Source organism: Macaca fascicularis, chromosome 5 (genome assembly GCF_037993035.2).
Source record: "Macaca fascicularis isolate 582-1 chromosome 5, T2T-MFA8v1.1".
NCBI classification, from domain to species: domain Eukaryota; kingdom Metazoa; phylum Chordata; class Mammalia; order Primates; family Cercopithecidae; genus Macaca; species Macaca fascicularis.
In genome coordinates this window covers 77,162,777-77,234,107 of record NC_088379.1, presented here as the reverse complement: position 1 = coordinate 77,234,107, position 71,331 = coordinate 77,162,777, and the positions used below count along the sequence as shown (strand labels likewise).

General features: G+C 43.6%; 1 protein-coding gene and 2 long non-coding RNA genes across 16 annotated transcripts in view; 1 reads left to right on the top strand and 2 right to left on the bottom strand.

The window, feature by feature from the left end:
* Positions 1 to 16,372: 16,372 nt before the first annotated feature.
* On the bottom strand, positions 16,373 to 50,876 carry HOPX (HOP homeobox). Of its 13 annotated transcripts, none has more exons than XM_065545158.1 (4): positions 50,429 to 50,464; positions 41,375 to 41,492; positions 24,360 to 24,518; positions 16,373 to 17,172 (listed from the first exon to the last, which is right to left on the bottom strand). In XM_065545158.1, the coding sequence occupies exons 3-4, from the start codon at positions 24,501 to 24,503 to the stop codon at positions 17,095 to 17,097; spliced, it is 222 nt and encodes a 73-aa protein (XP_065401230.1). In that variant the 5' UTR covers positions 24,504 to 24,518; positions 41,375 to 41,492; positions 50,429 to 50,464; the 3' UTR covers positions 16,373 to 17,094. The 13 variants fall into 13 exon arrangements, with proteins under 13 accessions (XP_065401230.1, XP_065401232.1, XP_073896044.1 ...); XM_065545160.1 differs by having other exon boundaries at positions 24,360 to 24,515; XM_074039943.1 differs by lacking the exons at positions 41,375 to 41,492; positions 50,429 to 50,464 and adding exons at positions 24,684 to 24,860; positions 24,947 to 25,022.
* A 138-nt stretch (positions 50,877 to 51,014) lies between these two features.
* LOC107129739 (uncharacterized) lies at positions 51,015 to 64,256 on the top strand. Of its 2 annotated transcripts, none has more exons than XR_006698232.3 (5): positions 51,015 to 51,247; positions 52,512 to 52,585; positions 53,712 to 53,835; positions 53,919 to 54,033; positions 64,117 to 64,256. It is a non-coding gene; the product is annotated as an uncharacterized lncRNA (long non-coding RNA). The 2 variants fall into 2 exon arrangements; XR_012434904.1 differs by lacking the exon at positions 64,117 to 64,256 and adding an exon at positions 56,424 to 56,559.
* Positions 64,257 to 69,432: 5,176 nt separating this feature from the next.
* Positions 69,433 to 71,331, bottom strand: part of LOC135970939 (uncharacterized) — a 2,863-nt gene continuing 964 nt past the window's right edge. Inside the window, exon 3 of the long non-coding RNA XR_010586873.1 lies at positions 69,433 to 70,366. This is a non-coding gene — a long non-coding RNA (uncharacterized lncRNA). The remainder of the gene's footprint in view (positions 70,367 to 71,331) is intronic.

Here is a 71,331-nt window from a genome sequence, read left to right as displayed (position 1 = left end):
TTTGCCTGTTCTTGAAGTGCATATGAATGGAATAATACAGCATATACTCTTTTGCAGATGGCTCTTCTTGCATAACATGTTTTTGAGATCCATCTATATTGCTACATGTATCAATTGTTTTCTAAATGATTGCTATATAGTGTTGTATAAATATGTCATAAATTTATCCATTCTTCTGTTACTGGACAAACCCAGAAGGGTTGTTCTGAGTTTGCTGCTATTATGAATGAGCTGCTATGAACATTAGTGTCCATGCCTTCTTGTGGATGTACACATTCAACTTTTCTTGGGTATATAGCTAGATGTGGAATTGCCGAATCATGGAGTGGGTACATATTTAACTTTAGTAGATATTGCTGAACAGTTTTCCCAAAGAAATTGTATCATTTTACACTTTCATCAACAATAAGAATTCTAGTGGTCATTTTTGAGATGAAAAGAAAGTCAATGGCTACCTTAACCTAGGCCAAGTCCTGGCAGCACGAAATTTGCAAGGACCTGTGAGATATGGAGCCAGTAATGCTTTGCAGCTGACTGATGAAAGACAAACAATAAAAACAGACGTGAGAGGGGAAGCCTGTAACTGTCTTACCCCCACCAGTGCCAGCAGGAAGGAAACCCTAAGCTATTTTTAGGCAGTTTCCTAGCATGGACATTAGCTAGTTAAAAGGGAAAGGGATCTGATGGAATGGCAGATGCTAAAATTGTTTTCAATTAACTTACTGAAAAACACAGGAGCATAGGCAAGGTAGGCAGCAATATTTCTCATATTTCGTTGGACATCAGAATGTTTGGGGAGCTGGTTAAAAATATAGATTCCCAAGCCCTACCTGGAGAGGTTCTAATTTAATAATTCTAGTAGTAGGGAAAAAAATTTGTATTTTTAACTTTTTTTTTTTTTTTTTTTTGAGACAGAGTCTCACTCTGTCACCCAGGCTGGAGTGCAGTAGTGTGATCCATAGCTCACTGTAACCTTGAACTCCTGGGCTCAAGCGATCCTCCCACCTCAGCCTCCTAAGTAGCTGGGACTACAGGTGCATGCCACCATGCCTGGTTAATTAAAAAAATTTTTTTTTGTAGAGACAGGGTCTTGCTGTGTTACCCAGGCTGATCTTAAACTCTTGGCCTCAAGAGATCCTCCCACCTGGGCCTCCCAAAGTGCTGGGATGACAGATGTGAGGCACTGCATCTGGACTACCCGACTCATCTTTAAATGGTTCTGGATGTCCTGGAAGAGGGTGTGGCCGCCAAACTGGTTTTGCAGTTTCAAGAGACACTGGGCACCCTAGTGCTTCTTCTCTGCCAATTTGTGGAAGAAGTAGGCCAGGTGCTGTGGCTCATGACTATAACCCCAGCACTTTGGGAGGGTGTGGCAGGAAGATCACTTGAGCCCGGGGGGTTTGAGAGCAGCCTGAGCAAGACTCACTCTCTACAAAAATAAAACAAAAAGTTATCCGGGTGTGGTGGTGCACACCTGTTGTCCGAGGTACTCGAGAGGCTGAGTCGGGAGGATCACTTAAGCCCAGGAGGTCAAAGCTGCAGTGAGCCATGATTGTACCACTGCCACTGCCCTCCAGCTTGGGTGACTGAGGGAGACCTTGTCCCCCCCAAAAAAAAGTGACCCACGCCTTCCAGAGCCACATCATCAAGGTTGAAATAGAAGCCCAGAGAGAAGTAATTGTAGGAAGACCATAGATGGAGTTGATGGCTGCCTCCACATATGTGGAATAATTCTGATAAATCTGGGAGCTCATGGTTGGTTGGTCAGCAACAAGGAGCTAACCACAAAAATGGTGTGGCTGGTCCTAACAGTCAGGTGGGAAGGGTTGCCAGAAAAACTCCAACTAGCCCGTGCACTACGGTGGAGCCTTGAGGAGTTCACACAGTTTGTAGCAGGGAAGAGTCTGGCCCCTCCTCTTCCTGTGTGGAACCTGGGATTCAAACTGGGAGGGGGGAAGCGCACCAAGAGGAACTCTGGCCTTTCAGAGAGTCCCTGTTCCCCCCTTTTTTCCTTTTCACCCAATAAAGCTCTGCTTTACTCACCCTTCAAACCGTCTTCGAACCTAAACTTTTGTGGCTGTGGGACAAGGACTCCCATCTTTAGCTGAACTACGGAAAAGTCCTGCAACAGCCCCAGAAGCAGGAGATGGTGGAGAAGGTGATTCTGGAGGTTGCAGGTGGAGAGGAGATGGGAGGGCAGTCAGAGGCTGGAAGAGAGGGAGTCCCGGGTCTGTTTTATCCACACATGGTTGAAACTAGAGACAGATCCACAGACCAACAAACGCGCTAACAAGTGTCCTTTTAAACACATGAAAATTGAGGGAAAGTTTCCACCATCCACTTTGTCCCCTGGAGTTCTTAGTCCCACTCACAGGTTAAAAAGCGAGATGCAGGCCGGGCATGGTGGCTCATGCCTGTAATCCCAGCACTTTGGGAGGCTGACGTGGGCAGATCAGCTGAGGTCGGGAGTTCAAGACCAGCCTGGCCAGCATGGTGAAACCCCATCTCTACTAAAAAATACAAAAATTAGCCCGCGTGGTGGTGGGCGCCTGTAATCCCAGCTACCCGGGAAGCTCAGGCAGGAGAATCACTTGAACCCAGGAGGCGAAGGTTGCTGTGAGCCAAGATCTCACCATTGCACTCCAGCCTGGACAACAAGAGTGAAACTCCATCTCAAAAAAAAAAAAAAAAAAATTGAGATGCCGTGTTTGTCCTACCTTCCTTTTTGCCAAAAAGGTCAATCACAATACATAATTCTCAGCCCTTCTTTTTAAGGGATTTATTGTCAATGAGAAAAATAAAATCACAAGCCTCCAAAATGACTGAACGGACTATTTCTTGGCCAACGGGACTCCAGTGAAGCCTTGGAAGCTGCATTCTAGGCCAAGACTGAATGGGGAGGTCAGACAGGCCTCCTTAGAGCACAGATTGGTTCTGTCCAGTCTATGGAGAATGCGCAGTGAGGATTTCTATGATCTTTCCTCCACCTTTTGACTTCAGAGGGTTGAAAACTCCATTCTTGGGCCTGGTGCGGTGGCTCACACCTGTAATCCCAGCACTTTGGGAGCTCCAGGCAGGTGAATGGCTTGAGGTCAGGAGTTCAAGACCAGCCTGGCCAACATGGCGAAACCCCATCTCTACTAAAAATACAAAAAGTGGCCAGGCATGGTGGTGTATGCCTGTAATCTCTGCTACTCGGGAGGCTGAGGCAGAAGAATCGCTTGAACCTGGGAGGCGGAGGTTGCAGTGAACTGAGATTGCGCCATTGCAATATAGCCAGGGTGACAAAACCAGACTCCGTCTCAAACAAATAAACAAACACCCCATTCTTGTATCAATGCTAACACCACCATTTTGGGAATGTGGGTCCCATGGAGAGGCATGAAGCTCAGTTGCACATGCGCATGTTCCTCCTTTCATAAATATTCATCACTCCTCCTATACCTCATTGAATATATATATTTGGCCACCCTGCTGAGCATAAATTTCAGTCTTATTCTTTCCACCATTGAAGTGTCTGTTTCCGGGCCCTGGCTGGATGCTATGCCTCCCGGCTCATAAGAATGGCCACCCTGCAGGATGCAAACTTTTAAGAGAAATAAAACTCTCCTTTCTGAATTATGAACTTCACCATTCTTCTATTGACATTTGTTTCTATGTTGAGCTATGAAGTGATATCAAAAAATTACTAATATAGTGTAGGGGAGAAAACACAATTTCTTTTTTTTGTTTGTTTGTTTTTTCTCCATTTTTAGGTTCTTAGTTGAGACACTCTCCTGAAAACAAAAATCAGATTAAAAAGAGGAATACAAGCAGAAGCTCATTAGTGGATGCTGCACCCACCATGCAAGACAGGCCTCAGTTTAAAAGTATTTCTCAAGCCAGCTTGGAGCCTAGATTAAATAGCATATTAACAAAGAGCCATAAATCCTACACAGTGACAAGACAAAGGAAAGAGCGGCTCCAGTCTTTTAAAAGACAACACAATGTGGGAAGATCGTAAAATCTGTTCCCTGAGTCTTCTGCTGCCCGCTGATGCCCTCTTTGGACCCATAAGCAAGTGCTGTCCCCAGTAAGGAAGGAAGGGGTTGCCACCAGGCAAATGGAGGCTGGGGCAGAGCGTTCCTCTGTGTTTTCAGTGTCCTCAACACTTTGTTTCAGTGTCTTTGACTCCTCAAAATTTGGGGAAGAAATATTTTAGGTTTTTTCAATGGCATTACAAAGTTCAAGCTATTTTGACATTTAGTAGGTACTCAATACATGTTGGCAGAATTACGTTTATTTCAGTTTTTAAAAGTGTCTTAAGTGCCTATTATGTTACAGACACTGTGCTAGGTCAAGAAACAGCATGGTGAACAAGACAGAGGAGATTTCTACTTTCAATAAGTTTTTATTCTAATGAGGAACTGTATTCATTAGAGTTGGACAACGACCATAACAAAAACACAAATACTCAATTCTCAGTGGCTTAGCACAATAAAAGATGCATTCTTCACCAATGTCATCTTAGAATAGCGTGGATTGCTGAGAAGACAGGTATTCTGTTCCACGCAGTCGTTCATGATCCCAGCCTCCTTCCACATTTTTTTATGTCCACAAAGTCTTCTCCATTAAGCCAGCAAATTAAGAGAGAGAAACCCAGGAGACTGCACGGGTAGTTTTTATGGCCAAGCTTGGAAGTGGTATACACTACTTTACTCACATTCCATTGACAGACTGAGTCACACGGCCACACCTAACTGCACAGGGGATTGAGAAAGCTAGCACAGAAGAAAAGGAAACAGGATTTGGTGAACAGCCTGTACTGCAGGAGAGAATAAGTGGATATAATCCAGTGTAGTAACTGCTGTAACGTGGGGAGGTAGAGTGCATGATAACACAGAGGAAGGATACCCAACCCAGATGGGGTTTAGGCAGGGGGAATATCTACGCTAACTGATGTCTAAACCGGAGCAGGAAAAAAAATGTTCATTTCTCTCTAGAATAGTGTAACTTGTTCGCTAATGAGATACCCCTTGCATAAACAATTTGTTTAAATCCCAAAACATTTTTTTTTAACAAAGTAACCATTAGAAAACAATAAGCCCTTTTAATGGGTTGCTCTGGTTCCCTGCTTTAAGAAATAGCATAATATGGCATACACTATTGACTGCCCAATAGCCATTCCTTCCTTCTTCCTTGATAAGAAAATGCCAGTTTTCTTCAGCCATTAAGCAACAACGTGTTCTAGAAAAATGAGCTCTAGGAAATCATCTAAGCCAACCATGGTAATCCAATTCACCTTTCATTCAACAAAAATGTAATAAGCTCCTGCTATGTGCCAGTCTGTTCCAAGTGCTGATTGTGTTCACCAATTATAGGCATGGAGTGGGCATGTGGTCCAACTCCAGAAGGGAAGACTCCTAAGGAGCTTCTGGGAAAAGGCTTTTCCTCTGTGATAAAAATAAAATGAGAGGTGCCTGATAATTTAAGCCAGGACCTTTCCTGTGTTTGGATGATGTCATGTGGAATGCGATGCTTCGAACTGGAGCAATCATCTTGGGACCATGAGGAGAAAGAGAAGAAAATTCCAGAAGGGATGACAGAGCTCTGGCCTACTTGGGTTGTTGGATTAACGGAACCTGGAATGGCCTACAGAAAAACAGAAAACCTGATATGCCACTTTCACTTGACTATTCAGTCACTTGTAGCAAAAAGCAGCCTAACAAGTACGCATGATTTTGGATCATCCTAACAAGTATGCATGATTTTGGATTTTGTTTTCATTGCGAATGGGTGAAGTTTTCTTTCTTCTTTTCTCTATTTGAGATGGGGTCTCACTTGGTCACCCCGGTCAGAGTACAAGGGCATGAGCTCGACTCACTGCAACATCTGCCTCCTGGGCTCAAGTGATCCTCCCACCTCAGCCTCCCCAGCAGCTGGGACTGTGTCTGGAATTCGTGGGTTCTTGGTCTCACTGACTTCAAGAATGAAGCCGCGGACCCTTGCGGTGAGTGTTACAGTTCTTAAAGACGGTGTGTTGGAAGTTTGTTCCTTCAAATGTTCAGATGTGTCTGGAGTGTCTTCCTTCCGGTGGGTTTGTGATCACACTATGAGGAATGAAGCTACTGACCTTCTTAAGAAGTGTTACAGTTCATAAAAGCAGCATGAACCCAACAACCGACCATCAGCAGGATTCACTGCAAAGACCTAAAGAACAACCTTCCACAACATAAAAAAGGACTTACGTGAGTTGCTGGTGGCTAGCTGCGGCAGCCTGCTTTTATTCCCTTTCCTGACCCCACCCACATCCTACTGATTGGTTCATTTTACAGAGAGCTGATTGGTCTATTTTACAGAGCACTGATTGGTCCGCTTTACAGAGAGCTGATTGGACCACTTTGACAGAGTGCTGACTGGTGCCTTTACAATCCTTGAGCTAGACACAGAGTACTAGACAGACAAGTTCTCCAAGTCTCCACTAGGTTAGCTAGATAATAACCAATCAGAGTACTGATTGGTGTATTTACAAACCTTGAGCTAGACACAGAGTACTGATTGGTGTATTTACAAACCCTGAGTTAGACACAGAGTGCTGATTGGTGTATTTACGATTCTCTAGCTAGACATAAAAGTTCTCCAAGTCCCCCTCAGACTCAGGAGCTCAGCCGGCTTCACCCAGTGGACCCCGCCCTGGGGCTCCCGGCGGAGCTGCCCAGCAGTCCTGAGCTGTGCACCCGCACTCCTCAGCCCCTAAGCGGTCGATGGGACCGGGTGCCACGGAGCAATAGGCTGCGCCCGTCGGGGAGGCTCAGGCCGCGCGGGACCCCACTGCAGGGGGGAGCTCAGACATGGCGGGCTGCAGGTCCCAAACCCTGCTCCGCGGGGAGGCAGCTAAACCTGGCGAGAATTTGAGTGCAGTGCCGGCGGGCCGGCGCTGCTGGCGGGCCGGCGCTGCTGGGGGACCCGGCACAATCTCCGCAGCTGCTAGCTTGGGTGCTAAGTCCCTCACTGCCCTGGGCCACCAGGCGCTGGCCCGCCGCTCCGTGTGCTGGGCCCGCGGAGCCGCGCCCCTGCTCTCCAGAACTCGCGCTGGCCTGGATGCCCGCAGCGCCGGTTTCCGCCCGCGCCTCTCCCTCCACATCTCCCCGCAAGTAGAGGGAGGCAGCTCCGGCCTCAGCCAGCCCAGAGAGGGGCTCCCACGGTGCCCTGGCGGGCTGAAGGTCTCCTCAAGCACTGCCAGAGTGGATGCCAAGGCCGAGGAGGTGCTGAGAGTGAGGGCTGCTAGCACAGTCACCTCTCAGGACCACAGGTGTGCACCACCACACCCAGCTAATTGTTTTTTTTTTTTTTTTCTTTTGCATTTTTTGCAGAGATGGGGTTTCTCCGTGTTTCCCAAGCTGGTCTCCAACTCCTGAGCTCTGGAGATCCACCTGCCTCAGCCTCCCAAAGTGCTGGGATTATATGCATGAGCCACCATGCCCAGCCATGGTGAATATTTCAATAAATGGATGAAGAATCTGACTTCTTCATTTTCTTCCTAGCTGTGTTGTTGATCCTACAGGAATGTCTGTCCTAGGCATCTTTGTGATAAACAATCATATTCCATTATCTTGTTGGCTGCCCCTTTGGCCACTTCAGATTCCCTGTTGGGAGCTGGTGTGTTTGGAGCAAAATCACACTCTCTCTTCTGGATGAGGTTATCCTTCTCTAGGTCCCCTACCTGTGGCCCCTCAGGGAGGACTTCCAAATGAGGCTTTTTGTCTGTTTGCTTTTAATGTAGAAGAGGCGTCTCTTCATTTGAAGAGTTATCTTTCTTTCTGTGAACCTCATAAGCATCCCTCTCTCTTCTCTCTCCTCCTCTTTCTTTCATTCTTTTCTTTTCTTTTCTTTTCCATGCAATGAGTTGGGCTGTGAGCTACACTTTGTGATCAGTGAGGAGGTTTTTGGAAGCCTCCCTGAACCTTGTGTCCCCTCTCAAGTCTCATCTTGAATTGTAATCCCCAGGTGTTGAGGGAGGAACCAGGTGGGAGGTGATTGGATCATGGAAGTGGTTTCCCCCATGCTGTTCTCATGATAGTGAGTGAGGTCTCATGAGATCTGATGGTTTGGTAAGGCAGTTGTCCCTGCTCTTGCTAGCTCTCTCTTATCTGCCCCAGATAAAAAAAGGTCTTCGCTTCCCCTTTGCCTTCCGCCATGATTGTAAGTTTCCTGAGGCGGCCTCAGTCATGTGGAATTGTGAGTCAATTAAACTTGTTTTCTTTATAAATTGCCCAGTCTCAGGTAGTACCTTTGTAGCGGTGTGAGAATGGACTAATACACTTGTTCAAAACAGAAACCTGACAAACTGCATGCCGTAGTTTAGAACTTTCTGCCTGAACTCAGTGGAAGCCCAGCTGAGGAATTAAGTTGGTATGTCAATGATACTTTATTTTGGAATAAGCTTTAATTTTGGAATAAGTAGGTCAAATAGCTTTTTACTGGAATGATTTGGCCTAGATTCACAAATATTTTAGATGCCACGCCTTCTCACTATGTCGATGATGACAACAAAGGGGATATCTTTTCTATGCACTGTGAGACTTGGGTGCTAGTGCATGTTCACTCTGCTTATAATCTAAAAGATCATCATTTAGGACTTACATGTCTTTCCATTTCTTATGTCATTGGCTGTTTTTACTGGTAGCTATCATTTGTGGAAGAAGGATTGGATTAGTCAGGATATTGACAGAAGATAGATGGCAGAGGTAATTGAAGGCAGTTTAATGAAGGAACTCTACAAAGATATGAAGAATATTAAGGGAAATCAAAAAGGGATAGTGAAGCATTGGGACTAACAATAGTTGACACCTCTAGGCTTGGGTCAAAGGGAGGGTCAAGGGGAGGAAGATGTTACCAAAAGCTGGAGAGACCTGTAGCTGTGTAGAGAGCCCTCCTGATAGAAGCCGTTGTCTTGGGAAGAAGAACATAGTCACTGTCAAACTGCAACTCTAGAAGCCCAGAGCTGCTGCAGATTTGAGGGAGTTGGAAATAAACCGCTGCTTTGAAGACACTAAGACTGGAGGTTGTTAGTGCAGCTAAACCTGGTATTTCTTGAATACAGAGACTCAGGCTCTTTCTGCATGGCTGTCCTCCAACCCTAAGGTGGTGTTGGCACCCATTTGGCTTCGATGGTAAGATGGCTCATTACTATGCTTGCATTCTAGGAAGTGGGAAGGAGAAACAAGAGAGCATACTTACTCCTTTTAGAGGCATGATCCTGAAGTGGCACATATTACTTCCTTGGCCACATGTAATGTTCTAGTTATCTATTGCTGCATAAGGAATTATCCCAAAGTTTAGCAGATTAAAACAACAAACATTTATGATATCAAATAATTTCAAGAGCAGCTTAGCTGAGTGGTTGTGGCTAAAGGACTGCAGTTATCTGAAGGCTCAACAGGGGCTGGAGGATGTACTTCTAAGCTTACTTACATGGTTGTTGGCAGAGCTCACCTCCTCACTGGCTGTTGTCAGGAGTCCTCTGTTCTTTGCCACATGAGCTTCTCAACATGTAGGGGTGCTCAACATGGCAGCTGGCTTCTCCCAGAGCAAGTAATCCCAGGGGGAAGAGAGAGAGAGAGAGAGAGAGAGAGAGAGAGAGAGAAAGCTTAGTGTCCTTTAGAACCTAATCTCAGAAGTGACCTAGAATTATTTCTGCTTAATTGTGTTAGTCACACAGACCAACTCTGTGGCACAGTGTGGGCAGGGACTATGCAAAGGTGTGAATACCAGGAGGCAGAGATTGTTGGAGGCATCTTGGGGACTAGCTAAAAACCTAACTATAAAATAGGCAAGAAAACTTAGCCTTTAGACAGGCATCCATTTCCCAGATAAAACTACCGAAAGAAGGGAAGAAGGGTTAGGGGACAACCAGAATTCTCTCCCTGAACCTGCCCTTCTAGCTACATAAATACACATGTGTGGTCTCCTTTTCATACATGAATACATGAAATGAAACTATGCCTCTGGACTACAGTTCCTATGCCCCCGAGGATTCTTCCTCTTAGGGTCACTATCCCAGGACACTTGCCTTCTTCACTCCCAGAGAATGCCAAGTTTCTATATAAAGAGTGGTTTTTTTTGTTTTTTGTTTTTTTTTTGTTTTTTTAAACAGGAGTGGGAAGAGGGACCTTCTATCTGGAAGAAGAAAGAAAGAAGAAAGAAACGCCTTCTGCATTACTAATCTGGAACGCTAGGGATGATTCATATGAACCATGAGTCAGTTTGTCATTGCATTTAGTAGTTGGATGAATTACATAAGTTGAGATTCAAATCAGTGTTTCTTATGTTTTTCTAAGTTTAGTTGGCAGACTCTTCTAAGAAGCCACACTGAAATTTGTTTACAGGAGTGCATTCCTCATGCAGCAGTACTCGCTATCTGTAATGATACAGTTGTCTTGGTGAAGGTAAAGGAGAGGGTCTCTAGGAACCTTTGCTCTTCTGTTTCTATAATTGTTTCTATAGAGCTCACCAGGCTCATAATGCCAGACTTCATAAAACCAAAAAATCTTATCTCCTGCCTCGCCAATATAAGCAGTGGCTGATGTCCCAGATTCTTGCCTGACTTGTATCCTCTTCACTATGTCTTAGCACGTCCATCATGGGAAAAGAATGTGAAGTTTCAAATTATTTGTATTATTACCACTATTGTTGCTAGTCACTCTGGCATTGAGTTGAGACAAGGATACATTTGAACAGTTGATATGAGGTTTTTAAAGGACTTTTCAGTGGACAATAGAAGATATGGAACAAGGTTTACACATGAGGGCAAGAGTTGAGAGAGAGTAGCAAAAAGTCTCCAAGAAGGTAACAGGCCAGGTGCAGTGGCTCACACCTGTAATCCCAACACCTTGGGAGATGAGGCAGGAGGATTGCTTGAGTCCAGAAGTTTGTGGCCAGCTTGGGTAACATAAAGAAAATCCATGTCAAGAAAAAAAAGTAGCCATGTGTGGTGGCAGGTGCCTGTGGTACCAGCTACTCTGAAGACTAAGGCAGGAGGATCCCTTGAGCCAGGGAGATCAAGGCTGCAGTGAGCTATGATTGCACCACCATATTCTATGTAGCCTGGGTGACAAAACAAGATTCTGTCTCTATTTGTTTTTTAATTTTAAATTTTGAAATAGAGATGAGGTCTCACTGTTGTCCAGGCTGGTCTCAAACTCCTGGGCTGAAGTGATATGCCCACCCTCAGCCTCCCAAAGTTCTGGGATTACAGGCGTGAACCACCATGCCCAGCTGAGACCTTGTCTCTTAAAAGAAAAAAAAAAGAGGGTAACATATCTGCCGTACATTTGTATATAGTTTTAAAAATTATGTAACCCCTTGAAGTCCATATATTATCCACTTGTCAGGGGTTCTTTTTTCTTTTAGTATGTAAAAATAATTTTTCTCAAGTTCCCATTGGCTGGGAAAAATCTAGTGCTACTTCTGGTTACCTCTTACTATGAATCTCTAGTTCCCCGATATTCTTAATTACCCTAGGGGCTGAGATTCCTCACTCCATGCACTTCTCTCTTCATTTGCTCTACCATTAGGACTCTTTTTTTTTTTTTTTTTTTAATTACAAATGACAGATACACCGAGAAAGGGATTCACTAGTTCACAGAGCCAGGAAGGCTGGGGTAGCCCAGGGAAGAGTGGGAACCAAGGCCTCAAGACTTTCTCATTCCCATCTGCCCGGCTTCCTTCCCTCCCTTTACAGAACGGCTTTCCCCATGAGGCTGAGTCGAAGGCTACCTGCAACCCCAGCCCTCCACTTTCACAACTCTCCATGAAGGGTGACAACATAGAACCATCCCTCTAAGTCCAATTGCAACAATTCTGGCAAAGGACTTTGGCCCAGCCTAGGCAACATAGTGGGATCCCGTCTCAAGAAAAAAAAAATGAGCCAGGTATGGTGGTGCATGCCTATAGCCCAAGCAACTACAGAAGTAAAGGCAGTAGGATTCCTTGAACCTGGGAGGTCAAGAGCCCATACTTGGTTCAGTTCATGTATGCCAAGGAATATGACACTGTCATTGGCCAGCCTGGGTCTAACTGTCATGGGGGAGGAATCTGGGGCACTGTGATTAATGACTACCAGGACCACATGAAGTAGAAGTAATTCCCCAAATGTAAAGGTGCTATTACCAGAAAAGAGGCAGACAGAAGCAAGCACTTTCACTGTTTACTGCCTGCTGCAAGCTTGGCTCAAACAGGTCCTTCCCCACTCCCTAAAGCGTCACCAGTATAAGGCCATTTTGTGAGACAGAGCTGTCAGGAAGGTTGAGGACAGCAAAAAACAGTTACAGCACAGCAACAACAAGCACAGCACTGTATAGATAGTCATTGAAAACAGAACATTTGATATTTCAAAGTTCCTAAGCCCAGTCCACCAGCCTCTCACTGGTGCTCTTCTGGGTCAGCTGACATTGTGCCTGCCCTCCCTTACCAAATCGTTCTCCTCCACCTCTCCTTTCTCCAAGTGCCCAAGGATCCTAAACGTCATCTTACCTGAATCTCCATGGGACAAATGCTATTTTATTGTGCACAGCCACTGAGTTCTTTTTTCCTCTTCTTCTAGACCTGTATTTCACAGCCCCCAAAACTATTAAGATGTTTTCCTAGGCTGGGCGTGGTGGCTCATGCCTATAATCCCAGCACTTTGGGAGGCTGAGATGGACAGGTCACCTGAGGTCAGAAGCTCAAGACCAGCCTGGCCAACAATGTGAAACCCCTTCTCTACTAAAAATACAAAAATTAGCCGGGTGTGGTGGCATGCGCCTATAATCCCAGCTACTGGGGAGGCTGAGGCAGGAGAATTGCATAAACCCGGGAGGTGGAGGTTGCAGTGAGCCGAGATTGAGCCATTACACTCCAGTCTGGGCAACAAGAGCAAAACTTCATCTCAAAAAAAAAAAAAGGATGTTTTCCTGAACAAGACAACCAATTTTTTCCTTAGCAAGCATCCTTCCATCCTCTCAGAACAATAGTTCAGTCTGCTGCTAGCTTCTGAATTAAGTTTCTTCTCCCTGTTGCATGTGTATTTATGCATAGAAAACATGACTTCCCCCAATACAATATAGCATAATATTAAGATTAGTAAGACGTTACCTCTATGTAGTGGGATCATGGGTAATTTTTTACAGTGTTTTAAACATTTATTAATTTCATTAGGCAGGGGTTTCCCTCTCCCTAATTTTTGGAGCCCTATCATGTGTAATTTTTATGAGTTTTGTTGGTTTTATCATTTCTTTCTTTTCTTTTTTTGCTTATTTCTCTTTCTACAATGAACAAGTGAAAATGGTACAAGGCAAGAAAGGAGTAAAGAACAGAACCTGCTGCTTAAGTCCCTTTTATCAAGAAATGCAAAAGCCTTCCCCAAAGGCTTTTTGACCTCCAGCCTTCAGCCTGATCCTCATTGGATAGACTGTGTCACATGACCACACAGCCTCAAGGGAGAATGGAAAAGAGAGGATTTAGTGTTTCCGGCCCTTACAGTCTCATGAAAGAAACGTGACTACAGAGAAGGGGCTTGGGTATGATGATGGGTCCAGCTAACCAACAGTGTCTGCAACTGCACAGCTAGGATACAAGGTGGAGAGAGAGGGCACTGTGCAATTTTTCTCAGTCTAGGGTGGTCATTATTGTTTTGGTGTATGACCCTAGGTATCCAAAAGAGACTCCTGACAATAAAACTTAGAGCTCTGCGTTCTTGTGAAGGCTTATCTCAGACATCAAAGTAAACCTTACCCTGTCTGTTAGTACTTGGTAGCAGTAGCAATTATTATGATTATTTACAAAGTACTTTTTAAAAATTTAGTAGAATATTGCTATCCCTGTTTCACAGTTGAAAAAGCAAACTCAAGGAGATTATACTGGTAACATATTTGCATTTAAAAGTACACTGAACCCTCATTCCCTCCCATCACATGCCATTCAAGGACTCTAGACTACTGGGCAGAGGAACTGATCCTTTTACCATAAATGGGGCTTCTGGGTCCAAGCTAAAGGCACACTCTCTGCCCAGCTGGTTTTGTCCTGGCTTGTTCTTTTTTTTCTTTTTTTTTTTTTTTTTTTTACAGGGTCTCAATCTGTCATCCAGGCTGGAGTGCAGCAGCATGATCTCAGCTCGCTGCAGCCTCTGCCTCCCAGGCTCAAGCAATCCTCCCACCTCAGCCTCACGTGTAGTTGGACTACAGGCGCATGCCACCACTCTCCACTAATTTTTGTATTTTTAATGGAGATGGGGTTTCACCATGTTGTCCAGGCTGGCCTTGAACTCCTGGGCTCAAGTGATCTGCTTGCCTCAGCCTCCCAAAGTGCTAGGATTACAAGCGTGAGCCACCACACCTGGCTGTTGCTCTGGATTGTTCTTGAATCATGTCTCTGGTGTGTTGGAAAGACTTCTGACCTGGATCTTAGACCTGGTTTAGTATTCCTCTCATTGCCTGACATGGACTAATCACCATACTCAGTCTGCTTTGTCCACAATTCAGTTCACCACTACTTAGGTTGCAGGAGAGGTTGCTAGATATGAGGCTGTTTTGCTCAGACCCTGGTGCACTATGTATTTGTTTTCAGAAGAAATGTTTTAAGATACAGGAAGAGGAAGCTCGCCCAGGGATGTTTAATAGGATCTTGTAAACATCTGTATTCTAAATAAATAATTGTTAGTGTTTCCACTTTAGGGTTCTTAATTTTAGAGAACCGGAAAGACTGTTCCTGAACTGGAGGTAAGTTCAGAAGTGTATACCAGTGTCACTCCAGGCTGGATTAGCAGATGTAGTTAGCAGCCTTTCCAATATCCATCTTTCCCTCTTCCTTACCAACAGAACCCTAATTTTGCTCAAGGCAGTACTATGCTCATTTACAAATGCCCCAATTCCCAGACTCCCTTGCAGCTAGGAGTGGCCATGTGACCCACTTTGACCAATGTGATGTAGGTGGAAGTTGCTAGGTGGGGGCTTCCAGGAAATCTTCTTAGAGAGGAAAGTCTTAGCTGACATTTGCCCTATGCTTTCCCTCCCTCTTTCTTTTCATTTTGTTTGAAATGCAGATGCAGTGTACAGGTATCCATGAATACAAAAGCTGTGTACTAAAGATAGTAAAATGAGAAGATGGAATGACCCCAGCTCCTTGACAACATTAGGGAGCTACTCTAACAGCCCTGGATTACCTACCTGGTAATGTCTTACGTAAAAACAATCAAGAAAACAAAGAAACGGCTGGGTGTAGTGGCTCACATCTGTAATTCCAGCACTTTGAGAGGCTGAGGCAGGTGGATCACTTGAGGCCAGGAGTTTGAGACCAGCCTGGCCAACATGGCGAAAGCCCATCTGTACTAAAAATACAAAAATTAACTGGGTGTGGTGGTGCATACCTGTAAGCCCAGCTACTTAGCAGGCTAAGTCAGGAGAATCGCTTGAACCTGAGAGGCAGAGGTTGCAGTGAGCCAAGATCATACCACTGTACTCTAGCCTGGGCAACACAGTGAGACTCTGTCTCAAAAAAAAAAAGAAAGAAAGAAAGAAAGAAAAGAAAAGAGAACAAAGAAACAAGCCTATTTGCTTAATCCATTGTAATCAAGTTACTCTTCCATGCAATCAAACAGAATCTTAACTGATAGACTGTTAAAATGGTGTCTTAGTCTGTTTGGCTGCTATAACAAAATATCTTAGACTGGGCAATTTGTAAACAACATACATTTACTGCTCGCAGTTCTGGAGGCTGGGAACTCCAAGATCAAGACACCAGCAGACCATGGTGAACCCTCAATCCAGTGAGGGTCCATTCCTCCCAGGTGCCTTCTATGTATCCTCACATGACAGAATGGCAAACAAGCTTGCTCAGGCCTCTTTTATAAGGCAGTAATCCCATTCATGAGGGTGGGGCCCTCATAACCTAGTCAGCTCCCAAAAGCCTCACCTCCTAATATCATCACCTTAGGGATTAAGTTTCAACATATGAATTTTGTCAGGGGTAGGGGATGGGGGTAGGCGGGGGGACAGGACACATTCAGGCCATAGCAGACATCTAGTGTGCTATGATAGTAAATGGATGCGAATTGACTGTAGAGTTTGTTAGAACAGTGCTGCTCCAACTTCCATGTGCATATAAACCACTTGAGAGCCTTGTTAAAAATGAAGGTTCTGATTCACTGGGTCTGGAATGGGGTTTGAGATTCTGCATTTTTCACCAGCTTAAAGCTAATGCTGATGAGGCTGGTCTTGGACCACACTTTGAGTAGCAAGAATTTAGAAAATGGCAGCTCTTCTGGTCAGTCAGCCCATACCATATAGGAGCCACTTTGTTTCTCTTTGATATGTTTCTTATTTGGTTGAAAACCTGCAGAGAACTCACTCAGTGCATCTTCAACAAAAAGTTAAGGTTTTATTTAGAATATCATTTTAGAGACAAAAAGTAGTTCACTTTATTTAGCAAAATAAACTTAACCAATGCATTTAAATACAGTAAATTCAAGACCTTTGGTGGTTTTTTTTCTTAGATCCTTGCTTTTTTGCCAGTTGGAGTTTCTGTCTTCTAGCCTAACAGGCTTCTTTCCAAGTTAATGCAGCTATATTCCAAGGAAGTGTTTTATGAAATCTGAATACTCAAACACCCCTTCTGTATTTTAACTCAACCATCATTGTATTAGATGAAACATAAGGAAAGTGACTTAGGGAAGTAAGTGCAGAAGGAAATGTGTTCCCTTCTCCCTCATATTATCTTTTCAACAGAGGCCTGGATTGCTAAATGGATTATGAAAGCAAATTGTTACCGGGAGGTGATGGTCAAAAGCAAACTTAGATGGTTTTCACACCATCTGTCATCATGACTCAAAGGGAAATGCAAATCACACCATTTTTCCAGTGAAGCCACTGCTTTCCACAGAAGATACGTGTAGCTTCCTATTGTTATTTTCTTTTCTAACTATGTACATTTAGAAAAAAATACAACACTGTGTTAAATAGCAGGACAGCTAGCAACGGAACATACAACACTATGCTGAAAAACCACAACAGCTTGGTTAAGCAGAGGAGAGAAACAGCAGATGGCCTTCATGGAGTGAAGCTGTCAGTGCCTGCCATCTCCTTAGTCTGTGACGGATCTGCACTCTGAGGGCAGGCCTTCTGAGCGCCGCCACTTCGCCAGGCGCTGCTTAAACCATTTCTGGAAGAGAGAAATGAGCAAAAATATTTGTCACACACAGAAAAACTGAAATGCCTGTTCCCTTTCTAAAAGGTAGCCTCTGTGGCACAAGTGGAAAGGAGAGAATCAGGGGACGTGTCCATAGGGATGGCTCTCACCGTGACACCTTTCCTGCCTCAGGACCTCTGCACGTGCTATATATTATGTTTAGAATGTTCTCTCTTTATTCTTTATCTGATGATCTCCCTGTCATCCTCACATCTCAGCTTAAACAGGACCTTCTCAATGAAGTCTTCCCTGATCACTCTGTCTAAAGTGGGTTTCCCACGCATCTCCTCACTTCCCAATTTAGTATTTTGTTACTTTCACAGAACTTTTAGCATCTGTCATGATTTACTTGTGTATTTACTTATTTTTAATCTACATTCCCTTCTAGAATGTAAGCTCCATGAAAGCAGAGACTGTATTCATCCTATCACCACTGCATCCTTAGCCCCTAGTACAAAGGTTTAAGAGTTAGAAATTAATCAATATTTGCTGAATAAATAAAAGAAGTTAAAGCATATCCTTAATGCCCCAGATAGATCTCTATGGCTGCTATATTTCATCAATGTATGCTCAGCTCACCAAAGGCCTTCCTCATTGGTAGAAGTTAGTAAGAATTTGTTGAATAAGATTAATAGTTAACTGAGCACTGCACAACCTCAGAGCACTCCTTGTGGATGCCTGGAGTAGGCCAGCCCAATCTATCCTGCTCCAGGGCCACTGAGCAGTGAGGGAAGCTAAAGTGGGTCTACCACTTTGCTCAGAATCTCTCAGCTCCATATGACCCAAATATTCACACCTTACGGAAGTGACCACGGATGTACAGAAGGCCCCAGATAGGATGTTTCTAGACATGGCATCATATGAGGCCTAGAACATGCCTATATGTTGTAAGGCAGTGTGGTATACTCTTGAGAAGTCACTGGCTGCCTTTATCTTGCTAACTGGGGTGGTACAGAGTTCCCCAAAGAGAAGAACAGGAGAACCATGCTGGGGATAGGGCCAGGGTCTGGACCAGGTTGGTCAAGAGGAAACTGGGAATAAAAAAAAGAAAGCAAAACCACTTTGAAGAGAGACTAGTGAGGAAACAGATGAGCAAGCATTGACCTACATTGGAAAGGATGAGGAGAGAGCTCTATGGGTAGTCAGCACCTCCCCCAAGCTCTGTTCTCCTGTGCTTCCCAACCATTCACATGTCATGGAGTACATTGAGAAGGATGATATTTGTGTGTCACTGGTGTGTAGGCAGGCTGTGTGGTAGGTGACCCCCCAGGGCTCTGCAGTCCTGGGCTCTGCCAACAGGAAGCTCTAGAGTAACTAATTGGTTATGAGAACTTGAGGAAGTCCCTAAATAGAGCACCAGTCATCTGTAAATTAAAAGGTAAGCTTAGGGTGTTTCTACTGTCCCTTCTGGTATTTCTATAATTCACCTGTTCTAGGGGTAAGGGGACGAGAAACAGGAAGAAAGCAGAAAGAGCACAGCTGTGAGATGCCAGATCTGGGATGTGCTGATGGAGATATCGGGATGGTGGGAAAGCTCTAGAGGGCTCCCCACATAGCATGGGCTGATGCCTATCCAGATACTCAGAATGAACAGGATAGGCTCTAGGAAGCTGAAAGGGAATTCAGTATAAGCCCAAGATCAGAAGAAAATGTGAGAACCACAGGGGGAGAAGGAGCAAGGCCTAGAGGAGAGGCTGTTGAACTTGAATGGGGGTAAGGCTCTGCAGGACTGTTTTGGGCTCCACATCAATGCTAAGGTGGCTGAACAGCATGGGAATACACCTACACCTCACCCACCTGTACAGCAGAGTTTACACACTGAACTGCCTCACACAGTTGTCAAGATCTTACATACCTTTTACACTGGGGTGGCAGTAGAGAAAAGTAATCTAAAGACAAGGACAGCAGACTATCATGGGGAAAGACTTCTCTTTGGGGGCTACTTTCTGGGTGCCATATTTTGCTCCTAGGGATCACTACCCTTCATGAGAAGAGAGAACTCATGCAACTTTGGCAGCTTCAATTGAAATTATACTGCTAAGAGTGGGCCCATTTTCTTCTGTAACCTGTGTGCATGTGTTTAGTTAACTCTGGATTCTGGTATGAGAGCAGCAAGGTTCCAGTTTCATTAATGAGGTAGCACTGTGGGGGGTTTCAAGGATACAAGGTCTGATTAAATAGGATTTCCAGTTACTAGAGCTGAATAAATGGCAGCATTGTAAAGACTGACTAATTAAAATCTGGAGGAGGAAAATCTCACTTTCTATCAGATTTCATTTAAGACAAAATGGTTGAGCTGGTCTCATTTAAAAGAGCCACCCACATCTTTACACTATGTAATGAAGCAGAATATTGATGGACCGTTACTGAAAATAACTTCAGCAGGGACATTTGTGGTTTTGTGAGTTGGTACCCAAATGCTTAACAAATTGAGCCCTAACATTGGGGGATGGGAGGAGGTTCAAGAAAAGCTCAATGATTTTTTGAAGACGCATATTTTAAATCAAGTATATATAAAATAATTTGGCAAAACCAGTTGCAATCCAACAGAAACCATTAAATACCTTGCTTGCTTTTTTCCCTTTAGAGTTGTGTCTTATCAATCTCACTCACATCAGTGCTAATTTTCCACCTGGCTTTATCCTTCTCTTCTTTGTTTCAGTCATCCACTGGGAAAGACATTCATCCCTTGCTTGCTTATAAATGAATGCCCTCATTACCCTTGCCCATTGATGGAGATTTATTTACTCTGAGTAAACAGATGATAATTAGACACTGTGATGGGAAGGGGCTGGGGCAAAGAAACATTGTTCCTGTCCTTTTCTCTAGCAACTAACATTTCATTCTTTTCAGAAAGAGACCTTTAGAGGTCTTTATTCCACTGATAAAACATCCAGTGACTAAAACCACTGGGTTCTGGGAACAAGCTCAGGACATCTAGAGGAGATAAAAATACTTGGAGACCTCCCTAAGAACCAATTCCAGTTACATTGTGCTTGAATTGGGGGGGGAGAGAGAGAGAGAGAGAGAGAGAGAGAGAGTGAGAGAGAGAGTGTGTGATAATAGAAAACACCAGATCATCCCAACCTCCCAGGGGGCTAAGGAAGGAGCTTTCCCAGCCTCTTCTAACACTGACTTCAAAATAAAAGACATAAGGCTGGGATTCTGTAAGTTTTCATGTAATGTAAATCTAGGAGATATTTAGATTACCGTTATGAGAAAAACCCATTCTAACATCCCAGTAAATGCAACTTAGAAAGTTATTTCAATTACAGCGCCCTTCACTTTACTTTGAGTTCTTATGGGTGCCACCTCCACCCCCACAGAGAATTTTGTCCTGAAGTGGGACAGTTATAAAGAGGTCAGCAAATCTCCCAAGACAGAGAATGTTTCAACTTCTTAGTCCCTCTTGTCCCTGCCCAAGTATCAGCCCTGTGAATCAGTTCTGGTAACAATCTTGCAAGAGCACTGGGCAGCTCAGGCTTATTTTTCTTGTACTGAAGTATTGCTTGTTCTAGGAAAGTTAAGAATATGATTCCATTTCTGGAGGTGGGTGGTGTTGGGGTGGGTTGAGGACTTAGGCATATGAAACAAATGTTAGTTTGGCTTTGGTGACCCTTTCCCATGGAAAGCAGCAACACTAGTAAGAACAGAGACGGGGAGACTGGGTGCGATGGCTCACGCTTGCAATCCCAGCACTTTGGGAGACTAAGGCAAGAGGATTACTTGAGCCCAAGAGTTTGAAACCAGCTCAGGCAACATAGTGAGACCCCCATCTCTGCAAAAAATTTAAAAATTAGCTTAAAAATTAGCCACATGTGGTGGTAGTACATGCCCATAGTCCCAGCTACTTTGGAGGCTGAGGTAGAAGGAATGCCTGAGGCTGGGAAGCCAAGACTGAGGTGAGCCATGGGAGTGCTACTGTACTCCAGCCTGAATGACAGAGTGAGACACTGTCTCCAAAAATAGAAAAAAGAAAGAAAAAGAAAGAAAAAGAAAGAAAGAAAGAAAAAGAAAGAAAGAAAGAAAGAAAGAAAGAAAGAAAGAAAGAAAGAAAGAAAGAAAGAAAGAAAGAAAGAGAAAGAAAGAAAGAAAACAAAACAGGGGAAGTATCAATATCAGACACTACTTATATGTAGACCCAGCAGGCCCTGGCCTCCATGGAGTTATTTAAAGGGTCCTTATGAGACCTGCTATAAACAAAAATAATTTTAATGACTGAAAGTTCGTCATTGGGCATACGTCTCCAGAAGACACTTCCTTTTTGTAATATTTTTAAATATTTAATATTTTTATTTTTATTTACTTATTTATTTTGAGACAGGTTCTCCTTCTGTCACCCAGGCTAGGTAGTACAGTGGCATGATCATAGTTCACTGCAGCCTTGAACTCCTGGGCTCAAGGGATTCTCTTGCCTTAGCCTCCAGAGTAACTGGGATTACAGGCACACACCAGCACACCTGGCTGATTTTTTTATTTTCTATTTATTTTTTTTTTGGTGGAGATGGGCAGCATCTTTTCATGTTGCCCAGGCTGGTCTGAAACTCCTAGCCTCAAGCAATCTTCCTGCCTCAGCCTCTCAAAGTGCTGGGATTATAGGTGTGAGCTACTGTGCCCTGCCAGACACTTCCTTTTTCATAGAAGATACTCTTTAAAAATATAAATGTTGTTTGAGAAGATGAAAGAAGAAATCATTCTCATTCACCAGTGCCCATGGGGGTAGTGGGGTGAGAGGGGAAAGAATGGGAAATTGAAAGATGAGACCCAATCCAGTAAAGGCAAGCAGGCAGCCTGTGGTTCCTAGGAAATCTCTTTCTCTGAGCTTGCTAAGTGCTGCCTGTCTCTAAGCTCTGGGGTTCCAGATGCTTCCCTGCAGGTCAAGGCAGGAAGACAGAGGGGCAAGCCAAGCTGTGGTCACCGTAGGGAGGAAGAAGGTGTCGGTCCTGTGGCAGGAAGAGGAAGCCAGGGGCCCTGCTAAGAGGCTGACTCACCCCACATCTACTCATTTTGGGGCTGGGTCTACCACTTGTTTATTTGAGAATGGCAGAGGGGGGGAAATGGGAGGACTGCCTGCGAGGTGCAGAGGAACCTGCTATGCAGAGGTCTGAATTGGCTGACCTCAGTCACAGAAAAAAAGCAGGTGCCCTTTTCTTCTTCCTACCCCTAACCAGATTTTATTTCAATTTTCTAATATCATGTGAATCTTGAGGAAAGGCTGAATATAGCCTGGGAGGACTGTTGCCTAATGCAGGGGAAAGATAGCACCAAGTGAGTTTTCAGTTCTTTCTTCCTGCTTGTCTAGTGATTTCCATGCCTCCTCTGTGGAGACAGCATAGCATGGTAGTTAAGAGTCTGGGCTTCCAGGGTTCAAATCCTGGTCCTGCTGCCTTCTAGCTGCTGTCTTGGGCAAGTATATTTAATCTTTCTGTGCCTCAGTTGCCTTATCCGGACAAGTGGGCTAATAGTATCTACCCTCACAGTAGTGTTGTGACAAATACATGATTTACTACTTGGACAGTGCCTGGAAAAATGCCTGGCAAGTATTAGCCATTACAAAGGTCAATGTGTAATTATGCTGCTTTATAGGTAAGGTGACTGATGGCAACTCGCCAGGCACAATCAGAGGCCGAGAAGGGGTTGGACCTCTTGTTGGTGCTGTGCCCACAATATTTCACAGCCTTGTTTTTAAAAGATAAGTTGTCTCCATGATCACTCCTCTTTTCTAAGCATAGCGTGGGATTTCAAATGATAAAATTTCAGCAGGCTGCCTTCTCAGGAGATACCAAGAAACATGAGCTGTTAGACTTGGGTTACAGTAAATCACCTTCCATTAAGTTCTGGTTTTCGTTGGTCAGACAGCTGTTCCATTTGCTAAAAATAAATATGTTTGCCTTTCTATTTGACCTGTAAATGACAGGACCGTCTATGGACAAGCTCTCCAAAGAGTGCCTCTGGCTTAATTAGTAAAAATAATTTTGGACTTGAGGTCCAGGGTCTTGGTCCTAGGATCTACTGGATCCATTACAAGCTTCTAAACCTCAACTGAGCATGGCTCATGGTGACAGGACAAGTGCCTGATGCTCTGGTATATAAAATAGGAAAAATAAGAACGTCTCTGCTTTAGAGTTGAGGTTAGAAGTGTGAAGTGCTTTGGGGACCCACAGGAGAGATGCTAGATCGGTTCCAAGTAGTCTATCATGCTTAAAGGATTGTCTTTCCATGACCAAAGGGAAAAGAGAAGTTGGAGTTTAGACAGGATTTTAAAAGTCAGCTAAAGGCTCCAACATTACACCTGTGGTGAACAACCACAGGTAGTGTTGCATTCTTTACCTGGCATTTTTCAGGATGATATAGGAGCATTTAAAAAATAGATAAGTCAATGAATGCACTTAGGGGGACATTGGCTGCCGCTCCTGTCAGCTGAAAGGTCAGCTATCTACCGTCTTATAAAACGCCCCGAAAATCCTCTAAACCTTAGAGCTGGGGAATTTTTTAAAAAATCGGAACCACATCTCCCTGGCTCCGTGCAGTGTGAGTTCTGCAGCTCGGGGGACGCTGCAGTGTGATGTGGTGGAGAGAGCAAGCTTCACGGCTCCTGCCATCCTGACAGCGCCCTCCCTCCCGGCCTCAGCCTCCTGGTTCGCCAAACGGAGGACTGAATTTATGGCTAGCTGGTCTCTGGGGAGCCTTCCAGCTCTGACATTCCCGCCTAGAATAGATCTTCCCGAAGGTTTCGCAGACAGACCAGAGGGGACAGAGCCGGGAAGGCGAAACAGGGACCAGAGGGGACAGAGCCGGGAAGGCGAAACAGGGACAGGCGAGAGACGCTGCTCCCAACTCGCAGAGGGAGAAAGCGTGTATCCCGGGCTGCCGGGGAGAGTGGAAAGGCAAGGACTGGTGACCACGGGGTTTCTACGCAGCTCCCGGGGAACCACGGCTGGATGGGGGTGGCGGGCAGACTGGGCGCCCATGGGAACGTGGAAGCGGGGAGGCGGCGGCGGGAGCCATGCAGGGTCTGGGTCCCCGGATGCAGGCAGAAGCGATGGGAGATCGTGGAGAGGGTAGCCCAGCGGGAGGCACGGACGACCAGGACAGCCCAGCCGCGAGACGGCTCAGCTCGGGCAGGGGTCGGGGCGCGCTGGGCGCGTGTGGGGACGCACCTGGGTCTCCTCCTCGGAAAGGCCGGCCTCGGCCGCGATGAGGCACAGCGTGGTGGAATCCGGGTGTTTGTCGACCTTGTTGAAGTTGTACTCCAGGATCTCCACCTGGTCCTCCGTGGGGCCGGTCGCGGTCTCCGCCGACATGGTCCTTGCGCGCTGCTGGGCGGGGAGAAGCGGCAGCGGTGAGCGAGGCTGGGGGCCGGCGGGACGCAGCAAAGGAAGGCGGTCGCGGCGCCGCCGGGCAGCCCCAGCCCCTGGCCGCCCCCTCCCGCGGTGCCACAGCCGCGCAAGTCCCCGGCGGCAGCAGGCTGAGCGGGGGCTTACGGCTGCCCCCGACCCGGGCCTCCCTCCCCGGACGGAGCGCTGTTGCGGGCTGACAGCAGACCCTGGCGTCCGGCGCCTCCCGCGCCCCGGGGGACCCCTTGCAGCAACGCCCCCTGGATCCCTGCCTGCGACGGGGGCAAGATAGATGACTCCGCGGGTCCTCACCGCCCTCCAGCTCTAAGGAAGGAGTGAAGAGCTAGGGTGATTTTGATAATCCCCTTAAAAGCTTCCTCCCGAAAGGGGGACCTCCCCTGGGGACAGACTTGACAGATCGCGAGGGTGGGTTCGCCCGAGTCCGCTGCTAGCCGGCCTCCTTGGTACGCGGCCTTCTGTCTCTGCAGTGGGTTGGCGCTTTGGGGCCCTCTCCAGGCAGGGCTGCACACCCCACCCTTCCTCCAGAAAAGTTCCCCGCAAGACAAGTTACTTCTCAAAGTTGGGGAGGTGGAGGCGGTGCTTTTAATGTCTTTCCATCTTACAGAGATGGAGATAGGTCGCAGAGAAGTGAATTAAGGCGGGGGATTGAGTCACGGGAGAAATTTCCACCTGTGGGCTTGCACGTGCCACTCTGCCGCTCTGCAAACTCCTCCTTCAACTCTCTGTCCCCGCTCTTTCTAAGTATGCTTTAGTGAGTCCCCGGCCTGCAGTCGCCAGGCCGCTATTTCACAATTTACGGCAAAGAACCTGCCTCACTGTGTGCTCCCCGAGGGGAGGGCTTGCAAGATGCAGCCACAATCCAACTGAGGAGGATCCAGTCAGCTTTCTTTTAAAATTTCAGACTTCCCTGTGATTGTACTAAAATTTATTATAAAGTCAGGAAAATGGGCCCATCACAAGCTTCACGATCTCTCGCATTCTCCTTACTTTAAAGCCAACCATTACCCTAGCAAATGTGAAGCAACATGACTTCCTACTGGGTTATCTCCATACCTACAAAGTCTCTGAATTGGGACCAAAAACTTAAAAATTTTAAAAATTGGCAGATGTAACCCCATCCACCTCCTCCTCCTAATTTAAGATGCATGAAGGTATAGGAAGTTGGAGTCTTCAAGATATCCTTGGCTGTGGGTTTGGCACACCTGTCAGGACTAGACTGTTGCTAACAGTAAAAGACAAGGGCAAGTGTGGGAATCACGTTGGTTTGTTGTTTTAACAAACAATTGCAAAATCATCCAGCACAATCCTGAGTAGGTTGTGACGTGGTTTGTGCCTGGGATGAGCCACACTTCACTGATGCGCTGGCAGAATGTACCCAATGCTGTTATAACCTTCTCCACTGTGACTTGCATCTTCTACTTCCTAAATAAATGTCTTTACCTGTCCTTTGGGTCACTTTGAAGGGGCTTTCAGGCACAACGGGAAGTCATTCTACTGTGAGAGTCTGGCTCAAGTCACTTGCCAAGCCACCATGAAATCCCATGTTTTTAGGGGATTCTGTGCTTTCCCACCTAAAAATCATAGCACTGATTCCTGTCACGATGCTGGGCAGGAGAGGGTCATACCAGGTCAGAAACACTTCCTCTTCTGTGTGCATCCATCGCCCCTACCTTTGACACACAACTTCAGAGCTGGGAAGAACCTTGCAAATTACCTCTTCCAGTCTTCTTCTGTAACAGCCCGGGAAAATGAGCATAGGAAGACTAACTTTCTGAATGTTACCCAGCTGGTGACCTGTGCTCCGCTAGACCCTTCTCAGTGGGGCAGTCTGTCATTAGTCTGGTAGGAAAAATCAGGAGGGCAGTAATCATAACGCAGGCAGGAGCTCATTGCCATTTTGAATAGGCATGGACTCTCCTAGTAGGACACTAATTCTAGCCAAAGTTGCCCACGGGAACAACCTATCACTGCTTGCTTTGCTTGAAAGAAAACAAGGGCTGGGAGACCGCTGCCTCTGATTTTACTTCTTGCCTTAGAAAGGTTCCAGCTGATTTTATGTAAAATAGTTGTGCCGCCTCTTCCATGAAAACTTTGGCTTTGTCTTTGTAGAATCCTCAGTCCTTCAGAAATATTAATTTCTAAACTGACTGTTCTGCATATACTTTCCCCTCTTTTTTGGTTATTTAATTCCTGTTATAAAACTCAAGGGCTCGGCCGGGCGCGGTGGCTCAAGCCTGTAATCCCAGCACTTTGGGAGGCCGAGACGGGCGGATCATGAGATCAGGAGATCGAGACCATCCTGGCTAACACGGTGAAACCCCGTCTCTACTAAAAATACAAGAAAATTAGCCGGGCGAGGTGGCGGGCGCCTGTAGTTCCAGCTACTCGGGAGGCTGAGGCAGGAGAATGGCGTGAACCCGGGGGGGTGGAGCTTGCAGTGAGCCGAGATCGCGCCACTGCACTGCAGCCTGGGGCACAGAACAAGACTCCGTCTCAAAAAAAAAAAAAAAAAAAAAAAACTCAAGGGCTGCTATTGGTCTTACATTTAATTTAGTGCATTTTATTTTATTAGATTTCTGTGGCTTATTGTTACAGGACTTTGTATGAGATGTTGTGGAGACGTCCTGGTTAACTTTAAAGAACTCCTTGGGTTAGTTGACTGAGAATCATTGGCCTTGGTTAGCTGCTAAGACTTGTGGGAGGACCATTTGAAAGCACCTACTTCTCCAAGGTACACCAAGCAAACCTGATTTCTAGAAATGAAGGTGGACAATCTCTATAGTCAGATGTATCTGTTATTTCTCTGCAAAGCTCTCAGCCCTTTGCTTGACAAATGTTTGCTGTTACTTCGTTTCTTCTCTCACTCTGTCTCTCTCAAAGAAGATATAAATCAAACTGGCTGGGTAACCTTGGCCTTATAAAGCTTTTCAACTATTTCCAGTAAGAAAACAGTTGAGAAGTTTATCTGAAGATAGTCTAAACAATTTCAGATTAAAAGAACTAAAAATACTTTAAAGCTACTCAAACGTTAATCTTAGCACAAGTGTTATTGTTGTGGCTACTCATATCTCATCAAATATTCAAAGAGTAATTTGTCCTGTGGTTATATTTTTCCTTTGTGGTTGGGGGAAGACATTGCATAAGCGTTTTCAAGATGTTAAATGCAAGCTGCTGGCTTTTTTCTAAATTAATTCCAATGCCTGGCGTAGACAGTTGTGTCAACCCAATGGCTCTACTTTTGTCCCCTGATCCTGTAATCATTTATTTTAAAAGTATCTACCTATATAAACTAGCTCACAAAAAGCGCTATCAACTGGGAATCTTTGGTTACCTTTGTAGTAACCAAAAAATTGCTCTGGGCTCACATTTGCCATCTTATCCTCCCTCTCCCAGCCATTCTGACCTCTTTGTAATAGCACTAATATCAAACCAAGAGAAAAAGATTATCAATGGCAGATTCTCCAGATTAACCCAGAGTCCTGTGGTGAGTTGGCCAAAAGGGAAACAAGCCAGTGGATTTTTCTTTAGTCTATATTTCTTTTATGTTCACTGTGAACTTCCTGGAAACAATGGGCTCTTGAAACATTTTGTATTTTCCTAAGTGAGAAAAATGATGTGTGGCCACTTCCGCAAAAGAAGTGGTAGGTCTTTGGAAGGGGATGGGGTCTTCCCCTTAGTCACTTATTCAGTTACTCTGAAGAGGGTAGGAGAGGGCATCGCCCAAACTGTCAAGGCCCCCCCCAGAAATTGAAAAACAGAAGTCAACTATTCATCTGCCTCTCCAGGCTAGCACAAGAGCTGGAGAGAGAGAGAGAGAGAGAGAGAGAGAGAGAGAGAGAGAGAGAGAATTGTTCTTTTAAGTATAAACTTGGCGATTGGTATCCTTAAGCTAACAGCAGTGCTTCTCAAGCCTGGATGGGCTTCAGAATTACCTATGGAAACGTCTAAGCCCACCATAGACCTCTTGGACCAGAACTGCATTTTAGAAACCTAGCATGGGAGACACACAAAAGGTATTTCAGCTCTTGAAAAGATTTGCAATTTAACCATTAAAATCAATTCTAAATATTCTTATGCCTTATATCTGCTTTAATGCTGTATATCATTTTAACATTTAAGTAGATGGTAGGTTGAAGTCATTTTAAAGGAATAAGCTTTTAGAAGTAGATATTAGAATGATTAATTTAAACCTAATGCTATTAATCTTTTGTATATGTGGTCAGAAATGGGGAAAATGCCTTTAAAATTACAAATTAGCAAAAGAAAACAGATATTCTCCTATGCTTTCAAAAGTTCAGGAATGAAACAAAACCCTTTTAAAACCCTTTCAGAAAAATGCATTCTTGTGTTGAGATCAGAGTTTAAGATAGCAAATCATCGAAAGGAAAACTCCTTCCAGTTCATCACACACATTTTAATAAATGACTTAGATGCCAGAAATCACAATGGAAGAGATTTGGCAATCTTAAGTATGACTGTTCTCCTCTAATTCCTTAAATTTCCCAGTGAGGGAAATGCTAAAATTTAAGTTATTATTTATGCACAAAACATATTCAATACAACTTAGAACCGAAGATTACTCTGAATACATCCCAAATACATAGCATCATTCCTACATTTATGGGAACAAGATCCCAAATCTAAATAGGAAAATGCATTTTAAAATGTTATATTGATTTCAACTTTACATATTTAAAAAAACCTGAAAGAAATCCCACAAAATGTTAACATTATATCTAGATTGTGCAACTATGGATTTGCACAATCTAAAACATTTTCTTCTTTATATTTTTCTGCTTTTTCAAATTTTCTATAATAAGCATTTATGACTTTGGGATTTGAAAAAAAAATTTTTTTCCCCTATATAACAATGTCCTCAATCAGACTAGTTGTCCACCTTGCTCAAAGTTTTATTTGATTATTGTTACCAAATAAAATTTTTGGAAAAGTATAAGAGTTGTTTTCCAAGACTATTTAGAAGATTAGGGAAGTAAATATTTTCATTTTTCATGCAAATATTATTAGGTGTCAAATGGATATATGTCATGTACAAGTAACTTATGAAGCATAAAATAAACACTAGTGAACCCCACTCAATTTAAGAATTAAAGCATTACCAAGACTATGGGAGCTATCTGTTTTTCGCCCCGAGTCCCATTCCCTTGCTGACCTGCCCCCAGAAAAAAAAACACAATTCTGAATTTTGCATTAATCATTCCTTTGCTTTTCATTTTATTTCAATTTTTTAGAGGCAGGGTCTTGCTGTCACCCTCAGGTTGGAGTGCAGTGATGCCATCATAGCTCACTGTAACTGGGCTTAAGTGATCTTCAGGCCTCAGTCTCCTGAGTAGCTGGGATTGCAGGCATGAGCCACTGCGTCCAGTCACTGCTTTTTAAATTAGTTCTATCACATATGTATGGATCCCTAAAAGAACATTTTTTTTTAGTTTTGCTCTTGAGTTGTATAAAAATGGTGTCATACCATATATAATTTTTCTGTAAGTTGCTTTTTTCACTCAACAGTGTTTCCAAAACAAATCCACATTCTGCATATAGAGAAGTTCATTCATATTCAATGCTGTTTTTATTTTGTGAATATACAATTTATGTCGTAGATGTCTTTTCCTACTGGTGGATATCTAGGCTGTTTTCAGATTTTTTTCTATTTGAACATTGCCTCTCTGAACATTCTTGTATATGCCTTCTGCAGCCTCTCTATGAGGATTTCTCTAGGGTATACAGTAGGGGTAGAACTCCTGGTTTACAGAGTGTGTGCTGTTTAGCTTTACAATATAATGTCAACTTGTATTTGAAAGTTGTTGAACAAAACTACCCCCCTCACCACCAGTGTGTGGAATTTCCTTTGCTCCAAATCCTCATCAACACTTGTACGGTCAAACTTAGTTTTTGCCAAAGTTATTGAGTGTTTTTTTTATCCATGAATAGTATCTAAGCCTTCTTGAAGCTATTTATGTTTTCAGCCTTCATGACATCTTGGGGCTAAAAGTTTCCACATGTTTACTGTTTACTGTGTAAAAATATTTCCTGTTGCAGCCCAAAAGGGGAGTTGAGGTATTTTGTGAGAGTTATGGACTCTGTTTCCAGGCTAGCCCAGTTATTTCCATTGGTCGCCAAGAAGAAAACAAATAAAATGTATAGAAAACTAATTACTAGACCGTTTGTCTGTATCATGCTAAAAATGTTCCCATTTTCCCTTCTACAGAACTCCTGGGAGTCAGGATTTGACTTTGCGCTTTAAAATGTGTTAGCCATATTAATTATTAGTCCCTCCCACAAAAGTAAATATCAAAGTCTCCAGATGAAAACCACAGAGATAGATTGAAAATGACCAATTACAGAAGAAGAAAAAAGGGAGAGATGGCAAGTGTAAAAGAAAAATGAAAATAAAGTGTAAAAGAAAGATGGACAGAAAACTGTTAGGCTGTGGGTTTAAAATAGGATATACATGTAAACTCAAATAATGAGTTTAAATGTTTAAACAGCTAAGTGCCAGTTCAAAAGCAGTTTGATATTAGTTATTTTCATTTCTCTCACAATTCTCTCTTAGAAATCAGAATGGAGTTAGTTCTATTTTGAGTTTTTTTTTTTTAAGAGTTAAATTGTCTACAGCATCAGAGGAAGACTCAGAATTCTACCTTTAATTCTGGCTATAGCAGTAAAGGCTCAAGATTTAATGAGCATCAAGACTGATTCATTCGTCCAAATGTCTGTCTGTCTTTCTTTCTTTCTTTCTTTCTTTCTTTCTTTCTTTCTTTCTTTCTTTCTTTCTTTCTTTCTTTCTTTCTTTCTTTCTTTCTTTCTTTTCTTTCTTTCTTTCTTTCTTTCTCTCTCTCTCTCTCTTTCTTTCTTTTTTTTTTTTTGACGGAGTCTCACTCTGTTGCCCAGGCTGGAGTGCGGTGGTGTGATCTTGGCTCACTGCAGCCTCCATCTCCTGGATTCAAACGATTCTCCTACTTCAGCCTCCTGAGTAGCTGGGATTACAGGTGCACACCACCACACCCTTCCTTATTTTTGTATTTTTAGTAGAGACGGGGTTTTGCCATGTTGGCCAGGCTGGTCTGGAACTCCTAACCTCAAGTGACCTGCCCGCTTCCGCCTCCCAAAGTGCTGGGATTGAGCCACTGTGATGATTGAGCCACAGGCATGAGCCACTGTGCCCGGCCCCCAGATATATTTTTCTTATGCTCTATTGATGTCAGAGGTTGTAAGATATCACCAAATCACCTATTTGAATCTTTAAGCTCTGACTTAATCATCGTTTGTCCCTTTAGTGAAGAGTTGGGGCTGGAGGCAGCCCATCTTTTCTTTCCCACTGTGGGATATAGGCCATTGTCAACCTTCTCCTGCTTCATTACTTGGCTACTGGGGCAACATTCTTTGAGACTTTCATGTATCTCCTTAAAAAGCCCTAACATCTACTTGATATTAGGCAATAAAAGAATAAAAAATGGAATCTCTCCTTTCAAGTTTTGTTCTGATTCCATTTTTCACAAGAGTAAATTGAAATACAGACGATCTGGGCAGGTTGTTCCTTTGTTCTGCAAAGTCTGAGCTCTTAACTTTTGACCACATGTAACAATTACAGGTACATGCCGAACCACTTGCTAATTCAGGACAAGCAAGCCTGCTGTTCTCCTAGAACACGCTGCACTTGACTTGATGAGGCAGGAAGACCGAGATGACAACTATACTTGAATCCATGCCATTCCCACTGGTCACCAGTGACCACACCCTCCTAGGTGTCATCAGGTTTGGTTTTTGATGTTTCAGCCCTGCTACGGGATGGTATATATCTCTAATTAATCCATCTCTTAAAAACACTAAGTGCTGTCTTTTGAAAATTTTCAGTTCTGCATATACGATGTGTGCTTTTTTTTTTTTTTTTTTGAGATGGAGTCTGGCACTGTCTCACGGGCTGGTGTGCAGTGGCACAATCTCGGTTCGCTGCAAAGTCCGCTTCCCGGGTTCAAGCGATTCTCCTTCCTGATTAGCTAGGATTACAGGCACCCGCCACCACACCTGGCTAAATTTTTGTATTTTGAGTAGAGATGGAGTTTTACCATGTTGAAACTCGTGATCCGCCCGCCTCGGCCTCCCAAAGTGCTGGGATTATAGGTGTGAGCCACCGCACCCGGCCTGATGTGTGCCTTTATAGGTACTCTGTGTAGTTGCTAAACCAGTTTGCTATTTCCCAGGTCCTCCTTTCTAGGTTGGCTTTCCTCTTGCCTTAGGAACCACTCTGTTTTAGAAACACGGCAGAATTAAGAACAAAATGAAATTGGAATTAATGTAGAAAAAAGGTCAAATAATCAGAAGTCTTCTGTACTAATTACCTGAAATGTCACTTTGCTGAACCTCCATTTCATTTATGTAAACAAGGAATATAATAATGTCTGCCTTTGCCTAGTTCACAGCTTTATGGTAAAGTTCTTATGATATTATTATAGGGAACATGTCTCTCAACGGTGAAGTGCTTGCTTGGAAGATATTATTATTATTTTTTGAGATGGAGTCTCACTCTATCACCTAGGTTGGAGTGCAGTGGTGTGATCTCAGCTCACCACAACTTCCACCTCCCGGGTTCAAGCGATTCTCCTGCCTCAGCCTCCCTAGTAGCTGGGATTACAGATGTGTGCTACCATGCCCAGCTAATTTTTTATTATGATGATGATGATTATTTTTTTTTTTAGTAGAGACGGTGTTTTGCCATGTTGGGCAGGCTGGTCTCAAATTCCTAGCCTCAAGTGATCCACCCACCTCAGTCTCCCAAAGTGCTGTCATTACAGGCGTGAGCCACCATGCCCAGCCTGCTATTACTATTCTTTAAATAGCTATGACTTTTTAGGACTTTCAGTAAAGTATCCCCTGGAAGGCAAACCAGTAAGAAGAGCTTATAAATTTCATTTCTTCTGGGTTACAATCTCTTATCTTTCTGGAATGGTAAAGCACAATGGTTGAAATTAGACCCCTTTAAAAAAAAAAAAAAAAAAAAAAAAAAGCACATCCAATGCTGTATATGTTGCCTTATCGTAACATGTATCCCTGCATGGAACTTCTCAAGAATGGCATGGCAGGGAGGAGTGTGATATCATAGGCATGTTTTCTCATTATACACTTGTACATTGTGCATCGGGTTATACTTAGTTGTTAGCATTTTCACTAAAATAATAATTTCTCTGCTCCTTCCTCACCACCACTCCCCAGTTCCCCCTCTCCTCTCATCTATTAATGAGGAGGCATAAGGGACAGAAGATGAATAATGAGGAAATTGATAACAAGGAGGAACAAATATTTTATGAATTGGTGAGTCAATTTTTTGAGATTGTCATGGCCTATAAGGGTAATGACCAAATGGAAATTCTTTGTTTTGTTTTGTTGGAGACAGGGTCTTGCTCTGTCACCCAGGCTGGAGTGCAATGGCCCAATCATGGCTCACTGCAGCCTCAACTGCAGGGCTCAAGCAATCTCCCCACCTCAGCCTCCTGAGTAGGCGGGACTACATGTGAGCACCCAGACGTCCAGCTGGTTTTCTTTATTTTTAGTAGAGATGGGATCTCACTATGTTACTCAGACTGGTCTCAAACTCCTGAGCTCAGCACAGTCCTCATGCCTCGGCCTCCCAAAGTGCTGGGATTATAGGCATGAGCCACCATGCCTGGCTGAAATTGTTTTGAAATAATTTGTTCATGAGCCTGTCTTCCCCACTAAATTATATGCACTTCTATGGGGGATATGTCATTTCTTATACATTTAAATCTCCCCAGTATTCATTAGGAGAGTCTGGGACTTAATATGTGCTCACTGGATGGCTGTTGAACAGAACCTAGCCAATGGCATTTGACATGACTTGATTTAGGACATAACTTCGGAAAAAACTGCTCTGTGTTCAACAAGGTCTAGGTAAAATGTAAAATTGGAGAAAATACACTCTAGCCTTTTGATATCATCCTCAGTGCCCCCAAACAACATAGATTTGATTCCTATTGCTGAATCACCTACCGAACCTTACCTCTGTTATTATAACAATAGTGACAACATATTTATGGAATAATTACTATGTGGCAGGTCCTGTCTAAGTGCCTTAGATGCATTCATTCACTTTATCATCAGAGGAGCAGCAACACTATGTGTTCTTATTTTCATTTTATATATGTAGAAACTTATATAGATGGAAACTTATATACCCTTCCCAAGAAGATGGATATAACTTTCTCCAAATCACAAATCTAGTATGTGACAGAGAAGAGACCCAACTCAGAAAATCTAACTTCTGCATCCATGTCCTTAATCACTACACCATCTTTCCTCTTTGCCACTGAACAGTTCTGCAGACAGCAGATCCTTGATGGGAAGTTGTGGTAAAAGGGGAAGTAGAGCCAGGTGGGCTCGAGGAACAGAAGGAAGGCCGTGCCTTGTGTCTGCCCTGGCTCCCTGTGGGTGCGGCCAGTCTGAGTACTTCCCTCCCTACGGCATGTTGGTGACCAGACATGGCTCTGCCCTAGTTCAATGGATTAGCCAGTGATTTCAGTTAAAACCACCGGCACCACCAGCCAGGCTGGCTTTCCTTCCCCACACGCTCTTCTTCAATTGATGCAGACATCACTGAAAGATGGCATTATGTGAATAATACAAAATACAAACAAGAAACATTACAGCATCTGATAGAATAGAAAGGCTGGCTTCAACCAGACCAGCTGGAGCTCAGTGATGATTGCTGCCACTTTATCCCTAGAGGTACAGAGTTTTGTTTAATTAAGGATCCTCCTGAAACTGTTGTTGAAACAAGTCTCTCAGTAGTCCAGACTTTCTGTAGCCACCTACTGAAAACAGGAAGATATTATGAAAAGCCATTGGAGGAAAGGGTGTCTGTGAATGACTTCCAGCAGTGAATGAATCATTAGTCAACTCTGGACATAAAACTCTGCATATGCACTGAGTTCTTTTCATTGATAGCCCAATTCGTGTTCTAATCTTGTATGTGGAAACTTGGGGAAATAGTGAAAGATGCTCATAAAACCCTAGGCTGCTTCTTTGAATGTGCTATGAAATAAGTGGAGTATTTAGTCTACTTTCATAGAAATAAACGGGCAAACAAAAGAAAGCAATTCCATTTCCATCATCTCCTTATAGGCGATCTCCATTTTGTAAACAGGTTGCTTTTCTAAAGATCTAATCTAGCTCTATGATGATTGTTATGAATTCAGGAAAAGTTTTCTCGAGAAAGAGTATTCCAAATGTGTAGGTAAGATCCCAGGCTAACCCACTAGAGGTTATATAGGTACTAAAATGCTACACATCTGTAATGGAAAAAAGTATAAAATAATCCTATTGAAATATCCTGGTGCAATTTAATAAGAAGATATTTAAAAGAAAATACTTAAGAAAATTCAATTTTAATTAAAATCTTGCTTAGGGAAATGAGGTTTTGGTACAGATATTGATGAGAGTTTCAAGGAACTGTTGAGGACTGTACAGATTTATAGCACAGCTTCGATGTGTCCAGGTATCCAGAATTGTCGCTGACACATTGGTAGGTACTCAGTGAATATCTATTAAATGCATGTTGATTGAATTTCATCTTCCATCAAGAAGTATGACTTTCCTTTATCTTGATATAAAAGCATAAGGTTCTCTTTAGAAAACACTGATATTTTCTCCCCATATCAAAAATCTATTTGCCTCATTTATTGGAGGCAAATAGATTATTAGGACATTAGACATTTTCAAAGAGATTTGATAATTCAATTTGTTTGACAAATCAGACCCCTTCTCTATTATCTGGCTTGAAAAGCCCTGAGTGCTTGGCTGTGCCCCATAGAAATCTCTAGGACAAACCATTTTTGCTTCTCTGTTTATATTTGATCACGGGACTGACTCTGTTGGAGATGTAATGGATATTCACACTTACTAAGCATTAGCACAACCATATTGACAATAACCAAAGCAGGCAGAGGCCCAAGCATAACTCAGTCTACCAGACAGATTCCTATCCTACATATTCAAGTTGCAATAAAAATGAAAGATCAGGAAATTTGAAGCTAAACTGTTTCCTCTTACCTTTAACCACAGAGTTGCAACACTATGCATTTTTAAGAAGGAAAAACAGCCTCCTGTTCATCACTGTGGTTAAGCATATGTTGTTCTGTCCTCCAGCATCCTAACATACCAGCATTTTGCTAATTCCTAACAGCAGTATGATACCTAGGTACAAGAGTAGCATTTTTGCTATTCTATACCTAAGTGAGAAATTTAACATTTTATATATAATAAGAAGACCAGATATCCAGGTTTGCCTGGGACACTTCTGATGTATGCCTGTTGTACTGGTGTAATTATTATTATTTCGAGATGGAGTCTCACTCTGTCACCCAGGCTGGAGTGCAGTGGTGCGATCTCAGCTCACTGCAACCTCCGCCTCCTGGGTTCAAGCAATTCTCCTGCCTCAGCCTCCTGAGTAACTGGGACTGAAGGCGCCTACCACCATGCCAGGCTGATTTTTGTATTTTTAGTAGAGACGGGGTTTTGCCATGTTGACCAGACTGGTCTCGAACTCCTGACCTCAGGTGATCCACCTGCCTCGGCCTCCCAAAGTGCTGGGATTAACAGGAGCGAGCCACCGCACCGGGCCAAACTGATTATATTTATATACTTGTGTCATAGATGAAATAAAGAAAGCGAACAAAGGAGAATGGAAATATCAATATGAGAAATAGGTTGTTTGAGATATGATTCATGCTGTTAACCGTGAACAATAAAGAAAAAGCAGGAGTTACTTTGCATTTTCTTCTCCTCCTCATCCTTCTACCCAAGGCACCAGAAAGAAGGAGACAGAAAGATTTTGGCATCTCGTTTCCCTACCCAACCGCCAAGTGGTGCTGTCAGGCAGGAACAGTTTAGTTGCTGGCCAGAGCTCTTGGCATGTAGGAAGATAGAGAAGCAGAACTAAAGTGCCTGTTGTTTTTTTAGGTTTTTTAGAGATGGGACCTTGTTGTGTTGCCCAGGCTGGTCTTGAACTCCTGGCCTTAAGCAATCCTCCCAAGTCATTGAAATTGCAGGTCTAAGCCATTATGCCTGGCTCTGAAAGAAGATACTTTTGAGTATATAGCATTAGTTGCAGAGGGAATGTTTACGTATCTGTAATGGATAAAATATATGTAGGAAATATGCTTTAAATCCTCACGAATGAAAATATTAAACTGGTATGGAGACATAGGAAGGGCACTGGGTATGGAGTCAGGGCTGGATTTCAGTTCTAATGCCTCCACTTCATACTCGCATATCCTTGGCTGCATTATTTAACTTATTTAAAACCTAGTTTCTCTTCTCTGTAAAATGTGACTAAGAATGTCCTTCCTTGCCTCCTTACTCCAGCTGTGATCCAGTGAGATTATGCTCATGAAACAACCTTGAACTTTTCTAGTGTAAAATGGCATGTGCATTTCCAGAAGTGTTATACTTATTTCTTAATCTAGAAAAGTGAAGGTGTGGGCCAGATGACTTCTGAGGAAGTTTCTCTTCTCAAATTCTGACAGTCAGAGTGGCCTAGGTTTTAAGTGATAGGGTTCTTCCTCATCAACAGTTTGCTGATGTTGCTAACTCAAGAAAGAAGAGGATGGAGCCCTATTCTAGGCTCTGCTCCTGATTTGCTGAACGACTTTGTGCCTAGTTTCTACTTCAAAGGACAACGGAGGAGCCCATGAAACATTCAGAACGAAGGTGCTTGTTAGTATTCAACCTGGCTGTTAAGTTAATGTGATCATATAATTTGTCACCTAACCTAGAACAGTGAAGAATAAAAAGAGTGCTATTAATAATTAGACCAGGGGAGACTGAGACGCGTGGATCACCTGAGGTCAGGAGTTCGAGACCAGCCTGGCCAACATGGAAAAACCCCATCTCTACTAAAAATACAAAAATTAGCCAGATGAGGTAGCAGGGGCCTGTAGTCCCAGCTACTCAGGAGACTGAGGCAGGAGAATTGCTTGAACCCGGGAGGCAGAGGTTGCAGTGAGTCGAGATCACACCACTACACTCCAACCCGGCAATAGAGAGAGACTCTGTTTCTAAATAATAATAATAACACCAGTACAACAGGCATACATCAGAAGTGTCCCAGGCAAACCTGGATATCTGGTGCCCTTATTATACATAAAATGTTAAATTTCTCACTTAGGTATAGAATAGCAAAAATGCTACTCTTGTACCTAGGTACCCTAACTTCTGTTAAGGATTAGCAAGATGCGGGTATGTTAGGATGCTGGAGGACAGAACAACATATATTTAACCACAGTGATGAACAGGAGGCTGTTTTTCCCTCTTAAAAATGCATAGTGTTGCAACTCTGTGGTTAAAGGTAAGAGGAAACAGTTTAGCTTCAAATTTCCTGATCTTTCATTTTTATTGCAACTTGAATATGTAGGATAGGAATCTGTCTGGTAGACTGAGTTATGCTTGGGCCTCTGCCTGCTTTGGTTATTGTCAATATGGTTGTGCTAATGCTTAGTAAGTGTGAATATCCATTACATCTCCAACAGACTCAGTCTTGTGATCAAATATAAACAGAGAAGCAAAAATGGTTTGTCCTAGAGATTTCTATGGGGCACAGCCAAGCACTCAGGGCTTTTCAAACCAGATAATAGAGAAGGGGTCTGATTTGTCAAACAAATTGAATTATCAAATCTCTTTGAAAATGTTTAATGTCCTAATAATCTATTTGCCTCCAATAAATGAGGCAAATAGATTTCTGATATGGGGAAAATGTCTCAATATTTTCTAAAAAGAACCTTTAAACCAGAAGAGAAATGTGTACTACTAAGCTTGGAAGCAAATAACAAAAGGATCAACTTTCTAAACAGTTTGTAGAGAGGAAAAATGGCTCAAATAAGTTTAAATGACAGCTAATAAATATTCCTTTTGTGTTTTGGAGTATGTTATTAATTTTTGATTGCCCATTTAACGTCTTATGTTTTGTTTATAATTAGATTAATTAGGTCAATATGCCGAAGGATAGAGAGATATATTTGTTGCATGGAGGACGAAGGGTGCTCAAAAACTTAAATGATGATATAAATCAGTTTGGTAGTTTTAAAAAATCTAATACAGGCCAGGCGTGGTGGGTCATGCCTGTAATCCCATTACTTTGGGAGGCTGAGGCGAGCAGATTACTTGAGATCAGGAGTTTGAGACCAGCTTGACTAACATGGTGAAACTCCATCTCTACTAAAAATACAAAAATCAGCCAGGCATGGTGGTGGGCACCTGTAATCTCAGCTACTCGGGAGGTTGAGGCAGGAGAATCACTTGAACCTGGGAGGCAGAGGTTACAGTGAGCCGAGATCATGCCATTGCACCCCAGCCTGGGTGAAAAAAAAAAAAATCTAATACACATAAGCTACACATACAATGGAGAATCAAGTAGATAAAATTGTCATATTGCTCTGTAGACATCCAATCACTTTAAAACATTAAAATGTTCTTTCTAAAAATGTTCTCATTCCCAGTGCCTGACTCTGAAAAGAGTTGTTCATTTGTAATTCTGGGGATGTGACATCATGATTGGTTTTTTTGAAAATATATGCTGGGTTATACAGTATTTTTGCCTGAGCTCAAATTACATAGTAAGATACATTAGAGACCTTGTGGTGTTGCACATGCGCCATGAGTATATTTTCAGGCTGCCCAATCACATGGCTTTCCTTAGGCCATTAGACCGTCTACTGCAAGCAGACAGAACTTCCTCAGGTTAGTTGAGTATTTTGAAAAGTCCAGAAAAGAGTCTTTGACAGAATGGAATTATCTCTTTGCATAAATATATTTTATTAGATTATTATTTTTATGGTCCAACTACCATTCTTATTTTATGATTATAATTAGGTCATGGATAAAATGACCCACAGCTGGTGCCTTGCAGAGCTCCTAATTATGCCAAAGTCCAACCACCCATGCTGCTCGTTGCCATGCTACTCAGTGATATGGACCAGATATTTTCCCCAATTGAGTGGTTTTTATAAGCAGGTGTTCAGCTAATAGGACAAACAGAGGGTGTGCAGCTTTAGCCAGCTCATTAACATCACGAAATAATTGAAAAGGACAGATATACCAGAATGTCCAGCTCAGAGGATAGCTTTGAACTTACAATAGGTCACTTTTCTGAGCATCAGCCATGATACTGCAGAAAGAGATTGAGTGAAGCTTCAGAAGACCCGGAGTCTCCTTCCAGCTCTATCACATAGTCTCCAGGTAACTCCGGACAACTCTCTTAGTTGGTTTAGACCTCCATTTCATCATCTACTACTGAAGCTATTAACCTGCCCCACCTGTCACACAGTGTTATAGGATTCAATGAGATGGATTATGTTTATGAATGGCACTATAAATTATCAACGCTACATAAATACAAGGTACCATTATTAAGGTCTAATCCAGCTTTCCCAGTGACTCAGGATATAATTGGGCAACTAAATGACATCAGGTTTTGCAATCATTAAAATGGCAAAACGTTTTAGAAACTTCACTCAACCTCATGACTAATAAGATTTCTTAGAACATGTCATTTGCTTTTTCTGGGTAATCAATAACCAATATCCAGAAATAAAATGCTTCTAGAATTGATAAAGCAAAGTTTAAGAAAATGACATTTGACTGGGCACAGTGGCTCATGCCTGTAATCCCAGCACTTTGGGAGGTTGAGGTGGGAGGATCACTTGAGGCCAGGAGTTTGAGACCAGCCTGGGCAACATGGAGAAACCCCATCTCTACTAAAAACACAAAAATTAGCCAGCCATGGTGGCACACACCTGTAATCCCAGCTGCTCTGGATGCGGAGGGATGAGAATTGCTTGAACCCGAGAAGTGGAGGTTGCAGCCGAGATGGTGCCACTGCACTCCAGCCTGGGTGACAGAGCAAAACTTTGTCTAAAAAAAAAAAAGAAAGAAAGAAAAGAAGATGACATTAAATGCAATCCCCCACTGCTAAATTTGATTGGCTAAAAAAATATTATTATTATTATTATTATTATTATTATTATTTGAGACGGAGTCTTGCTCTGTCACCCAGGCTGCAGTTCAGTGGCACTGATTTTGGCTCACTGCAACCTCTGCCTCCCCTCCCAGGTTCAAGTGATTCTACTGCCTCAGCCTCCCGAGTAGCTGGGACAACAGGCGCCCACCACCACACCTTTTTGTATTTTTAGTAGAGACAAGTTTTCGCCATGTTGGCCAGGCTGATCTCGAACTCCTGAGCTCAGGTGGTCTGCCTGCCTCAGCCCCCCAAAGTGCTGGGATTACAGGTGTAAGCCACCACACCCAGCCTGACTGGCTAAAAAAATTTTTTTTAATAAAAAAAAAGAAAATTATATTGAGAAGGGGAGATCACTAAAGACTGTGCTCTCTTAGTTCTAGAAAATTATGTGTCACTCAATCTCTTATTAAAGTACAAGGGAACCTGGAGAAGCTTCTAAATGTTTGAAATACTAACTGATTACATTATGTTTCCATTTCTCACGGATAGTTCAATATTCCATGCTGCATAAAGAAAGCATATGCCTTCTAGCCCACTCCTTTCCCTTCCTGTTTCCCACGAACCAGATCTAAAGGGTGGTAGAACATATGTATAAGAATATTCATTACAGCATCATTTCAGAGAATTGGAGGCAAGAAAGATGTCCATTACTGGAGGAGTCAATAAGTAAAAGATACATATAATTAACAGACTATTGATAATAATGCATTAGAAATATCATCAACAACACAGATACCTCTTAAAATTTTAGTGTTCAGTGAAAAGAAGGAGAGAAAAGAGAGAGAGTGGGAGAGCAGGAGAAATGGAATGAGATATAAAACCTAAGAGGGGATCTTGTGTATGCCATGAATGAAGGACTATGTTAACTCATTACAGGCCTAAAGACAAACAACAAAAAAGGGGCTTTAAAAATTAAAAGATTGGTGGACTGCCTCATCTTTCAGAGTTTGCCTGTATAATTAATTCTTTCCACTATGTTTTTTGTATAATGAGGGAATATCTCATGGCTTACTTAATGTCCTTTGTACTGCAGCCCCACCAACCCTTGGTCTTGGATTTTTTCCTCAAAAGCCAAGGTGAAGAGCTGGGTATTGACCTCCACGACCTCCTTCCATGCTTTTCAACACCATCATTCAGTGGCTTTATAGCCTTCTCTTGTCCCAGCTAAATAACATCAGGCCTTTTTGTGTTCCTTATACATCTGATCTCTGTGTGTGTGTGTGTGTGTGTGTGTGTGTGTGTGTAGTCTTGCTCTGTCACCCAGGCTGGTGTGCAGTGCTGTGATCTTGGCTCCCTGCAGCCTTCGCCTCCTGGGTTCAAGCGATTCTCCTGCCTCAGCCTCCCAAGTAGCTGGGATTACAGGCATGCACCACCAACATGCCCAACTAATTTTGCGATTTTTAGTAGAGACGGGGTTTCACCATGTTGACCAGGCTGGTCTTGAACTTCAGGTGATCCGCCCACCTCATCCTCCTAAAGTGCTGGGATTACAGGCATGAGCCACTGCACCTGGCCCTAATTTTACTATTGTTTAGTCAACTATTGTTTAACTGTCGAGTTAGTTCCAAGGACTCTCCTCCCTTTTCAACTATGGAACCCTGAGCCAGCTACAGTGTGTTAATGAAAGTAGGGGTGGCCTCCTGCTTTCTTCACTCCTGCTTCATAAATCCCAGTTCCAGCCATCTCCAAAGATGCTAGTCTATGTCCCAGGAAAAGGGTAAGGCATATATAATAAAGTGATAGATATTTCCAACATTAGTTATTGAATTAAATATTAGCCACTGAATTAAAGTTTTTTGTAAAACAGATTTCACTCCTGACACCAGCAAACTGAAAATTTGGAAAGGGTTGATGAGGACATTAGGACTAAGGAAGATTATTTATGTACATTTCCTTAGGGAGAAGCCACACAGGAAGAAAATGAAAATACCTCAACAACGACTAGACTATCTAAGCAGATCTGTCACGACCTTAAGAATCCTAGGAAATTTTCCTCATGGTCCTAGATAGAATGACTAAATCTAACAGCCAAAATGACTGCCACTTGTTTCCTGCCCAGTATACACTAAGAGATTAGAACTGATCAATGTCTGCCTCAGGTTTTTGCTTCATTTCGTTCTGAACATACAAGGACAGAGTGGATCATTTGTGAAAGATCTCGCAGCATTTTCATGTTCGGTCACATTTCATCAAAACTACCAGAAGCAAATTATAAGAAATTATGTGGATATGGGTAAAATTAACTTCTCTACTTTTTATTTATTAGTTTGTTTTAGAGATGGAGTCTTGCTCTGTTGCCCAAACTGGAGTACAGTGGCATCGTGATCATAGCTTACTACAGTCTCGAACTTCTGAGCTCAAGCAACCTTCCCGCCTCAGTGTCCCAAGTAGCTAAAACTACAAGTGTGTGCCACCACATCTGGCTAACTAAAAAAAAAAAAAAAAAAAGATAGAGATCAGGCTCAAACAATCCTCCCTCCTCTGCTTCCCAAAGAGCTGGGATTATAGGCACAAACCACCATGCCCAGCCAACTTCTGTACATTTAAAAGAGCTTCTATTACGACCTAAGTATGGCCAAATAAGAGGCTGAAGCAAAGATCAGAGTAGCCTGACCTTGTGATGAGCAATTCCTTGAATGCCCGACACTTATACTGAACTTCTTTTTGGTTTAGCCAACATAAATATACCAGTTCTCGGCCTGGGCGGGAGGTATACAATGCTTCCTGCAGGAACCCTGAGTCACAGCAAGAGTAAATGACTTGGCACAGAGGTCAGAATGAGGCCTGGGGTTGCCTGGGTTCAAGAGCCAGCTCAGATACCAGCTCATCCTAAGATTCCAAGCAAGTCACTTTATGCTCTTGCATAAAGTGGATTGTACGCACAGGTGACCATATAGTTTATTGCTCAGGCCAGGTATTGTTTAGAGTAAAAGGGGGTGCTATTAGTAATACCACTAGGACAACGAATCTTTCAGGCACACAGCTGCTTTAAAATTCCATTACAGCTGAGAAAATGGGACCCAGGTTCCTGCTCACCAGACCTGTCCTCTGCTCCCCTGGCAGGAGATAGCTCAGCCTGGAGTCCTGGGGAAGATTGTTCAGCATACTGTAAAAGATATATGTAGGCACTTTCCCAGCAAATAAAAAGGACAGCCTAACCTGCACCTGCTTGGTTGCACTGTGTGTTGAAAATCAACAGCATTGGAAGGCCAAAAACACATCAGGGCCCTTGCCCAGGAAGACAGCAGATGCACGCACCTCCTGCACCAGGAGACATGAGCCTTCCATTTGCAGCATCAGGCTTATTGCCCCTCTATCAAACCTGTTCCCCACTGGCAGGCAATGCCCCAAGTGAGTGGGCAGGATGGCTATGGTCCAGGACAGAGCAGGGGCTGCTTCAGGATCCCCAGGTGTTGGTTTTTAAAAGGGCAGGTTACTGCTTTATAAACCACTCCAAGCCACAGGTTATCCTTCTACCAACAATTTCATCTTTCTATAGCACTGTCCACTGTCCCTAGTCACTTGATGTTTTAAAAGTCAAAGGAAGCCGGCCGGGTGTGGTGGTTTATGCCTGTTAATGCCAGCATTTTGGGAGGCCAAGATGGAAGGATCATTTGAGCTCAGGAGTTCGAGACCAGCCTTGACAACATGGTGAAACCCTGTCTCTACCAAAACTACAAAAAATTAGCCACGCGTGATGGTGTGTGTCTATGGTCCCAGCTACTCTAGAGGCTGAGGTGGGAGGATTGCTTGAGCCTGGGAGGTGGAGGTTGCGGTGAGCCGAGATCGTGCCACTGCACTCCAGCCTGGGTGACAGTGAGACTCTGTCTTAACAGCAACAAAAAGTCTAAGGAAGCCATCAACAACATCCAGAAATTAAGCTGAGTTAGGTCATAACACAGCCCTTAAAAATGTCCAAGTGACCTCTTGTCACTGTGTAATGAGAGAATTTGGAAATGAAGGTGAAGGAGAAATATTCAAAGAAAAGTCATCCAAGGAAGGAAGAAATTATATTGGTCCTACAAACCTATTTTATCAGTTTTGCAAGCTTGTCATTTATTTTTCTCTTCTTTTCTTTTCTCTTTTTAAATTTTGGAGAAGCTCTGAATAACAGGAAAAAGCATTTGGCTTCCAAATAGGGCCATTAAACTGGTGTTGCTGCTGCCCTGATTCCAACGGCCTAATCCTTTCCCCAGAGCTAGAGTGCCAGGGCTCCCAGGGGCTCAAGATGGAGCTTGCCTTCACCCTCTCCTCCCCACTGCTGCTGTCACAGTGTGTCCTCTGGCTGCAGGGCTGCTCTGGGCCCTGACTGCCTGCAGACTGCTTCCCCAGAAGAGATGTTAATTACACACCCAGCCATACCCCTCTTCAGAGGCAGGACTAGCCACGTGCAGCTGCCACTTGTTTTCAAGAGCTGCAGCAATCTGGTTTTTGAACTGGGCAAAAGTGCCGGAATGGGCCCATGGCCACATGCACTGGGGGGGCCCTGCCCCAGCTGCAAAACTGGGTCCCCAAAGAATGAGGCTCCTGGCCACTAAGGCCACTAAGACTAGGCAAGCTACTCTGCTGGTGCCAGCCTTCTGCTCCCGAGAAAGAAGCAGGTAATATTTTAAAATCCCTATGAGCAGAATTTCTTGACATTTTGTCTTCATTATAGTAACCTTAAGGTGGCTCTCCATTTTTCAGAAAGACACAGGAAATGCAGCTACTTCTGATGAGTTCGACTGCATTGACAAAGAATGGACTCATTCAGAAAAAACAGTCTAACAGGGCCCACAACCTATAGATGGTTGCCTACTGGATAGGGTTTGAAAAATTATACTGAAAACCCACAGTCTTGGTATATTTTTGCCCAGCAAGATGCTTGGAATTCTGACCAATAAGGAGGACATATTTTGCATAAAGCTTTGATTCTCCTGATTGCCTCCTTTTAAAATTCAAATGGTAACTATATATAATATTTCAAGGAACTCCTAGATATGTTATCTTGCTGGAACCTACTTAATATACCAGGGAGGGACATAATTCATTAAATGATTATTGTCTATTAACATCCTAATTTTAATTAGTTTTCCACAGATGAGAAAAACAAGCCCTGAGAGAATGAGACCTGGAAAGTGGCACATTTGGATTGAAGGGGAGGTGAGAACCCACTGGAAACACAACCAGGGTGGAGCCAGTGAGGCTCTGTGGTCCCACAGACACCTCTGAACTGACACCTGCACCCATACAGGTGCTGAGAGAGAGCTAAGGAGCCACAGACAGGAAGGACAGAAGTCACAAAGACAAACTTTACCCACTCATGCTTTTACCTGGGCCTGACCTGGAAGTCCTAATTAAAAGACCCCGGACTTCCAGATAGACTCATCCCAACGCTGGGAACGCACACATGCTATTTCTTGAAAGAACAACTTGGCTGTCCCCCAGAGCAGAGTGCCTGGTGTGTACACTGGGATTCCTTTCAATAATTAGAATCCTCTGCTTATGCCAGATATTAATCGGGAACAAAACGAAGCTTTAGTTTTGAAACATCCCTTCTCACTCATTAGCACAATCCTTTAATAATGCACCTTGGAGGCCCTGAGTAATTCTTCTAGTTTGCTGCCCCACAGCATGTCTGGGTTCCAAGGATTTGCTTGGAAGGTGCTGGATACCCTATCCTAGCTGGAGCTGGGAGTGTCCAGAAACAGCCTCTTTCTTTACCTCTGAGCTTCTGTTGCTGTGTTCCCTTAGCCTCCCAGCCTCATCCTGCCCTTGGACTTGGTGGCCAGGTGGCACTCTCTCTTTGGCCCTTACTATCCTTATCTGTCAAGTGAATGGTTTTGATTTCACTGGTTTTCATGCCTAGCTGCACATTAGACTCACCTGGGGAACTTTGAAACCCAATGCCAGGGCTGCACACCCATGTATTCTGATTTAATTGGTCCAGGGTGGGGCCAGTCACTGATTTTTTTTTTTTTTTTTTTTTTGAGACGGAGTCTTGCTCTGTCATCCAGGTGGGAGTGCAGTGGCATGATCTCTGCTCACTACAACCTCCGCCTCCCAGGTTCAAGCGATTTTCCTGCCTCAGCCTCCCAAGAAGCTGGGATTACAGGCACTCACCACAATGCCCAGACTAATTTTTGTGTTTTAGTAAAGATGGGATTTTACCATGTTGGTCAAGCTGGTCTCGAACTCCTGACCTCAGGTGATCCACCCGCCTCAGCCTCCCAAAGTGCTGGGGTTACAGGCATGAGCCACTGTGCCCTGCCCCAGTGACTGATTTTTTTTTGTTTTTAAGTTCTCCATGCCCCACAACCACTAGGTTAAATTATCTCCAGGGACCCTCCCAGTTCTAATAAAGTCTATGATCCTTACTCTCTGGTCTCTGTGCTTTATTGAATTTATCTTTTCTCCATAAATACTCATCTTTTATGTTCAGCATGTTACATAGGCTGATTTTTAGAAATGCTTTTACTCATTTAAAAATCATATCATTGGTTAGGCGCAGTGGCTCACACCTGTAATCCCAGCACTTTGGGAGGCCGAGACAGGCAGATTGCTTGAGCTCAGGAGTTTGGGACCAGCCTGGGCAACATGGTGAAACCCCATCTCTACAGCAGGGCATGGTGGCACAAGTCTGTGGTCCCAGCTACTCAAGAGGCTGAGGTGGGAGGATTGCTTGAGCCTGGGAGGCAGAGGCTGCAGTGAGCCGAGATCGTGTTACTGCACTCCAGTCTGGGTGACAGAGTGAGATCCTATCTCAAAAAAATAAAAATAATGTTGTTAAAGTATTGTTTGTTGGGGGTAATCAGCTATAATACTGAACGTTTGAAGTATACAATTTGATAAATCTTCCCATATAAGAAATGGTCACAGTCATAATAATGAACATATCTATCACCCTCAAAAGTTTCCTGTGTCCCTTGGGAATCCCCCCAAACATTTTTTCTCCTGCCCCTACCTTCCCAAGTAACCATGGATCTTCCTTCCTTCCTTCCTTCCTTCCTTCCTTCCTTCCTTCCTTCCTTCCTTCCTTCCTTCCTTCCTTCCTTCCTTCCTTTCTTTTTTGACAGAGTCTTGCTCTGTCACCCAGGCTGGAGTGCAGTGGTGCAATCTCAGCTCACTGCAACCTCTGCCTCCCGGGTTCAAGCAATTGTCCTGTCTCAGCCTCCCGAGTAGCTGAGATTATGGGTGCCCATCACCATGCCCGGCTAATTATTGTATTTTTACTAGAGATGGGGTTTCACCATGTTGGCCAGGCTGGTCTCAAACTCCTGACCTCAAGTGATCCGCTTGCTCAGCCTCCCAAAGCGCTGGGATTACAGGCATGGGCCACCATGCCCAGCCACTTTCTTTTGCTGTAGATTAGTTTGCATTTTCTATCATTTTATACAAATGTAATCACTCAACACATCCTATTTTGTGCCTGGACATAACTTCTAATTATCTCCCTGGACTTTAGATTTCAAGCTCTTTGAAAACAAGATCACTTTTTCTTTTCTCTTCCTCTTGGCCCTCAACTTATCTTTGCTAAGATACAGCCCTTAATCATTATTTGCTTGATTGACATAAGACCTTCATGAACTTAAAACCAAGTTTCAGTTTGGTGGCCAAGAAGTGCCTGCCACGTTGAAGGTTTTTAACCCACCACCACTTCTGGAGAGGTTCCTCAGTTGGCAGCTTCAGCCCAGTAAATAAATAAATAAATAAATAAATAAGCACATGAGCTTAATTTAGGGTCTGTGGACTTCCAGGAGTCCAGAAAGTGAGAGTCAAGGTGTGGGTTGGGGAGTGGGGTGGAGGGGGAGGCTCAGGATGTGGGGAATGAATACCTGAGAAAGGTCCTTGGCTTTCACCAGATTCTTGACACAAAGGGATAGACTATGGAATTAATGCCCTGCTCTATTCCTTATAATTTCCTATCTGCTTTTTATGAATCTGATGTCTAATTATAAATCCTTTATTCCTCCCTTCTCCCTTCCCACCTCCCCAGCACCTTTGTTTTGTTCTCTGCCTGCCCTGGTTATACTTAACCCTACTTAACTAAACACACTACAGGGCCCTGTCCAGTGGCAGTGCCACTTCATGGGAACTGTTTGCATTCCTCTTCTCTTTAAGAGCTTCTCATCTGAACTATGTGACAGATTGTACCTTTTTATTCAATGATTCTTATTCCACTTTACTTAACAGTTTACCCTGAATACTTGGATGCCACTCACATATCACAAATCTATATTTTCTCTAGACCCCAGAGCCTGGGATTCCTTTTCATCTCACACAAAAAAATAAATAAATAAATAAATAAATCAATGCTTTTGTTGTTATAAATAAGTATTATGAGAACCAGAAGTAACAATAAACTGCAAATTCAAAATCAAGCCACTTCTCCATCCAGAGACACCTCCCTCACTTCCCCTCGTCAAACAGAAAACGTATTTTAAAATGATACTATGTCTGATTTTTGATAAAAGTCTGGGATGTAGAATAACAATAATCTGCTCCTAAATGAGAAAATCATAGGCATCGGACAAGTGCTGGTTTCAGAGTTATCTTTCCAAAATAGAAGCGAGCAAGAAAAACATCTCACCTGCTGGCCAAAAGACCAACACCAACTCCCCTTCCTCCAAATTCCCCTTGACCCCGTGCAGTTTTGTTTGTAAGGGACTGATGTCTTACACTCAGCAGCATGTCCTGGCTTCTGCTCGGGGTAAGTTTTTCATTCCTATTCTCCCTTTCACCTCTACCATTTTCCAACAGAAGAGCAAATACAGTAACAATAGCATTTTGGTCTAGTTCCTACACAAACTCATTCCTCTGCATAAAAGGCAGACCTTTGAAAGGTACTTACGTGGAAGAGGCAAAGGCAAGCCCTGGGTTTGGAAGCAGTGTTTGCTGATGCCAGCCTGCTTAAATAGCTGGGCTGGCTGACGCAGGCTGCTGATAGCACGTTTATTTATGCCTGTGAGCGCACACTCCAGCAAGGACCTGAAAAACCTGCAGCGTGGGCAGGAGGAAAACCACTGAAAGTATGCTGAAGTTACGTCTCTCTCCTGGTTATTCAGGTTTGATGTTCAGGCTGGGACTTCTGAGAGTTTCACGGAACTTTCTCGTCACTATCTTCTCGTCCCTGACCTTTCTCCTGGCCAAGCAAGCTTCTTCACCAAGATCGGATGAGAGAGATGTGGCTGAGAGAAGACTGGGAAGAGAAAAGAGACCCTGAGTCTTTTCACCCACTTCCTTACTTTGAGCGGGTTTCCAGTTGGATGTTGCCTCATTTCAAAGCGTAGATCTGGTGCGGTTGATTTCACAGCTCTGTGGGCTGGATGCCAGGCTAAGAGCCTGGACAATTGCCCAATTAATGAAAGGTTGTTTTCTTTTGGGCACAGAATGTACAAATAAAGAACAGTTAAAAGGGAGAGATTCGGGACTAGGATGATACAATTTTAGGTCTCCCTCAAAAACTATTCTCATTTATTTCCCCTGCATCTATACTTTCCTCTTACCATCCCCTCCCCTTCGTTAATGAAATTCCTGTCTAAGAGGTGAAAGATTCCCCACGGGCTTGCAAATAAAAAGCCAGTGTGGGAGCAATCTGTGGGAAGATGCATGCAGAGTGTGATGGAGAGTTCAGGGGCTCGTGTGACAATCCGTGCAAATGTTTCTAAAGGTGAGGGTATGTGTGTGGGTGTGAGGACCTGGCCGTTGGATATTTATGTATTTTATTAGCTAGATACGGGAGCTAATACTCAATTGCAGTGCACTAAACACATTATTAGGTGGGTATGATTTTGAGGGAATGAGGGAAGGGAGACAAGGTCTGGTGAGATCATCTGTGGGTGTATCTGTGTGTATTTGCTGGTTCATAGCACAAACCAGTAAGTGCCATCTGGAGAGCCACACCCTGTATTTTTCACTTCACGGGAGAAACAGAAAGCCCACTGGAGTCTCTTGGGAACAGTAGCCATAAGTGAAAGAAGAGCAGCGCTCATTCAGAATATCTCTCTCTCTCGGAAAGGGGGGTGACGGGAAACATGTGTGGGAAAGAGTAGAGACAGGGGGTCCAGGTTAACCCAACCTTGGTTACCAGAGGAATTCTTTTGTCTCCTGCCTAATTCATTGCCTAAATTCTGACCGTTCTGTGGCCAAACCTGGATTCTTGCTGCCACAATTTTTTGAATGGGCAGGGTCTATGTCTTGTTTATCATTTGATATCCACAGCATTATTATTGTTATTATTATTGTTGTTGTTGTTGTTGCACAAATTATTATTATGACAGCACAAATTATGATGATGATGACAATGGTCATGATCCATAATCTAGTAAGACTGATTGTGTGTCAGGCTCCATGTAAGGCACTGTACAGAGAGTTTGTTTGCTTATTTAATGTGTAATCCTCACAACAACCCTATGAGGTTTTTTTTTGTTTTTTGTTTTTCACCCAGGCTGGAGTGCAGTGACACGGTCTTGACTCACTGCAGCCTTGACCTCCCGGACTGAGGTGATTCTCCCACCTCAGCCTCCCGAGTAGCTGGGACCACAGGCACACACCACCACACGTGGCTAATTTTTTGTATTTTTTGTAAAGATAGTGTTACCCCATATTGCCCAGGCTGGTCTCAAACTCCTGGGCTCAAGAGATCCTCCTGCCTCAGCCTCCCAAAGTGCTGGGATTACAGCCTTGAGCCACCAGGCCTGGCTGAGTTAGTTTTTTATTATCGTTATTTTACAGATGAGGAAACAGATAGTCAGAAAAACTAAATAACTTTCCCAAGGTCACAGTGAATGGTGGAGGTGGAATTTGAATCCAGTTCTATCTGATTCCAAAGTCAGGGTTTCACTCAGGACTGGCTTGAACCAATACTTAGAAAGTTGCCTAAGAGTGTTTTCACCTATCTTTAATTGTGTTTTTGTTTATCATCTGTCTTCCAGAATGTGATTTCCATGACAACAATGACCTTTCTGCATTGTCTACTCCTGTGATCCAGCACAGTGCCTGGCTCTTGGTAGGTGCTCAATAAATATGTGCCATTTGTTCAGTTTCTAAATTCCTGTGGAGGCAGTACAGCCAACAGATAGAGGTCCTGGCATCCACAGAGTCTCATCCTGGTTCAGATGAGACATTTCTTTTTCTCTTGCATCATGTGTCAGCTTCAAGCTATTTCTCTTTATCCAGTGTATCATGGAGATTAAACCAAAAATGGTTGAAACCATGAAGCAGTTTTTACATCACTTAACTCTGCAGGTGTATGGTTCCAGTTGTTTGGGGGTGCAGTGATGAAACCAAGACCTCTAGCTTTTTCTGTCTTTCATTTTGTAGCTCTCAGTGTGACAGCATTGTCTCTCCTCAGGGTGGTAAGATGGCTGCAGTAGCTCCTTTCATCATATCTTTAAACAAAATATCCAAAGATGGGTAAAAAGTGGCCCAGGATTTCTTTCTCCTAAGTGTCTTTCTTCGTTAGAGAGGAAAATATTTTCAGAAGTCACTAGGAGTCTTTCACTTATGTCTCCTTGCTGAGCACTGGGTTATGTTAGCCAACACATTGGCTAAATCCATCATGTGCAAAGAGGAAAGGGATCAGGCTGATCATGGCTCCTCTCCTGGGCCTAAGGGAAGAATCCACCTTCTCTAGACAAATTGCTCTGATAATCTGAACAAAATCAAGATTCATTTATTAGTGAAGAAGCAGAAAAGTGCTACCCACAGTTTTGCCAATCTAAGAGATCCTTTAAAATACAATAACCTGAACTGCTTTCATGCTTGGGCACCAGTCCAGCCATGGCAATTGGGTTTTACTATATCAGTTCTCTCTTTCTATGCTTTTTTTTTTTTTCTTCCCCAGGGAGATAAGGTTGCTTTGGCTCTAGGTAAAATTATGAGTATTTCAACAGCCTGCAAATAAGGGAGGTAGCTGGCCACTAATTTTTTTCTTGCAGGTTTAGATCCTAGGTCTTTATATCACCACTGATTTCCAGGGACTACGACAAAATCTGTCAGCCTCTTGTCTTCTCCTGTGCTAGATGGGATTGGATGATGCTGTTGATTTCTTAGAGAAGTTGGGTCCAATACCACAACTAATTATAAAAACATGACTCATTTTCCAGCTCCTCCTGTTGTCTATTATATTTCAGTGGAATTCCAGAATCCCACATGTTTGCCTCTGCCTCTGCCTGAGAGCTCCAGCTACTGCCTGGGTTATGTAAACTAAAGACATATGGCTGAGATGGTAATTCTCACATAGATCTTTTTCTCCTGGTGAGTAACAAACTTCAAATTACCACCCACAGTAAGTGTTATTTTTCTTCTATTTGCTGTTCTAAACCTTTTCCTTGCCACAGGTTTTGGGAACTCTTTTCTTCATTGTCTCAAATCAAGAGAATTAGGAGGAAGAATGGGGTCATGAGATGTTCCTTCACAAGACAGGAAAAACGCCTGGCGGGGGAAAGTGGCTCAGTAAGTGTTTACTGTGACTGGACAAATGGTGGAAAGGAAAGAGCGTGGGCTTCTCAATCCCGCAGACTTGCATGAAGTCCCACTACTTCTGCTTACCACCAATTTGATCAAGGGTAGCTTATATAACTTCTCTCTGTTTCCTCATCTGTAATATGGGACCGATGAGAATTATCTCACAAGTTCATTGTCAGGACTAGAGATATGATATGTAAAGCACTTAGCATAATACCCAGAACATAGTAGGTGCTCCACAAATGGGTAGCTACTGCTAATAGTTACAAGAAGAAGCTGTATTTTCCTATCCTTGGTCATTTTTGTGGAACCCATGCAAAGTAGTTAAACCCAAAACCTCCAGGTGCCACAGCAAACAGGGCATTGGTAGAGCCACATATAATGCAGGGATGTCTGGATAGTGGGGCAGCTATTCTCTTCCTACCAAAAGCTAGAGGTTGTTGAAGTGCAGGAAGTTGATTTATGGATAGGGAGTATGTGGGCCCGAGAAATGATGCAAAGAGAGAAAAGCCATTCCTTGGGGAACATAAAACTACCACGGACATTTCAGTCAATTCACAGTGAAGACTCTAAGCCTCCCAAGGGCCCAAATCTGACCTGTACAGAAACAAATGAGGAAGAGGGGGTAGCCAGAGGATAGAGGTGAGCTTGCTGAGAATTCTGCCCCCAAGTTTGGAGCTTGCAAACAGAGAGGCCGAGAATTCTGCAGATGCTGTGGCAGTTTGAACTCCTGGAGAGCCCTTCCTGGCCCAGCCTAGCTGGGACGTAGAACACTGTGGGAAGCAGAAGAGGATCAGCCGATGGCAGAGAACCTGGACAAAGAAAAGGATGCCAACCAACTGAGGACAGAGACGTTTCCCTTGGCTCCTCCCGGCAAAGGATTTTTCAGGTTTCCTGGTGAGGAGGGAGTGGAAGTTATGACATAATCACACTCTATATTCTTTGTAGTTTGTTGTAGGCATGGTAATGATTAAGTCATCCTTTCGGTGAACTGTATATACTAGATTCTTTTCTTGAGACGGAGTCTCACTCTATCACCCAGGCTGGAGTGCAGTGGTGCGGTCTGGGCTCACTGCAACCTCCACCACCATATCCAGCTGAAATAGTTATGTGTGTGTGTGTATGTGTGTGTGTGTGTGTGTGTATATATATATATAGTATTTTTAATGGGAACAAAGTTTCACTGTGTTGGTCATGCTGGCCTTGAACCCCTGGCCTCAAGTGATCCACCCCCTTGGCCTCCCAAAGTGCTGGGATTACAGGTATGAGCCACCGCACCTGGCCTACTGCATATACTAGATTCTAAGTGTGGATTCTACCATCTTTCTAATTCATTTGTGGTCCTATGGAGTGTTAGAGAGTTGATGGCCGGGAGTTAAATGTTGCGTCCCATCAACAGCACCTGTGCCTGGGTAGGGTTGTCACATCTGGTGTGGCCCCTATTGTGTTTGTTCTTCTACTTAAGAAAAACAGTTTCTTCTCATTCCATTTAGATTCACCCAGGGTTTATTGAATGAGGAGGCCACAAGTATTATTTTCCTTCCTGAGCCCCTTCCTGTGATTGGCTAGAGAAGGGGATGGCCCTTGGCAATGGTTGGGAGGGGAGGGGCGGCCGGCGGGCATCACTCATCTGTGGAAGGAGTTGGGGAGGAGGCCTTTCTTCAATCATGAATGAATGCTTCCCTTTACTGCTGTCAGCCGGGGCTGCCTGAGAAGCAGCGTGGCGACATTCTCAGAAGGGATAGGGGTGGTGCCTCACCAGTCATGGTGGCCTCATCCATGACTGATGGAAAGATGTTGCAGACTGGGGCCACCTGTCCTGATTGTAATCCCCTAACACATAAGGTGAGGACAGAGTCCCCACACCCTGAAATTTCAGGGATGGGCCCTGTGCTAGTAGAAAGCAGGGGGTGGGGATCTGGGGACAAGAAAAGCAAAATCATTTGGTTAAAAAGCTTGCTTAACTGGGCACCAAACCCAGGCACTCTGGTTTCACAGTCCATGGTCTAATCACTGCACTGCACGGCCTTTGCAGCTACTTCTGACAGTGTCACAGGAGCCTCAGGTAGGAGGGAAGAGCAGTTACCACCTCCTCTGCACGGGGTGCCCCAACCCCAAGTTTTGTCTATTTAAGACATTGACTTCTGTGAGTGATTTTACTTGGATACAGAGAGGAGAAGAAAAGAAGGACTGAGCTAACAAAAATATAGTTTGAAGACAAAATGGAAGAAAACAAAAAATTGTGTGCCTGACATGACACAGTGGAGAAAGAAAGGGCTGAAAGTTATTTGGGATAACATCATGGAGTAACTGAAGGAAAAGAAAGAGTTTTGATTTCAAATCTACAGACTCTTTTCTTCCTCCCTCCTCTACCCCAGAGCACCAAGGAAGACTCACAAGGCTCATGGATGACCTAGAAAAATCTCACCTGTCCTCTCCATGTCTCAGCCTCTCATCTGTATAAGGAAAAAAGTTGAGCCAGTTGATGAACCAGAGGTGATGTCTCTGATATCCATTCAGTTTTAATCTCTCGTCCTTCAAGGGGAGAGGGTCAGGGGCAGGTGAATGTGGAGGAGGGCCTCAGAGCAGCCACACAAGCAGGACAGCTGCTCCCATTCAGGGCTGAGAAAGCCTAATGCACCGGTGCAGCTTTCCCAAGTGTTTGTTTCAACATTAAAACACTACTTCCACCCCCATGCCTCCCTCCCAGTTCTCTCCCCAGCCACCTGGCCTTCTCCAGACCTTTTAGCGTCCAGAAACTAGAGGACAATACCTGGCACAATGTGGTGCAGGGAAGTGGGCAACCAGGATCTGCTCCAGCCACAACCCTCTCAACAGTGTATTTACTCAGTGCCTGCCTTTTCACTGCAGACCGGGGGATATCCTGAAAGAGAAAACTAGAGTGGGCTAGTAAAGAAGGAAGGAAGGAAGGAAGGAAGGAAGGAAAGAAGGAAGGAACGAAGGAAGGAAGGAAGGGAGGAGGAAGGAAGGAAGGAAAGAAGGAAGGAAAGAAGGAAGGAAAGAAGGAAGGAAAGAAGGAAGGAACGAAGGAAGGAAGGAAGGGAGGAAGGAAGGGACGAAGAAAAGAAGGAAGGAACGAAGGAAGGAACGAAGGAAGGAAGGAAGGGAGGAAGGAAGGAAGGAAGGAAAGAAGGAAGGAAAGAAGGAAGGAAAGAAGGAAGGAAAGAAGGAAGGAACGAAGGAAGAAAGGAAGGGAGGAAGGAAGGAAAGAAGGAAGGAACGAAGGGAGGAAGGAAGGAAGGAAGGAAAGAAGGAAGGAAAGAAGGAAGGAAAGAAGGAAGGAAAGAAGGAAGGAAAGAAGGAAGGAAGGGAGGAAGGAAGGAAGGAAGGAAGGAAGGAAAGAAGGAAGGAAAGAAGGAAGGAAAGAAGGAAGGAACGAAGGAAGGAAGGGAGGGAAGGAGGGAGGGAGGGAGAGAGGGAGGGAAGGAAGGAGGGAGAGAGGGAGGGAGGAAAGGAGGGAGAGAGGGAGGGAGAGAAGGAACTATAAATCATCCTTGAAAAATGTCTAAAGGTTTTGATTTCTGCTTTTGGCAAAAATATGCTGTGGTCAGCTTTTGTTAAGTAATTCAGTGAAATTCTTCTTTGTGTATTTCAGGAAAACCCTGTCTCCTTCATGGCCATCTCTGAGGTTTCTGCAACCAGACAAGTCCTGGCAATTCTGTGGGTGATAATTTAGGGTCCCTTGTAGAATGTCTTCTGATGTGGCACATTATATAAATAGTGGTGCACACTCTTGCATCTGGCTTTCACCTCTCTAGAGAGTCAGCTCCCAAACTAATCTTTCTAGTGGGCTCTGAATAACCTGCAAGAGGGTCCTGGGTTGATCCCCTGAGGCTGACACCCCTGACTTTGTTCTCTGAAGGAGGGAAATGGACTCTTCATGGTTCAGCCATTTAATGCCCCCATCTGTGCTAGAGCCAAATCTCAGACTGAAGACAACTTAGTATGGTGTCAGGGTTCAGAAAAAAGGCTTTGGGGACAAGCTGGACCTTATTCAAACCTAGGGTGATCAACTTTCTTAGTTTTGCCATAATTGTCCTGTTTTTAGCACTGCAAGTCTTAAATCCCAGAAAATCCCCAAGTCCTGGGCAAACCCGGAAGCTTGATCACCCTATTCTAGCTCTTTCAGGCCTTAGCCAGTCATTTTCCTTCTTTGAGCCTTAGTTTCCTCATATGTGAAGTGAGGGGAATGATAACAACATCAAATGGTATGCATTTGAAGGTTAATATGCATTCAAAGATTGTTCACCAAGAAAGTTAGAAGTTTACATGACAAAATGGTCTTTCTGTTTCTGTTCCGAGAAGGAGTAGATGTCTCCTCTCCCCAGTGTGTTTTGACCGTTTCAAGTGGAGGTGTGAGGACAGCACTTGAGGATTCTGGAATACTCTTCAGGAAGCCTTGCAGGCCCTGGCAAATGCAGAGCACAAATTAAGGGTTCTCCCAGCTCTATGATTATGTGGTTAAGTGTAAATGGCAGAAGCAGCTACCTGCTTGCAGAAGTCACTTTTAGCAGCTACCACTTGCAAGTCACAAATAACAGATTATGAAATCTTTTCTTTTAGGCTTCTTTATTGCCCCTTGGCTATTGTCTGCAGAGATTCTTAACTAATAGCCATGTTCAGAATGACTGTTTTCCAGAAACCACTGTTTCATGGCTGAAAAATGAAAAGAAGTCAATGTTTTCTAAGGACTCCATTGCAAGGCAGTTGCAGGACAAGAGTGGATTTCGCAGGCATCTTAATTCCTGGCAGTAATGGCTGAGGGCTGTCTTGGAGACCAGAAGTGGCAGGCAAGAACTCCCTTAACAAAAGAGAGGCAGTGGGATTATTTATTCAAATGCCCTGATAGAAGAAGGCCTAATCAAAGACACCATAGAAAACAAGCCACAGGCAGATAGGGAATATTTGGAACATGAGAGTGTCAAAAGGATCCAGGCTTTTGCTAAAGGAAAGGAAATGACTAGGGGAAATGGCCTTTTTATAATTGAGCGGAGCTATGTCAGAGCTATGCGCCAAGGGTTGGGGATTACTCAAAGTGCAAACACCTTTATTATCCTGGTCCTCCCACCCCCATCATGAATGAAGTAAGAATCATTAGAATCAGTGCCAGATTCTGACTGAAAATAGAGGTCTTCAGAAGTTGGCAAATTCAACATGCAAGACTGGCACAAGTGATAATGAACTTGTTCTTGGCCACGGCAGTTGATGACACAATTTTGCATAATTAGAACACCTTTGGAAGTAGGGAGTAAAAAAGGACCCTCCAATCTGGAATTGACTGATTTACATAAACATTAGTGTGATTAGTGGTTTCAACTCTTAAGGTACTTCCTTGTCATTTACATTCTAATTGATGATAGACTAGAATGCCAAGGGGAGCAACACTGATGGTGTTTAGTGCCATACAAAATGGCCCACGAGGCTGTGGGGAAGTCTGTAAAGTAGGTGTTTCTAGGTTACCAAAGTCATCTTCTTTTCTTGTGCTTTCCACCCTTTCCTAGAGAAAATTAAATTCTAAAACAGCTAATTTAGAAGTCAAGAAATTTCATTATCAGAATAATGCATTAAGGCGTATCCGCTATCTCTTGCTGAGTAATAAATCACCCAAAAACATAGTGACTTAACAACAGTCGTTTTTAACCTCTCCCAGTTTCTGTGGGTCCGGCATTCAGAGAGGGCTCAGTGGGGAGATTCTGGTTTGGAGTCCCCCAAGTGGTTGTCAGAAGAAAGGCTGGAGCCAGAACAGCAGAGGGGCTGAAGAAGCTGCAGTCTTGCTAGGCACCTCTGTCTTCACAGATGGTCTCTCCATGGGGTCTCTCTATAAGAGCTAGTTTGAGCCTCTTCACAACATGGCAGCCTTAGAGTAGTGAAATGCTCCAGTGCAAGTATTTCAGCTCCCAACACAGCAGCTGCATCAACCTTCGTGACCTGGCCTCAGAAGTTTCTGTTGGTTACAAGTGAGTTACAAGCCCCCTTAGGTCCAAGAGAAGGAGAATTTGATGTGACTTCTTAATAGAGAATGGTGATATTCTTGAGGGACAATGTAGGGTAAGAGATAGTACTGTGGCCATCTCTTGAAAATACAATATGGGCCGGGCACGGTGGCTCATGCCTTTAATCCCAGCACTCTGGGAGGCCAAGATGGGCAGATCACCTGAGGTCAGGAGTTCAAGACCAGCCTGACCAACATAGAGAAAGCCCGTCTCTACTAAAAATACAAAATTAGCTGGGTGTGGTGGCACATGCCTGTAATCCCAGCTACTAGGGAGGCTGAGGCAAGAGAAGTGCTTGAACCTGGGCAGTGGAGCTTGCAGTGAGCCGAGATCATGCCATTGCACTCCAGCCTGGGCAACAAGAGCAAAACTCCGTCTCAAAAAAAAAAAAAAAGAAAATACAATATGCCGTCAGGTGTAAATAATTGATGATCATAATCTTTTAAGGAAATATTTATATTTTAAGAAAATAATATATTAACTCAAGCAAATCTTTAAACTAGTAGAATAGGTATAGAGGAACCTGTGGCAACTGCCTCCAGTCCCTTCTTCTCATTACCTCTGATTCTTTTTTTTTTTTTTTTGAGATGGAGTTTCACCCTTGTTGCCCAGGTGCCCAGGCTGGAGTGCAATGGCACGATCTTGGCTCACCACAACCTCCACCTCCCAGGTTCAAGAGATTCTCCTGTCTCAGCCTCCCGAGTAGCTGGGATTATAGGCATGTGCCACCACGCCTGGATAATTTCGTATTTTTAGTGGACACAGGGTTTCTCCATGTTGTTCAGGCTGGTCTCAAACTCCCGACCTCAAATGATCTGCCTGCCTCAGCCTCTCAAAGTGCTGGGATTACAGGTGTGAGCCACTGTGCTCGGCCACCTCTGATTCTTTAGAACAATTGTATGTAATGTAAGTCTCCTAGGGCTGCCATAACAAAGCACCACAGACTGAGTGACTTAAGCAATAGAAATTTATTGTCCCACAGCCCTGGAGGCTTGAAGTCTGAGATCAAGGTGCTGTCAGGGTTGCTTCTTTCTAGGGCTGTGAGAGAAGCCATGTCTCTCCCTTATCTTCTGTGGTTTACTTGTATCTTTGGCATTCCTTGTTCTGTAAAATCATCTCCCTGATCTCTGCCTTCATCTTCACAGGGTGTACTCCCGGAATGTGTACATCTGTGTCCAAACTTTCCCTTTTTATAAAGACACCAGTCATATCAGACAAGGGGACCAGCCTAGTTCAGTATAATCTAAACTTGACTAATTACATCTGCAGTGGCCATATTTACAAGTAAGGTCACATTCTGAGGTACCAGTGTTGTAGGACTTCAACATAATGATTTTGAAGGGGACCCAATGTGACCCATAACATACCTCTTATTTTCTGAAGGAAGAAGCTTCTTTTGATATGGTTTCTGGGAGCAAGAATTGAAATAGGTAAAATTTTCCAATTTTGTATTTGTCTTTTCCTTTTCATGACACTGGACATTCCCTCTAGTCTCCTAAATACCTTCTTTACATTTTAAGTAAAGGTTTTCATTAAGGTGGTTAATGTCTTTAGAGTAGTTTAGGATTAAATGTTCCTTTAATTAAAATGTAATTATCAAATATTGGTTATGGGGCCTCATCCCTTTCCAAACTTTCCATAGTCCTAGTGCCCCTAGTTATATAACTTCGGGTTGCATGGGATTTTTTTTTATGACTCTCCCCTCATAACCTGGGATTCACCTATGCAGCAACCTAGTTTAGTAAAGAGGCTTAAAGAGCAATTTATTGACTTTAGGGATTTGAGATTGTTCTCTCTCAATTTATTTCCTTTGAATGTTTATAGAAAAAAAAAAAAAAAAGCACAACCAACTGCTCACTGGGGAAGCCACAAATACTTGGCTTTCCTGCCCTAGCACTTATCTTGCACTTGATGTTTTCAAAATACAACTAATCATTAAATAGCCAGTTCCCGCTACATCTTTGTGAGATGTGAGAATTCTTGCCACTTTCAGTAAAGGAAATTGAAGTAGAAAGCACCAAGGTGACCTGTGCAAAGTAACAGAACAAATCAGAAGCAGACCCAGGTGGCTGCCATTTTATGAACTAAAAGTTTGTCCTGTGTAAACCCAGAGACAGGCTGTCACGGCCTTCTCCCTTTCCTTGGAGGAGTAGCACACAGGCAGGAGTGAGCAGACGCCAAGCACACAAGAACCATGGCCAGCAGATACCCACTGGGAGCAGCCATGTTGTTAGTGCTTGTAAAGCTCCCTGGAGATCTCAGAAACCTTAAGGTGAACTTTTGGGACATGATACCCTGAGTCAGATGGGACTCCAAAGCAATCTCTTTGGTACTGCAGGGTGGTAAGATCTGGGAAATCTGGGTCACATGAACAATAATGAAAAAGATGTGGAAGGTATTCCTTCCGTCCTAAACTGTAATCCTCTTGATCATAGGCTCTATTAGAAACAAGCTCCCTGAAATCCTTTGGTCTACTCTTAAGCCAGTAGGCATTAATAGCAAACTTTAAGGACTTCCCTTAACTCTAGGAAGACACTACAAGAAAGAATCATAGGCTTTAATGTGGCTGCCTTCCCAGAAATGCTGGGAGGCACCAGATCACCTTTCTTATTTGCAAAGTTCTCATTTTTTTTCCTCTGGTGAAAAAAAATTGCATAGAATTGGCTGGTCCTATACTTAAGTGAGGGGAGTTCAATGGGATGGAAATTATCTTATTTAAGGTGCTCACCCAGACCAGCATTTTACACTTAGGCAGGTAATTGAAGCAAAATACATCCTTAAAATCACATTCTCCTCTCCTGATACCAAGCTTCTCTTTCCCTAATTTTTTCTTTACTCATTTACTTTTTTATTTATTTGTTTTTTATTTTTTTCAGATGGAGTCTTGCTCTGTCGCCCAGGCGGGAGTGCAGTGGTGCAATCTTGACTCACTGCAACTCTGCCTCCCGAATTCAAGCGATTCTCCTGCCTCAGCCTCCTGAGTAGCTGGAATTACAGGCATGCCGCCATGCCCGGTTAATTTTTATATGTTTAGTAGAGACAGGGTTTCACCATGTTGGCCAGGCTGGTCTCGAACTCCTGACCTCAAGTGATCTGCCCACCTCGGCCTCCCAAAGTCCTGGGACTACAGGCGTGAGGCACCGCGCCCAGCCTACTCATTTACTTTAAAGCTGGCATTGGTCTTTCACTCAGCAGAGGCATAGCTGGTGAGGTGTGTTTTGCTTTGGTAATATGATTCTCATGTGGAGTAAAAGACAAAGTGGACCTCTTTTGGGGCAAGAATATAGTAAGTTGAAGCTTGTCTTTTTCACATCAAAATGCCATCTTGGTCCTGCATCCCTAAATCCTCGGCATAAAGATTGAAGCATTTAGATTTATTTGCATAGTCAAAACTAAGAAACTCATCCTATTTCTCATTTAGTCTTGGCCATTGGGAATCCCAGAGTCAAATTTAGTGCTCAGTTTCACTATGCATTCTTAGTTTAAGTTTTCAAGCATAAAACTATCTTAGTTCAGGCTGCAATGACAGAATACCACCAACTGAGTGGCATAAGCAATAAACATTTATGTCTCAGTTCTGGAAGCTAGAAAGTGTAAGATCAAATTATTAGGCTATTTAGTGTGTGGCGAGGGCCATTTCCTGGCTCCTAGAGAGCTGTCCTCTTATTGTGTCTTCATATGGCAGAATGAGGGCTAGAGAACTCTCCAGGTCTCTTTTATAAGGACACTAATCCTATTCATAGCATTCCAACCTTGTGACTGACTTACCTCCCTAATGCCCCATCTCCCACTTCTGTCACTTTGGGGGGTTAGAATCTCAACCTGTGAATTTTGTGGGACACAAACATTTAGCCTATAACAAAAACTTTTACATACACAACTTTTATTATGATCCATATCTTATTTGTATTTGTAAGGGTTTTTTTAAACTACAAGCTGCCTTAAGTCTTTTTAAAAACCAATTTAAGCATGGTATTAATAATAAAATATATTTTAAAAATCAATATAACATTCAACAATGAGAACGTTCTTAAAAATCAGTTTGTTTTGTCCACAGGTTGATCAGGGAACACTGAAAAATGACAACCAGTTCTGGTATTCACCCAGGGCACACCCATCCTGCCACACTGGAAGTTAAGATATTGAACTTTCTGTATGAGTTGTTCAAAGCTGCTGCCCTAAAGGACATGAACAGACACTTCTCAAAAGAAAACATTCATGCGGCCAACAAACATGAAAAAAAACTCAGGCTGGGCGCGGTGGCTCATACCTGTAATCCCAGCACTTTGGAAGGCCAAGGTGGGTGGATCACGAGGTCAGGAGTTCAAGGCCAGCCTGGCCAAGATGGTGAAACCCTGTTTCTACTAAAAATACAAAAATTAGCTGGGCATGGTGGCAAGCACCTGTAATCCCAGTTACTCGAGAGGCTGAAGCAGGAGAATCGCTTGAACCCGAGGGAGCGGGGGCGCAGAGGTTGCAGTGAGCAGAGATTGTGCAGCCGCACTCCAGCCTGGGTGACAGAGCAAGACTCCGTCTCAAAAGAAAAAAAAAAAGCTCAACATCACTGATCATCAGAGAAATGCAAATCAAAACCAAAATGAGATACCATCTTACACCAGTCAGAATGGCAATTATTAAAAAGTCAAGAAACTGCAGATGTTGGCAAAGTTGTGGAGAAAAAGGAAGAACGCTTTTACACTGTTGGTGGGAATGTAAATTAGTTCAACCACAGTGCGGCGATTCCTCAAAGATCTAGAGGCGGAAATACCGTTTGACCCAGCAATCTTATTACTGGGTATATACCAAAAGGAATATAAATCATTCTATTATAAAGATACATATATTTTCATATATAAAGATGTATGTTCATTGCAACACTGTTTACAATAGCAAAGGCATGGAATCAACCCAAATGTGCATCAACAATAGACTGGATAAAGAAAATGTGGTACATGTACACCATGGAATACTATGCAGCCATAACAAGGAATGAGATCATGTCATTTGCAGGGACATGGTTGGAGCTGGAAGCTGTAATCCTCAGCAAACTAACGCAGGAACAGAAAAGCAAACACCACATGTTCTCACTTATAAGTGGGAGCTGAACAATGAGAACAGAGGGAGGGGAACAACACACACTGGGGCCTGTCGGGTGGGGGTTGGGGAGAGGGAAAGCATCAGGAAGAATAGCTGATGGGTGCTGGGCTTAATAATACTTAAGTGATGGTTTGTTCTGTGCAGTAAACCACCATGGCACACGTTTACCTATGTAAACTGCACATCCTGCACATGTACCCCAGGACTTAAAATAAAAGTTTAAGGGGAAAAAAAGCTGCTGCCTGAGCCTGCTAAGTACCTTCCACAGCCACTTAACTCCACCCCCTGCCTGAGACCACTTCCTCATCCATCCTCCCAGGATCCAGTAACCAAAGAGGACCTAAAGGACCAGCTCCGGGCTATGACCAGTTGCCACTCTCACAGATCAGTGCTTTAGCCATTCTGATGGTTAAGTATATTATAACACTCCCCCTCAGAGGGAACTTTTTGCTATTTTTGCTTCCTGTTATTGTAAATAATAGCTTTGCTTATTGATATAAGTTCTGGGTAGTGGCAAAGAATACAGACCCTGAAGCTGCTTGGATGCAGCCTGGCTCATCCTCACCTAGTCCCTGTGACCTTGGTGAGTTCTGTGTCTTCTGTATACCTCCTTTCTTTGTAAGCTGAAGGCTAAGAGTGGTATCCACCTTGCAGGACTGTTGAGAGGAGTAGCCGAGTGAATCGATGTAAAGCAGTTAGAGCAGTGCCTGTTTCAAGCATGGTGTGTTAGCCGTTATGATTGAGCGTCTACTACGTGCCAGACACAATACTAAATGCTTTGTGTTTGTTATATAACTCGCAAGTACTCTATCAAGTAGGTATTGTCATCCCTACTTTAAAGAGACTAAATCTCAGGGCGGTTGAGATGTGCTCAAGGTTACAGTGCCAGCGATGGACAGAGCAGAGGTAAATTCCTATCTGTTTGACCCAAAGGCCAGGCTTTCTCGCTGCCCTAGGTTCTTCTCTGGTGGAAGTGACACCTTAGGGCAAAGAAGAAAGGAGATGGCTGGCTGCTCACAGGTATCTGGTGACGGCTGAGTAAGTGAAGATGCTCAGTGGAGACAGAGACCTCATGGAGGTGGGGTGGCAGATGGAGCTCCCCTCTGCCTCTTCTGCTTCTGTTTAGAACAAAATTCTCCCATCACCCAGGCTGAACGCCTGGCAGTCATCCTGCCCCTCCCCGTCTTCACTCCCAGACGAAGTCACCAAGTGCCCCGATTCTGCTCATGTGATGTCTCCTACCTTCCTGCCATTCCATCCATGCCTGTGCTAACACTCCACTTCAAGTTCTCATTACATCATGTCTAGATCATTTCAAAAGCCTCTCAACTAGTCTCCCAGCCCCCGGACCTCAGTCATCACTTCCAAAACCACCATGTTATTCCTAAAGACACTGCTGCCATCACGTGATTTCACCATTCAAAACCTTCCAATGACTACTCAGTGTCTACCGAATACAGGGAAGCTTTTTAGACAGACATTCAAGCTGACATTCATTTAATTCTAATCTTTGTTTCCAAATTGCTCTCTCGGGACTCCCAGTAAGAATCCTGTGATTTAGCCAGGATTATTTACTTGTTATTCCTTAATGGTGCTATTTCTTTCCCACCTCCAAGCCTTACCCACTCTACTCCCCATGGCTGCACAGCGTCTTCCTGTCTTCTAAATCCTGTAGGTCCATCATGACCCAATTTGGCCCCATCCCTGCTGTGACACCTCCCCTAAGCGCTCTGCAGGACTAGAACCTCTCCATATCTGAGTGATACTGTTCACTTGGGACTTCACCTCCACTGCCTTATGTTATGAATTTGCTTTTTATTTGAATATGCTCTGCTTTCTCAGTTACACTATGAATGTCTTACAGCCAGAGGGGAAGGAGATGATGGCAGGAGGGCTCTGACATGGGAAGGCTATGAGACACATTGGTGGGTAGAGCTCTTGGGTTCAGAAATCAGGCAAGCAGGGTTTGAATCACAGCTCTGCTCCAACTAGGCACTCTTTGCCAAGATACCTCATCTCTCAATGTTCTCATTCATACAATGGGGATAATGATTGTTCCTACCTCGGAGAGCTGTTGTGAGGATTAAATGTGTTAATACATGAAGAACCCTTGCCCAGAGCCCGGCACACAGATAAAGCTTAATTACTATTAGTTATCATTGTTTTCACTATCAGACAAGAAGAAAGGGTTTATGATAATGACCTTATTTAATTTATATAGCAACCTGATGAGGTAATAGGATCATGATCATTTTAGAGATGAGAAAACTGAAGTTTTGAGAAGTTTGATCACATGGCTAATAATTCAGCCTCAACTCAGCCAAAGACCATTGCTTTCCACAAAGTTAATCCACTAAGTTCCTGAGATTGGGGGAAATGGCTTGTATTTCTTTATAATTCCTTCAGTATCTCATAGATTGTACAAAAAAAAATTTTACTGAATGGCTAGGAGATTTCTTAGAAGATCTCAGCAGCAAGTCCTTTATGCTGCTGTGGGTCAAGATTGCTATCTGCGTACCACAATTTCCTTTCTCTTTCTCTAAATAATCCCAGTATTTAGCTGGGTGCATAACTGCCTAAAGCAGGGATCAGCTAGTCTGTACAGAGTCAAATACAGTACATAATTTTGGTTTTGTAGGCCATATGGTCTCATTAGAAGACTCAGCTTTGGCATGGTAATGCAAAAGCAGCCATGGACAATACGCACATGAATGAGTGTGGCTGAGTTCCCAAAACCTTTATTTACAAAAACAGATTTGTCCTGTGGACTGTAGTTTGCCGACCCTTCCCCTAGAGTGCAGACACCACGGGCTGCCTCAAATGAAGATGCCCATGATGGTTAATTTTATGTGTCATCTTGGATGAACCACAGTGTGCCCAGATATTTGGTTAGACATTATTATGGGTGTTTTCTGTGAGAGTACTTTTAGATGACATTAACATTTAAATTGATGGACTTTGAGTAAAGCAGACTATATAATGTAGAGGAACCTCATCCAACCAGTTGAAAACCTGAATAGACCAAAAAGAAAAGAATAGATCACAAAGCCTGAATAAAATAGAATATGTTATCTTCCTCCTCTGAGGAGAGAATTCTCCAGCAACCTGCCTTCAGACTTCAGACTTCATCTACAGCACTGGCTCTTTCTTATTCTACAGCGGACTAGAACTAGGACACCAGCCTTTCCTGGATCTCCAGCCTGCCTGTTTACCCTGATGCAGATTTTGGACTTCCTAACTTCTGTAATAATGTGAGCCAATTCCTTATCATAAATCTTTTTCTATATATATACACATCCATTGGTTCTGCTTCTCTGGGGGGAACCCTGACTAATAGAATGCTATTTCCTAGCTACACTTGTGGCAAGATGTGTCCATGTGACTATGTTCTGGCCAACAGAATGTAAGTGGCAGCGCTGTGTGATAACTTCCAAGAAATTTCCATAAATTATAGGAGGCATATGCTCTTTGGCTTGTCATCCCCTCTTCACCCATCCTGCTGTTTGGAAGGCAGATGTGATGACTGAAGGGCTTCTGTGGACTGCAATACAGCCACAAAAGCAGAAGCCCAGAGCAGCCTGGGGTCAGTTGACTGTGGAGCGCTCTAACTAGCCTGAGTTGCTTACACTGTCAGAGGCGTTGGAACCAAAGTGACTCTATTACTTGAACAGGGGCTGGGTAAAATGAAGATGAAACCTACTGGGCTGCATTCCCAGGAGGTTAGGCATTCTTAGTCACAGGATGAAATAGGAGCTCAGCAGGGCTGGTGTCACAAGATATAGGTCACAAGGACCCTTCTGATAAAACAGAGTGTGGTAAAGAAGCCAGCCAAAACCCACTAAAACCAAGATGGCAGCAAAAGTGACCTCTGATGGTCCCCACTGCTCATTATATGCTAATTATAATGCATTAGCATGCTAAAAGACTCTCCCACCAGTGCCATGACAGTTTACAAATGCCAGGGCAACTTCCAGAAGTTATGCTATATAGTCTAAAAAGGGGAAGAACCTTCAGTTCTGGAAATTGCCTGCCCCTTTTTTCGGAAACTCATGATTAATTCGCCTCTTGTTTAGTATGTGATCAAGAAATAACCATAAAAGTAGCCAACTGGCAGCCCTCTGGGCAGCTCTGTCTATGGAGTAGCCATTATTTTGTTTCTTTACTTCTCTAATAAACTTGCTTTCACTTTACTTGGTGGACTCGCCCTGAATTCGTTCTTGTGCAAGATCCAAGAACCCACTCTTGGGGTCTGCATCAGGACCCCATTCTGGTGACAATACCAGGACTTTTATATGAGCAAGAAATACAGCCCAGTCTTGTTTAAGCCATATTTAATGTCCCCATTGCAGCTGAACTTAATCCTAACAGGCACCATTCCTGTCAGTCTGGTGCTAGAAATAGTAGTACTTCTCTCTGGTGGCCAGGAAGAAATTCATTTATAGTATTTTACAAAAATTATATTAAGAGAGAATAACCCAATTTAAATCTTTCCCACATTGGTCAGCTGTCTCTTTAGAGTCAGCAGGAAGACATGAGATTGAAGCAGGAGAGACGGAGAGAGAGAAAGAAACAGAAATAGATTGTTTCTAGATGGATGGGGGAGGGGCAGAGCCAGACCAAACTCAGAGACTCTAGGCTGACACAACTGATAATACCCTGGGACGCAAAGGTGGGGGTTGGGTGGGGGGAGTGATGAGGGGTTCACTGCTGGCACTGTTCTCATCAGGGAATAATGTAGCTGGCATCAGAAATGGATGTTTCCAGCTGTGTAGACCTTAAGCCCAGCCTCAGGTCAGAAATATGGCTGGAGCTGACTACGGGAGGTTTTTTTTTTTTTTTTTTTTTTTTTTTTTTTTTTTTTTGATCATAATTCAACCATCTGCATTAAATCATGACCTTGATCTATTCTTTGTGTATCTTCACCTTAGAAGTAAATAAAAGGGAAAAAGAAATGTAGTAAGTAAATGGTCAAATCAGTAGCCCAACACCTCTCACCCTACCTTCTTCTTACTTGCTAGAGTTGTTTATTCTTTCTATAGAGTTGAGAATTCTAGCTATTCACATTTTGAGCTCCCCTGAGGCTAGGACATAGATATGAGACCTGATTTTGTCCAATTTACCTGCAAAGTCTGCTGACTGTCTTATGAGAAATTCCTTCTTCACTGGATGTAATCTTGTTACCATGTGATGCCTGGAACTGTCGCAGCCACCTTGTAAGTGTGAGGGAGACATGGCAGACACACTGAGGAATACAGAATCAAGAAATGGAAAATATCTGGATTCTTGATGACATCCCTGACCTTAAAAGGTTGGACTGCATCCAGGCTTATGGCTATGTGAAATCATAAATGTCCTTATTGTTTAACTGTTTTTGGTTATTTATTCTGTTATTCTGTTACTCTGTTACTTGCAGCCAAAAGCATCCTTACTGATGCAGTAGCCAAAAGCATTTTAGCATTCTAAGTTGTAACATCCTGTCTTTACAGGCCACCCTAGTCCAAACAAATATTCACCCTTGTTAGCATGTTACTGTTTCATTTTCTGATTGGAAAGTATGCTCTATCCATTTACAGGAAGATGATGCAGCTAGGCAGTCTGAGTTTGAAACCTGGCTTTACCTGTATGACCTGGGGAAATTACTTAACTACTGTGTGCCTCAGCTTCCTTATCCATTAAAAGGGAAAAACAGTCATCCTACTTCATAGGATTGTACTGAGGATCAAATGGATTGACACACATAAAATGCTTAGAACAGTGCCTAGCCCACATCATAATAATCAATAAGTACACACTAGCTTTATTATCATCCTCCCTAGGAGTACACCCTTCTGCAGGCTTCCAAGGCAATTTGCTGTCAAACTGTTCACCCGCATTTTCCTTTGCCAAGCACTCCTGGGAATAGCTGAAATGTGAGACAGACATGGCCAATTCAGGTCTCTTGCTAGTCTGCACACCACCAGTTTATCAGAAAAGAAGTTTGGCCAATGGAATGTCTGGAAATACATCTAGAAACCAAATTCCCTGTACTCCCCAAATCCCCTACTTCTGCATGTCTGTCACCCCATGCATGCTCTGAGATGCAGGTAACAAGGACCCCTCTGAGCTGGTTCCCCACAGACCTCTGGGATGTGTCCTCCAATGAGACCTTAACCCTGAATGTGTCTCTCATACATCT

Excerpts from the sequence above, each read along its gene's own strand:
- HOPX (XM_045392562.2), bottom strand. The coding sequence starts at position 50,855 with ATGAGGCAACATCCAACTGGAAACCCGCTCAAA. Across the intron at positions 24,519-50,822 it reads CAACTGGAAACCCGCTCAAA|CAGCGCGCAAGGACCATGTC; the intron begins GTAAGGAAGTGG and ends CTCCCCGCCCAG. Across the intron at positions 17,173-24,359 it reads TTTCCGAGGAGGAGACCCAG|AAATGGTTTAAGCAGCGCCT; the intron begins GTGCGTCCCCAC and ends TCTCTCTTCCAG.